This window comes from Sarcophilus harrisii, chromosome 1 (assembly GCF_902635505.1).
Source record: "Sarcophilus harrisii chromosome 1, mSarHar1.11, whole genome shotgun sequence".
In the NCBI taxonomy this organism is placed as follows: Eukaryota; Metazoa; Chordata; class Mammalia; order Dasyuromorphia; family Dasyuridae; genus Sarcophilus; species Sarcophilus harrisii.
This window is the reverse complement of record NC_045426.1, coordinates 384757847-384818794: the sequence shown is the minus strand read 5'-3', so window position 1 is coordinate 384818794 and position 60948 is coordinate 384757847. Positions and strand designations below refer to the sequence as shown.

At 35.7% G+C, this 60948-nt stretch overlaps 1 protein-coding gene across 1 annotated transcript; it reads right to left on the bottom strand.

The window, feature by feature from the left end:
* Window positions 1–1574: 1574 nt before the first annotated feature.
* Window positions 1575–54589, bottom strand: SLC6A19 (solute carrier family 6 member 19). Its single transcript, XM_023495901.2, has 12 exons — window positions 54305–54589; window positions 32741–32881; window positions 26130–26267; window positions 23795–23976; window positions 20181–20291; window positions 17080–17192; window positions 12719–12847; window positions 11782–11938; window positions 8547–8751; window positions 6474–6633; window positions 4755–4917; window positions 1575–4469 (listed from the first exon to the last, which is right to left on the bottom strand). Exons 1-12 carry the CDS (start codon window positions 54504–54506, stop codon window positions 4266–4268), a joined length of 1905 nt encoding a protein of 634 aa, XP_023351669.2. The 5' UTR covers window positions 54507–54589; the 3' UTR covers window positions 1575–4265.
* Window positions 54590–60948: the final 6359 nt, after the last annotated feature.

Sequence of the window (60948 nt, the reverse complement as noted above, 5' to 3'; positions counted from 1 at the left end):
CTTTCCTCCCCCTTATTTCATCCAGTCCAACCCCTTCATTTTACAGATGAGGAAACTGTGGCCCAGAAATAACCCAGAGAGCATTTTTTTATTGTTATTGAGTCATGGCCAACTCTGTGTAACCCCATTTTAGCAAAAATTCTGGAGTGGTTTGCTATTTCCTCTCCAACTCATATGAAGGAACTGAGACAAACAGGGTTAAGTGACTTGGTTAGGATCATACAGGTAATACGTGTTGGAGGCCCTTAAAGAGCATTCCAATGAGAATGGGGAAGGGCCCTGAGTCTATGTTGTATAAGGATAGGTTGTAGGAAATGGTGATGTTCTGCTTAGGGGAGACGTGGTGGGGAGGGAAGAAATAGTCTCCAAACTTTCATGGGGAAAGGGCTTAGGCTTGTTCTGTGGCTCCAAAACACAGCACCAGGAACAATGGGAACTAATTACAAGATGCAAATTTAGATTGGATGCTAGGGAAAACTTCTTCATGACCAGAGTCAGCCAGAAATGGTGGAAAGTTTCCCTTCCCTGGAAGTCTTTAAGTAGAAGCTGGAGAACCACTTATGGGTCATGAAATAGCAGGAATTTTTTAAAAGGAAGGCATAGATTGAACTAGATGTTCACATCAAGGTCCTTTCCAACTCTAAGTTCATAAATACTTAAAAAGTCCTTTTCAAACCTTAAAGTGCCATATATATGTTAGACAGTATTACTGTTATCATCACCATTATAATTGTTATTTATCTTTAGCTCTAGAATATGACCATGACATTAAGGAGGTGATGCTGTGACATACAAATTAAAAGAATTTAAGTGAGGTAGGGCTGTGCAAAGTCACCAGTCTCACTTCTCATCTGGAGCTATCTGGGTCTAGTAGCAAGAAACAGATCAGGATGACTGGAGATGGGCCTGATGCAGTGGGGAGATCTTAACTTTTTCAATTTAAGGTCTTTAACAGGTCTCAGTCTGACTGAGGCTCACTCATTTAGTGATTAAGATTAGACAAGAACTGAGGCAAAGAATGGCTTGTTTTACTTAGTTTAAAAAAAAATCAATCTAGGAGGGGAAGAAGACTCTCAGGATTTCTGACAAAACAGATTTCTCAATTTCTAGCTAGTCTTAATCACTGAATAGATGGAGATTCAGTCAAACTGAGATCTGTTAAAGACTTTAGCTTAAAAATGCCAAGTTCTCACTGCATCTAGGGCCATCTCTTCTCATGCTGATCTATCGCTGGCCCCTGGACCCAGATGGCTCTGGAGGAGAAAGTGAGGCTGGTGACTTTGTATAGACTTTCCTCAATTAAATACAATTTATTGCATGTCATGGAATCACTTCCTATTATTGCCATTACTAGCTACGTGAAGTGCTCAAAGTCTCATGCATAATAAGCAGCAGAGTTGGGATTAGAACCCAAGTTTGTTATTGTTGTTATTGTTTTGATAGCATTGAACAAGTTTTTTCTAGGTCTATGATCTGATTTCCTGTTGGGCTACCATGATTCCCTTAACTTGATTTAATAATGATCTATTTTGCATTTAGAAAACTATAATTATACAAATACATATTAAAGAATAGTCATTTATTAGTTACATACATGTATATAAAAGACAAAGTGTTTTTTTGGTTAAATGTTTTTACACACATTTATAAGAAAACAAACATGTCATTTACAAATTTAGAAATGTGCCAGGTTGATCGCAGTTATTTTATCTAGGCTACATCTGGTATGACTGGCAATCTTAGCAGTGACAGCATTTAGCTCCCTAGGATGTGATAATAATTAGCAAGAATGGATATGCCAAGACTGTTCCAGAAGTTTCACATATAGTTATTGAGATCAAGAAGCATAGTGTGCAGGAAGGTCAATTATAATAGTGCAAGTTCTTCCTTTTTTACTGGCTGGTCTAAAAAAAAAAAAAAAAAAAAAAAAAAAACTTGAAGAGCATATAGCAAGCATCATTGAATCCACATGCATATTAGAAGCCAGACAGTGTAAGGTAACATAAGGAAAATGCAGAGCAGGTATGGACTTGCCATCAGGAGATGTGGATTTGAAACCTGGCTCTGCCATTTACTAACTGTGATCTTGGTCAAAATATTTTGCCTCTCTGTATCTCACTCTACTTATCTGCAAGATAAGAAAACTGAATCAGTTCATCTCTAAAGTCCCTTCCAAATTTAACATCCTAGAATTCTATGGTGAGTGAATAATCTTGGTTCAGGGTTGCTGTCATGGACATCCTTTCTTTCTTTCCTTTTTTTTAAATTCATAGACCATACCACTAAAAAAAAAAAAAAAAAAAAAAAAAAAAAGTGTAATTTCTCCTTTAAAGACTTTGGCCCTTGGAATGATGACAAAGAATTAATATTAGCTTTTTGAAATGTTCCCATGGCTGTTGGAATACACTATTATGGAGACTATAAATTCTTGCTCTCTAGCTCAATGATGGAGATGAGAAATTTGAAGGAGTGAGAAATTTGGCTGCTACGTGATATTTCAAAAGCCTTTTTCCATTTGACTTCCCATGGTCACCACCCCAGAGCTCTTATGAGCATAAATGTAGAAGCTAATATAATTTCTCTGTAGACATGGAATATAAAGACATGAAAGACCCAGTAGAGAGAAGAGAGCTATTAACCTCAAGTGTTGATAGCTATACCCTTCCCAAAATACTATGCCCATGAACTGTGGGTATTTTCAGAAAATCCCACTTCATTTGAATTTAGATTTCAGAAGGAATAAACTAACTGACCTGGCCAACTAAAATAAAAAACAGATAGTTTGTCAAAGCCCATCATTCAACCTACATACTTGTAGGTATGTAGGTACACTTGGATACATATAGGGTGCTGATTTTAAAGAGAAAATTAACTCACTGAGAAAGTATGTCAGGTGTTTGTAGTGCTACATGGGTTGAGTAATTAGAGGCTGAGTTGGGATATAACCTTTATTCCAAAGGTAGCTTGGCTATAAATTCACATTGAATTACTCATTACAAGCATGTTAATGTTCCCTTAGTCAAAAGCTAAGGGCACATTCCTCCTTGCCTCCTGTGAAGGGAAGCATTACTTAATTGTTTATCTATTTGTGACAGCTAGAAACAGCGATTCGTGTAGTTAATGTCCAGAGTGTCAAAGGATTGTAAAGAAACTCAGGAACTTTTCTGGGGGAGGGGCAACATCCAGAACTGCAAAACTTTGCACAAACATTGATAGAATTGCCAGTCTCTGATTATTTCTAGGTGGTGATCTTGGAATGGAGGTCCCAGGGCCACTCTGCAGAAGATTTTTTCTGCAAGATCAAACAGGTAGAAAGTGGATTTGATTTCTTCTTCTCTATACTAGAGAACAGAACTAAGAGCAATGGGGGGGAGGGAAGATGGAAAAAGATATATTTTGGCTTGATGTGAGGGAAAACTTTCTAACAATCTCCAAGCATGGCATTTATTGCCTCAAGAAGTGGCCAACTCTCCCTTCCCGAATATCCTCAGAAGCAGAAGCTAAAGCACCATTTATCCAGAATGCGATTGAGGGAATTCTTGGTTCAGGATGGATTAGATAAAATAGCCCAGGAGGTCATGCTTGGTAATGCTGAGAGTCCATGATGCAGGGTCAAAGTTTCTCTGCAGAAAAAGCTTTCCACTTCAAATCTTGTGGAAGTTTTGCCGTCAACAGGAATCTCTCACAAACAGAAAAGGGTAGTAACAAACAATAAAGGTGTTTATAATGCATTTTCCCATCCCCCTAGCAGTCCACAAACAAACCAAATCCAGCAGCCTCAGTGATGGATTCTTAACTGATGCCCCAAACCCAATAATTCTCTCACTTTCGCTCTCTTGGATTTCATTCAAACAAAAGGACCCTTCCATATCTAGCCGCTGATGACCCTCTTGTCATCAGCATCAGGACAATTAGACATTTCAATGATGTTCACTCTAGGATGTCACAATACACATGACTGTGATCTTGTATCCCTAGAATCTAGCACAATGCCTGGGAATGAGCAGGCATTTAATAAATGCTTGTCAAATTAAATTGAACCATGGCAATCCCTTGCAGTTCCTAGCACGAGGAAGCCTCCAGTTTGTAAGGCACACAAGAATTCCCATTTGTCACACAGATTGGAGTGTTTGCCATCAAGGTTGGCTTCCTGAGGGACTAGTCATTCCAAAGTGCCTGGCTATTGTTTTTTTGGGTTTTTTTTTTCTTTTTTCTTTTTTCCAATCAAGAACCTGTCCCCACTTCCCTTAGAAGCATGCTTCAGCTTAATACTTTAGGTCTCCATTCACAGAAGGAACAGAATAGGTGTTGACAAGCCCTTGCTGATCATGCTGCTTCTGAAAGCGATTCCTGATGAACTTGTAGAGTGCAAAGCCAGGGATGATCAGGCATGGGATTCCAGCCACAAACACCACAACAGCATAGACCCAGCTGGGATAACTCTTTTTGTCTGATTTAGGAAATTCCTCCTGGGAAGAGAAACAAAACCCATGGTCAAGTCAAACAATTATACTTACACAATAGATTCCAGAACTGGGCTTTCCAAAATCAAACATGGGGAGAAAAGAAAAAAGGAAAAAAAAAAAAACTTCCTCACTTTACCCTGCCCCTCTTTCAGTTTCTTCTAGTTCTTCCAGATTCAGAAGGGAGAAAACGGCCTCCTTTCATATGCAGATGATTTCCCCTTTCCTCCCTCTCCTCCCTCATTGGGCCTTCCCCTACAAACCAACATAGGTATATTTCTATGTACTTACAAATGCAGGGTCCCAGACGCTGTATATTAGCTCCTCGTTGACTTTTATCACAAAATAGAATAGAAATATAACTAACATAATGAGAGGACTGACTACTCTCCAGGTGATTTGCCAGAAGATATTTGGTTTATGACCAATCATGAACTCAATATCCTTATTAAATCTAGAAATAAAGACCCAGAGAAGAAAATTACCTCATTGACAAAACAAAATGAATATCTGCTTTTGCTTTTAAGATGCTAACATTTTACTGAGTTTAGGTTATAGAAGCGAAATTTTCTTAAAGTGAGGAGCCCTTTACTGACTGGATAGACCTCCATGACAATATAGCTTTAATGTAGATCCAGCAGTCTCTAGTTATTGAAAGAGTAAAAGTCTTGTTTATTTATTGAAATGCTACCCACTATCCTTCAGGGTCCTCTAATTTCCTATAGCATTTAGCTTATACTATGTTTGTGAGACTTACCACATACTATTTTGTCTTGAACATGTACATTTTAAAATATGTCATGTAATATATAATATATAATCCCAGAAGCCTTTAGGAATCAAGGAATGTGTTTTGGATGCTTTCCAGTCTCCCTTAATATTCAAAACAGTGCCTTCAATATAGAAGGTAGTTCTATGTTCCCCTCTTAATCTATACCTTTAAAGCTTGGGTTTTATCACATTATTCCCTTGCTCAAGAAGCTGCACTGACTCCCTATTGTCTCTAGGACAAAATACAGACTCCTTTGTTTATCTCAAAAGTCCTTCAAAGACCTCCACCAGCCTCCCTTTCCAGACTGACTTCACATTATTATCTTTTAAGAACTATGTTCTAGGCAAATCGTTCCCCATGCACATCATTCCGTTTACTTCCAGCCTGCCTTAGCACACATTACCAGTCATTGTTGGAATGACATTTCTCATTGCATCTATCTCTGAAATCCTTAGCTTTCTTCAAGGTTTTTCTCAAGTTTTACATCCTACAAGAGACTTTTCCCAACCTACTCCATTGTTATTTCTTTTCTTCAGTCCTCCCTAATAATTATATATGCATTTTCTATTTACTTATATGAAAGCATGTTATTTCTTCCCAGGAGAATGTAAACTCCTAGTTTCTTTTCGTCCTTTTATTCCTGGTGTCTGGCACATAGGAGGTACTTAAAATACTTCTTGAATTGTTGACTTTTATTCCTTACGCTCCTTAAATTTATGCATTCAGAGACATTGAATTTTCTTGGGAACTTATTTCATTTTTCCTAATTTTACTTTAATTTAAAACACATTCTTAAACTGAAGTCAGAACTTATTTTTTAAAAATTCATTTTGATGACTATATTTCACTCTTTTTTCCTAATTCCATAAATTTTTATCAATTTTAAAACATCATTCTAGGAAGGAGTTAGCAGATTAGTCCATAGCTCACATGCATTCACATGCATACACACACACACACACACACACACACACACACACACACAGAGAGAGAGAGAGAGAGAGAGAGAGAGATAGATAGATAGATAGAGAGAGAGAGAGAGAGAGAGAGAGAAAGTTTTAAGTTCCACTGTGCTCTCATAAACCAGATGGCACTGTGGCACTGTGATTCTGACATTATCCACCTGGGGGCAGGTTGGGCATGCTTCTGATTTCATTGTCAGCTGTAATTCTCTTACATTTCTTTTTTTAATTTGACTCTTTTAAACATGTCCACGAGAAGGCCACTTTATTTCCTACCTGTCTATTCCATAAATGTAAACGACTGAAAACATCTCACAAAAGGCAATGACGAGCAGGGGGATGGAGCCAGCATAGCTATCTAGCAGGGAGAGCCAGTACTGTCCCGATCTCAGAGTGAAAATGTAGGCAAGGAAGTATGTCATCAAACAAATCAGACCTGCAACATGAACAGAGAGCAGGCCAATAGGTTATCTTAGATGAGTTAAACAGAATGAATGAAACTCCAAGTCAGGGCAGACAGCAGGTTTCAGATAAGCTAGAGGCTTAAGATGGTAAGATTCCCTGGTCAGGAGATTGCTGTCTTTGTTTTTGAAATATCTCATTTTACCTGAAATGACTCTTGCTCTGCCTTCCAGCTGAGGAGAATGTTATAAATTAGGTTTGTTGGAAAGAACATTTTGTGAGCCAGTTTTAAGTTTTGATGGCAATGGATCTGGGACAGATGTTTGCTTCTTTGTGAATGGATTTAAAACAGAGTAATTTCTCCCAAATAAAACCAGCATTGACCACACTGGGGGAACTATTTCATTCTCAAGGAGGCCTCCCTTAGACTTCTACCATGTGATCAGGTAGGATCATGAATGCAAAATGCTTTGCAGACCCCAATGTGATTTATGTCAACTATTGCTATTATTAATATTGTCCAAAAATGTGATTTCATTGGACCAGGAAACTCCTTCTACTAATACATGTTAACCCTGGTTCTATAATTTGTACTCTTAGAGAAATAGTTGCTTGGGATAAGTCACACGGCCTGCATATGTAAGAGATGAGATTTGAACTCAACTCTTGTAACTGACTGAGGTCAGTTCTTTATCTCCCATGCTATTCCCTTCCAGGCTGAGCCTCTGACTCCATATAACCATATAACCATATAACTCAGTGCCTTCTGACTATGAAATTTCTCTTTGTGCTTGGGACCTTTTCACCCTGCAACAGTTCTCTGCAATGCAGGCCCTTTTTTTCCCTTTTGTGAATTCTATACAGGGGGCACTGAGACTCAATTTTGAGGTTGGGCTCAAGCTGATCATGCTCTCAACTTTTTCTCTTCCCTCTCTAGGGGTACCTTCTCTTACCTCTCCCCTTATAAACTCCCTATTAGGTGTTATTTTTCCCCATTAGAATGCAAGCTTCCTAAGGCCAGAACTTCCTCAGAGCTTAGTACAGTGCCTAGTAAATAGTAAATAAATAAATTCTTGTTGATTAGATTATTACTATTAATAATAAATTTCAATTTATATGAGTGATGTCCATATGAAAATGGAGGTTTTGTAAATCAAATTGTCATTCAAATGATATTGAAAAGAAATTTTACAGCGAATTCTTGGACACAAAGTAGGAACTTTTGGTGATGCACTTACATAGTAAGGTGTTGATTTTATGTTTGGTTAAGTGAAATTTTCAAGGGACAGCTAAGTGGTACAGTGGATAAAGTGTCTGATCTGAAGATAGAAAGACTCATCTTCATGAGTTCAAATAGGACCCTGGAAAAGTCACTTAACTCTGCTTACCTCATTTCCTCATTTGTTAAAAAAAAAAATGAGCTAGAGAAGGAAATGGTAAACTACTCCAATATCTGACAAGAAAACCCCTCAAGGAGTCACAAAGTCAGATATGAAGGAAAAAGGACTCAACAGCAACAATTTTCATAAGTTGTTTTGTTTCAAAGATAGGAACACCTTAACAAGAGAAGAAACCCATTATAATGCAACCACTATAAATAATGGCATAGATGAGAGACCTTGGACTTGAAACTAAAAAGACTTGGGTTTGAGTCCTACCTTTGAAACATTCTGACTCAGTGATATTGTTCAAGGACTTGATCTCCCAGGGCTCTAAGCAGCTCTCTAGGACTGGTAGCTACAGAGAAAGTACTGATCTGAACTGGGGGAAGGAATTTCTTTACCTGGGAATTCCCTGTACCAATGACATCCCATGTCTAGTCCTAATCCCTTGCTATATAACAGAGGGCTGGTCCATTAGATATATTAGACCCATCTTACCAACAGGAGCTTTATTAAGAATTCTATTCTATATGACTCTGGTAACAGATTCAGAGACAGTACCTACCTGTTAGAAGTTCCTTAGGCCATTTTTTGGGAATGATATTGAGATCCAACAGGGGAACAACTACACCTTCCATATTTCCAAACATAGATGATAAGCCTAGACAGAACAGCATTATGAAGAAGAGGACGGACCACAGAGGTGAAAGTGGCATTTTGGTAATGGCTTCAGTGAAGACAATGAAAGCTAAACCAGTTCCCTCTACTCCCTGTGGAATAAAAAGATTCATGTAGTAAAACAAACAGATTCATATAGTAAATAACAGTCTATTTTATTAAACATATGTTGACTTATACAATGGTTTGAGTCTCCCAAATTAGCTGACCTGGTTTTTTTCTCCTCTCTCTAGATTCTAATCCTCCCAAACCTCAAATTCATGAAATAAAATCTTTAGTATTGATATTCTAGAAGTAAATTGCTCTATAATCAAACATAAATTTATAGATTTCTATATTTTTTCATTTGTGTGGTTTCAGGGGGTAAAGTGAAGTTTTAATAAATCATAATTCATTTGATCTCTGTCTATCTCATTCACATAGTGACTCCAGAAAAGCTATCCTTAATTCATGGCACTCCATAGGTCAACTCTCACTCAAAATCATAACTCTTGTGTCCTCAATAGTTTTACTTCTACTAACCTGGCAGAAGATATAGTAATTAATACACCAACAATAATTTAATTAAAAAGATTCATGCAAGATCCCAACAGGAGGTACACCATCCCAGATTTGAGTAGCACTGGTAGAAAAAGACATACATATATAAGAATGTGCTAATAGGGAACATCCCAAGTTACACCATGTAGCCAGGGAACATGTATAAAAGATTATACACCAGAAACTTGTGTTTTCTGACCTCCTTATACATAGAAAGGACAAATTAGGTAATTTAGAATCCAGGTTTTTTTCAGTTTTTAATTTTTTAAATTAATTCATCCTTTCTGAGTTGTAGCACAGATCTAATTAATCAGATAATGACTGCCTCATCAGACATAGCCTATTTCTTTCCTTTATATTATAGCATTCTTCTAGAAGACTATTCATTCAGGACTATTGAGTTGGAAGGATTTAGGGAGATATTTTGGGACAACCTCCTCTTCCAATAGAAGAGGCCTTTGAGACAATTTGTCTCAAGTTGAACAGATAGTAAGTGATAGGATAGGATTCAATAACAGGTCTTCTGATTCTGAGTTCCTGTGCCATGCTATGGATTTAATCAATCATTAAATATACCTTCTTTTTACTAATTATAGTCTATCTCCACTCTCCAACTCATTTACCAAAATTACATGATTCAAGTTAGCAAAAGTTTTCATTAGCCTTGGTACTACAAGTATTAAAAACTGGGATAGAAGTAAAATCATTTGAAAAGACCAATATTTAAACAAGATTAAATCTTTGGTAACAGAATATGAATCATCCAAATCCACCAATTGAATGACAGTATTATATAGCTTCTGGTAAATACATATTTAGAGCTGTGTTACTGCTATATGTTCATATTATATAAATAGATATGATACAATAATTACACGTTTTACTGATAGATAAGTGGTAATTAGTAAGCCTTTTAGCACTCATTCATGAACCAAATTCTTCCTGTCCTCTGACCAACTCTTAACTCTTGTTATTTTGGTGTGGAAGGAGGAAAATAAAGGAAAGTTTGGATCGAGTCTAGGCTGAAGCAAAAGTCAGTAGCCCTCATGAACTTATCAAAAATGATCACAGGGATCTGAACTGCTGACTTGCACAAAATATGTCATTTTAAAAACAAACTCATGATAATGTTATAGTAGGTCCTAGGGTCACAGCAATTAGCTCATTGGTTACCAAGCATGTATTAGATACACACTATGTGCCAGGCACTGTGAAAAGTGCTGTGGATGCAAAGAAAGGCAAAAATCAGTCTTTGCTCATAAGGGGCTCAGTCTTTAATGTACAATACAAAACTTAGAGGTCACAGATAACTCTTAAAGTTGGAAAGACTATAAAGATCTTGTAGACCAATTCTCTGATTATACAAATAAATAAATTAAAATGACTTGTCCCAAATTCACACCATTATTGGCAGAGAAGGGACTAGAACTAAGATTTCCTGAAGTTTAGCACCTACTTAACCTCTTCCCTACAAAGACTCTATTTTGGGGGGGGGAGGAGGGGAGAGCAACCAGGGTTAAGAGACTTGCCCAGTGTCACACAGCTGGTAAATGTCTGAGGCTGGATTTGAACTCAGGTCCTCCTGCTTCAGGGCTGATAAATAAAGCACCAGCTTTATTATCATTATTATTATTAGCGCCACCTAACTTCCCCAGAAAGGTTCTTTTTGAAATATGTGGGTGAAATTGGGCAGACAAAGAAATGGAAAATCAGGATGGGAAGACACAGGAACAATTGTGTTTTTTGTTCTCTAGTGACAGTCTTCCCTTTATACTTGGAAAGCTGCTAAAAATCACTTAAATGCCATGCATCTGGTTGGTCACTAGGTGGCACTTAGTACCCAGGACACTAAATCTGGAGTCAGGAAAACCCGAGTTCAAATATAATCTCAGGCACTTAATATTTGCATCATCCTGGGCAAGTCACTTAACTTGTTTGCTTCAGTTTCCTTATCTGTAAAATGGGCATGCTAAAAATACCTTCCAGAGTTGTGAAGATGAAATGAGATAATAAATATGAAACACTAAACACAATGCCTGGCACATAATAAATTTTATATAAATGTTAGCTATTATTATTATTTTTGTTATTAATTATAAAAGCTCACTGGATCATAGCCTCAAAGCCAAAAGGAGTCTCAAAGTTTATATAACCCACCCTACTCAGTTTATTGATGAAAACTCAGACACAGAAAATTTAAGTGACTTGTCTTAAATTGTAGCGGTGATAAGTAGCAAAACAAGGGGTTAGAGTCAAATCTCCTGATTCCAAATGTAATGTGCTTTCAATTGTATTATGGAGCCTCTGTTAGACGAAAGAGTAAAGAACTGACAATCCTATGCCCAGATTTGCTTCTGCGTTCTTCCTATCTCAAGCTAACTCTCTAAATATCCTCTTCCAACTGCCTGAAGGATTGGTTTGTTTGTGGTAGACCTTCACATCTCAATGGAATGGAAGGACAGCTTGTGTTCATGAGAGTATCTAGTTCCAGGTCCCCAACCCATCTGAGTTTTTCACTGCTTGGTAAACATGGTGATGTGTGCAAAATGGGAAGCAAATTGCAAACTGGAATGTTCACTTACTTCTGATAGAAAAGAATTCATGTCACATGTCTTAAAAGTCAATTGTGCAAAGGCATCGGGATAGGTTGCATTAAAAAACAATTTCATTTCTTCAAAGTTGTCCTGTGTGATATTCCCTTCAGGCAAATCAAATCCATTGGTTAAGGTCAAGATATTTCTAGAAAGAGAGATACAAACCAGGAGAAATTAATAGGCACAATGGTGCCAGATCATATCAGAGCCTTTAATGAAGTCTAAGATACACAAAGTAGCCATAACAAAAAACCTGAATTACTAGGTTCTCAAAAAGCACACTTGCATCAAGATAAGTACATATACTTACTAGGATCTAATATACTAGATATATAAATGTATTTACTAGTATACTAAGGAAAAAGGAATCCAATTATGTCATTCAGTCTTTCCCCAGTTGTGTCCAACCTTTGTGATCCCATTGGTAGTTTTCTTGGCAAAGATACTAGAAGGGCTTGCCATTTCCTTCTCTAACTTATTTGAGATGAGAAAACTGAGGCAAACAGGGTTAAGTGACTTGCCCAAGGTCACACAGCTAATAAATGACTCGGGATGGATAGCAAAGTTGAACTCATGAAGATGGCTCTTCCTGATTCCAGGTCTGGCTCTCTCTGTACTACAGTGTTTCCTAGCTTCCTCACAGTATCCTAGTATAGAACCCTCATTTTAGAGATAGCAAGGATTTTAAGAGATCATAGAGACCAAACCCCTCATTTTACAGCAGAGAAGACTGAGGTTCAGATATTTTAAGTGACCTGTCCAGGATCATAGAGTTAATGAATATTTGAGGATCAATTTAAGCCCAAGTTTTCTTTGGTTTCAAGTCTCATTCACCATTCACTAACAAATATACTATGATACTTCTATCAATGCCTATAATTTAATACATAGTGCTTCAAATGTTAGAAACTTTGAGACTACTTACTTACTGAAGCAGTCATCATATCTCTCTGTGGCCCGGAATCCAATGATGGAATATACTACAGTTGCTGCATAAACAGATGTGAAGCCATTGATCACGGAAACAATCACTGAATCCATCTCACAGTTGTTGCTATGGATCAAGAAACAAATATCAGTACAGATGCAACCTTTGGCTAAAAAGCTTGCAAATTTGTTTACATGAGAGTGACTCATATTTGCCCAGTGATTGAAGGTACACAAGAGAATTCACACTGATACTCACCCATTTCCAACATGTACAGATAGGGAGCTGGAATACCAGCTCTAGTACTTAGGAAACACATACTTGTGTGACCTTAGGGAAGCTGCTCAAACTCTCTGGGTTTCTATATCAGCATCTTTAAAAATGAAGGGCTTAGATTATATGACTTCTAGGATCCTTCTACCTCCTTCTAGCATAAGCATTACCAGCCCTCTTTTATAGATGAAGAAATAAAAGCTCAGAGTGCTGTATCTAAGATCACACAACTAATAAAGGGCATAGCAAGACTTAAATTTGATCTTGGACCCTTTAACTCTCAGTCTGGGAGTCTTTCTACAATATTCCACTGCTCTGCTCTCTTCTGATACCTATGGAGTGGGACCTCTGGATCAGCTTGAGACTAAGCCCCTTTGAAAATTCATGGTCCTATCCTTCTCTCCTATTGGCAGATCAAACTTTTGGAAATTCTTTCTGGGCACTACTCTTAGAGATTAATTTTTCCAAAGCTGAAATCATCATTAGAGATTTGGACTGTCATTTGTTCACTGAAAGCACATGGCATATCCATTATCACTTTCCCTATCCCTGGTTTACATTTGATCCTTGGACTTGAGCGTAAGCCACCAATGATGCTCCACTGAAATCTGAGGTATAGGTTTGTAGTTTCTTGTCATTTTTCTAAGATGACTAACTTCCCTGTGTAGAGATTTTTCTGCAAGAATACTTGGAGGGAGCAGGGGAAGATGATAAAAAAGGCTAAGGCAGGAATATATTGGAGCCAGCTCAAACCAGCTCTCCAGAAAAACTGTAAAAATCTCTTGTTAAATTTTCAGTGTGAGCATTCACACCTCAGAAATTGGCAAAATCTACAAATGAGGGCTTGATTTGGTTGATTTTCTAAACTTGAAAAAATTACAGAAAATGCTAATAATGTAGGTTAAATTTTAAAGTGTCTTATGGTACAAAGTTGTTTTTTGTTTGTTTGTTTGTTTTTTGTTTTTTTTCCTGGAGAGCTGGTTATTAAACCTTTACTAGCACATCAATGGAAAGAACACTGAAGGGTCCAGATAAGTAGGGGTAGAATGGCAAGGAACCAGGAGCAGAGGAAAAAACCCTTGGCTCCCTAAACAAGACCAAGATGGCATCATTAATAAGTACAGTTGAAGCATCATAAGCTTAGTGAATGGCAGTCTTCTATTTAGGGAGCTCAATCTCATTGAATCCTTGTGCTGGAAAGGGCAGTTATGATGAGCTTAGTATATGACAAGTACAAAGATAAACATGATATAGCTCTAGGAGACCTCTTTTATCACCTAATTGAAAGAATCCAAGTCTTCTAATCTGTTCAGGAGGACTGAATGGCTACATTTTACCAAAAAAAAAAAAAAAAAAAAAATAGGACAGAGAATAACTAACTAGGAGAAGACATCTCATACAGCATTTATATCATGTCCTCAGTTATTAGAATTATTAAAGATCTTGTTGTTCAGATATTTACTCTTCATGACTCCATTTAGAATTTTGTTGGCAAAAATACTAGAGTAGGTTACTATTTCCTTCTCTAGCTCATTTTGCAGATGAGGAAACTGAGACAAATTAGCTTAAGTGACTTGGCCAGGGTCACACAGCTAGACCTTAAAAGAGATCTAATCAATCCCCTTCCCTTCACAGATATGAAGATTGAAGAACATCAAGCCTACTTGGTTTGAATACAGGACCCAGATAGAGTAGAGTGAGGCTGCTGACTTTGTACACCCCTGCCTCACTTAAATCCAAATGACTTGCAAGTCATGACATCATCTTCCTGATGTCATGGTCCTTTTCCAGATTGTAGGACAAACAATAATAGGCACACGATCTCAGAGGCAGAGCCAAGGGTAAATCTAGCCTATCCTGAATCATAGTTGAGTGTTCTTTTCACATACTGAGATAGCTACCCCAGAGAGAAAGGCTGGAAATGATTTATGGGCCAGTGGAAATGAGCAGAGGACAAATTGTCCCATAAGTAAGTGCTTTCTCCCTAACTGAGTATTTGATTGTGAGCTCCCAGGGCTAATAGATAGCAATTAGTGTCTGGCCCATCCTAGCCACAAAATCATAGATATACAACTATAAGGGACTTTCGAGGCCATCTAATCTAATCCACTCATTTTACAGAGAAGGAAACTGAGACCCAGATAGATTAAGTACTCTTAACATAATATTCAGAAGCTTGCACCTGGAGATGTTTGTCCATATTAGCATTTGTTAAATTCATAATAAAAACTTTTAAAGAAAAAAAAAATTCATCAAGTTCAACCATGTCCTATTTATTTAGAATAAAGGCAAGGTGCATTAGACCCAGGAGACACACATTCAATTTTAGTAATTGCTGTGTTTCCAATATGCCTGCAGCATTCCCAGTCTCTAATTAAAGATCTGGATTAGAAGGTTGGAGCTGAGGAGCCATTTAAAGGTCACCTAGAGCAGCCCTGTTATTTTACAAGTGAGGAAATAGAAGCCCAGGGAGAGGAAGCCATTTATTTAAGTTTCCACAATAAGTTAATAGCAGATCTGAGAAAAAAAAAAAAATCCAGGTTTGCAAAGTCCCAGGTCAGTACTCTGTGGACCCTTCTTACAGGTTACTACAGAGTAATCACTAATCCCTCTGTGTTGAGTGGATCATGAATTTGGAGCTAGAAGATCTTATTAAACAACTTTCTTGTTTTAATCCTAAGTGGTCCTTTCTCTGATTCCCTTGTCCCTTCTCTGACTCCAGATGGAGTAGTGCATATAGAGTGTTGAATCTGGAAGCAGAAAGATTTAAGTTTAAATGTAACATTATCTAAGTGACCATGAGCAAGTCACTTAACCCTGTTTGTCTCAGTTTCCTCCTCTGTAAAATGAAGGAACCTACTTTCCAAGATTGTTGTGGGCATCAAATAAGATAATAATTGTAAAGCTCTTGGCATGTAGCGAACAATACATATGTTACCTTTTATATCATTGTTATTGTTACTTCAGTAGCCACAAAGAGTTTCTAATCTTGTTAGGGATACAATGTATAAACATAGAAAAAATTATGTAACAACAGAAGACAACAGTAGATATTACATGGTAACATTTGACTCATTGCCAAATAAATGGTGTAGGTAGTTAAGAGCTACAACTTCACTAGGAAGAGAGACCACTGGGGCTAGTGAAGGCTGAGAAATACCCTGGCTCTGTCTATTCCCCACTTCCCTTCTATCCCCACCCAAGAGGATAAGAGTTCTTTGAGAAAAAGAATGCTTTGTTTTTGTCTTTGAATCACACAACTATTACAATGTCTTGCACATAGTAGGTACTTAATAAATGTTTTGAAACTAAATTAAAGAAATATTGGGGTAAGATTAGGGAGGGCCATGAATTCCTGCCTGTGGAATGAGGAATCCTAAAGGTTTTATAGTGGGTATATATGACATGATCAAAGTTGTGTTTTAAGATTAACTTGGCAGCTATGGACAGAATAATTTATGGGGATGTAGAATAGAGATAGGCCAGATTAAAGGCCAATACAATAATTAAGTTTTGAGATAATGGAAATCTGAACTAGATTAAGAATAGTTAAGAGAAGAAAGAAAAGTACAGATATAAGAAACATAGGGAAGAAAGACTAAGCAATCACTGATTAGATTTTATCAGAGAGAGGAGAGATGTTGAGAATAAACCAGTGATGTCTATTTATAAAAGCAGATTCTTCCAAGACCTCTATTACAATTTTTCTTGACTTTGCATACACTAATATCAAGGTATCAAAAGTTACATCATTTTATGTCCTCATAAATAATAAGCCTGCATTTCTTTCTAAATATTTCTAAGTTGCTTAGAAGAATCTCCCCCAAGTTACTCAAACAGTGAGGTTTTTGCTAAACTAATTATTTATGAAGCATTCAGACTTTTTGAAGGGCTTTCATATGCATTTCTTCTTTTGATCTTACTAATAAACACCTTGACAAAAGTATAGAAGTTGCTATTACCTCTGTTTTACAGAAAGATATACTGAGGCTAACCATATTTAATTAATTCACCCAAAGGCTCTTTCTAGTCAGCCTCTGAAATCTGGAACCAAATATGACTTTCCTTTTGTGTCAGATACCTACTGCACAGAATTGTAACTGGAGAAAGAAATGAGTCCTCCGAAGGCCAGAGAGAATGAGTAGAATACTTGGGCCCCAGCATCCAACCAGGTGACTGGATTAGCCAGTTCTGTGACCTGTGAAGTCAAACGAAAAAGAATTAATCCTATAACTCAGTAGCTTAAGATTCCCACTCTCTGTCTCCTCTTTTTCTGCCTCATACTGAAGCATAGACTTTTAATAAGGAAAGAGAAACCAAGAAGTGAGGGATATTAATGAATTTCACAAAATTTAAACTTATTACTTCTTTCCCAAGTGTAAGGGTCCAGTTTGTTTTTATTGATAATACTTGCTAAGCAAATAAGCAAGCAGTACATGTGGATGGGAGGTAGTAGGAAGTACATAAATCATTGTGAACAGAGTCAAATTGCTGATGTTTTGATAAGCCTGAAATTCTGCAAAGTTCTTGAAAAGGCCCAGAGTATATGTAGAAGCCAACTCCTCTGTACTAGTGATAGCTTTTGTTTCATTTCTCAGAGAGTAAAAGTCAAGTTAACTCACAACTAACTTTGTAGTTTCTTCTTTAAATGAAGACAAAATGCAATTAAAATGTGAATAGGAAAAACACTGAGTGACTCAAGAAGTTTTAATAAAATTTAAAAGGATACCTTATAAATTTGGATGGATGATCCAATAATTATCTTTAGGAGATGAGTAATACTTAGGTATTCTGAAAGTAAACAGCAGACCTGTCTTTAGAACTCCTTAAACTTTTTCCACCAGAGACCCCTTTTGACCTGGGAAATTTATGTGACCCAAGGCAAATAGGCACATAAAATAGGTCTGCAAATCAAACATTTACTGATGTGAAATTACAATTTTACAGCCCCCCCAAAAGACTTCATTTGGGGTCAACAACCACTGTTTGAAAACTGGGGGCTAGGGAATATTCTATTTGCCCAGAAAGGATCTTTGTTTTTTCCCTTTTTTTCTTTTTGTGAAAGGAATACCTTTTTTCATTGAAATAACCTTTAGAAAATCATTGAAATCACTTTTTGAAAACCACTTTTGAAAGTACTGCATAAGAACCAGAAGAACATTATACACAGCAACAACCAGATGATCAATTCTGATGGACATGGCTCTCTTCAACAATGAGATGATTCAAACCAGTTCCAATTGTTCAGTGATGAAGAGAGCCATCTACACCCAGAAAGAGGCCTGTGGAAGCTGAGTATGGACCACAACATAGCATTTTCACTCTCTGTTGTTTCTTTGCATTTTATTTTCTTTTTCAAGTTTTTTTTCCCCTTCTTGATCTAATTTTTCTTGTGCAGCAAAATAATTGTGTATGTATACCTATATTGGACTTAACATATATTATAACATACTTAACATATATTGGACTACCTGCCATCTAGGGGAGGGGGTGGGGAGAAGGAGGGGAAAATTTGGAACAGAAGGTTTTGCAAAGGTCAGTGCTGAAAAATTACCCATGCATATGTTTTATAAATAAAAAGCTTTAATAAAAAAAATACTACATAATAACAGTCCACCCTTATAAAACATCTTGGATGATTTAGGATTGCCATTATGATTACATGCATTCCCCATTTGGCTTTCAAAACAACCAAGAATGAGGTAGCTTAATCACTTGTACCTTCATTTTCTTTAAATATGAAGAGAATGAGGGTCAGAACCCTCAGGTCAAAACAAGTAGTTAACCCAGAACTTGAATTCTAAAATTCACTACAGCATAATGCAGCTATGCTGAAATAATGAGCATTTTTAAATCCTTTCAATTACCACAGTCTAGCTAAAGTATATTAAAAGGAGTTTGAAATTAAAAATCCAATATAGTAATGGGCCTGGGAGAGTAATCATTGATTTCAAAGGCAAGGTGTGAGAAGAGCCAGCACAAGGTGAAAGGTGCTTGCAAAAAAACTCACAATGACTTTCTCTTTGTCAAAAGGTACCTTTATTTCTGAGAAAAGGCCATGAGCAATAATTAAAGATGATTTTGTAACATGCTTTTGGGCAAGGGAAGATTATATAGACCACCATGGAAAAAGAAGAAATACCAGGAAGAAATTGAGAAGATAAAAAATATATATTATTAACAAAGTAATCTGGAAAAATTCCCAAGGGAAGTTTGGGGATGCTAAATAGGCCTCAAAGAAGACTGGGATTTTGGAGATGCTGAATAGTCTCAGAGAGAACTGGGACAAAGAAAGCATCTAAAGAGTTTCACCTGGTTAAAGAGTTTTTGTTTCCTCTCTGAGACTATAGAGATGGATCAAAGTCTCTTCCTTGAGGCAACAGAGTTCAATATAGGAATTTTGGCCTTGATTATCTCACACAAGCAGATAGTCTGAAGAAATTAACTTCTGTATAGCTTTTAATAATAAACTGATTTAGGGAATCCACATCAATACTATCTCATAATACACTGCAAATACCCCAGGATTACTATCAGGAGGTGGTAGTTTGATCAGAATCCTTAAATCCTGAGGAAAAAAAAAATAGAAACTCTCCAAAGGTTCCATTGGGACTGTATATATTAGACAATCCCTCCAAAGGTGGTAAGTTGAGGAGAGAAGACAAGAAGTACTAGTAATTCATAACTCAAGTATTTGATCTTACTATGGATTACATCTGAGTCAGAAAACAGAACCTGGAAATTCCAATAGACTTGAAGTGGTAAATAACAATCACATCCAAAGAGAGAACTGTGGAGACTGAATGTGGGTGGAAGCATAGTTTTTCTCCTTTTTGTTTATTTGTTTGCTTTCTTTCTCAAGGTTTCCCCTTCCCCCTTTTTGGTATGATTTTTTCTTACACAACATGACAAAATGGAAATAAATTTAAAAGTATTGCACTTATTTCACCTATATCAGATTGCTTGCTTTCTTGAAGAGGGGAGAGATAAAGGAAAAGAGAAAAATTTAAAACACAAAATCTTCCAAAACTGAATGTTAAAAATTATCTTTACATGTGTTTGGAAAAATAAAAGATTATTAGGAAAAAAATAAGAAAATAGAGCTTGGGTCCAGGACTGAACATACTCGATTGTATTTCTTAGCCCCATTACTGGGCTGTATTCTAGAGCAGACAAAAGTACTTACATTAGGTGTAAAAAGAAAGACAATTCCACTGGTGGCCCCTTTCAATGTCAAGCCACGGACAAGGAAAATGGTCAAGACAATATAAGGAAGAGTTGATGTGATATACACTGCCTGAAAAGAAAGTAACATTATATTTTAAAATGTGAAGCTAAAACAGAACCAAAATTCTTTATCACAAAGAGCTCCCTTCTAGCTCTGAAAGCTTCAATTCTAGATTGAAACTAATTTGTCTAATAAGATTAAAAGTACAATTGCCAAGTTTTGTCAATTTATTTCTAAAAATACCTTTTGCATCCACTCCTTCCCTTCCCTCTACTCATATACCCAACCACTTTGGTTTAGAACCTTATCACCCTTCACTTGAACTATCACAAGAAGTCTTTTAATTGGCTTCCTCACTTTCATACTCTCCTTTTCCTAATCTTTTTCCTTATAGCTGTCAAATTAATATTCCTAAAGCAAGGCCAGATCAAGTCACTATCCCATTCAAGAAGCTCTAGTGATCCCTTATTATCTTTAGGATAAAATACAAGTTTCTCAGTTATTTACATTCTTTCACAGTCTGCTTCTAGATAGAATTGTGAAAGGAATGAACGTGAACTTGGAAAGACTTTGAGATACATAGTGAAAGATGGAAAAGACTGGTGAGTTGATGAGATCACAAAGAATTGGACACCAGTGAACCACTAAACAATTACTTTTTCCAGGTTTCTGTTGAGGGTGAGATACCCTAACCGTGTTTGTTACAGATTTTGCAAAAGAATTCACAGTCCCAGTCTCCAAGTGAGATTTGGAAAAGGGGCTTTATTTTCACTGAGCAATTCTCAGTGGGCATCTGATTAGAAGGTAGTAAAGATTGGGGAGACAGGGTTCAATTTTATTTAGCTTTCTATGGCCCACGGGCTAGGGAGTGATCTCTGGATGAATTGAAAGAATAATCTCCAGGTCAATAAAGACCAGAATCTTTAAGTGAATTGAGGTGGGGATTATTTTAGGAGTTTCCTTAGACCAGGTGAAAGGGTGGGGAGGGGTCATCAGGAGATTCAGGATTTTCTGATGCAAGCCTCCTCACAAAGATCAGGAAACCAAAGAGTCCTATTACATCATTATTGCACATTAATATCCTTTACACACTCTTCAATTTCGCCAGACCCATTTTTATAGACCAGTTCCTCCATGGGAACACTTTCTCTTCCTGTTTGTTTATCTCTGTCTCAGAGAATCCCTGAGTTCTGTGAAAACTCAGCTCAAGTGCCATCTTCTTCCTGAAGCCTAACCACCTAACCCTATACCCACAATCAGTAGCACATTGTAAAGGGGGAGCCCCTTACTGTGTATTTACCTGGCATATTGTTTGTATTTATGGGTTCAAAATGTTTCTTCTCTGATGAGATCTTTAATGTTAAGTATGGTTAGCAGAGGAATTAATAAAAATTAATCCCTGAGGCAGGCAGAGAGAAGGCTCTGATAGAGATCAATTTAGCTCCATGGTCCCACCCTTTGGGGAGATTGTCCAGTCTGAAATCCAAGTTATGTCAAACACCTGAGACCCATCCTGTGTAGAGATCTCCAGCAGTCTCACTTTGCCATGCCCTATCAGAAATCCCAGTCATGTTCCTAAAGTTAAATTTTCCCTATAAAATCTATTTATTTGGCATCCTATGACTGATGCCTTCCTTTGGGTCAGTCCACCAGGACTGTATCTTTCTCCTTACCTCCATCTCCATGTCATGTGGTATCTCCCCTAACTCCACTATGCTTTCCAACCTTACTTCTCCTTTCAGCTAACTCTTATAGGGTGCTAAATCCCTTTCAGGATTTAATCTGCCAGCTAACAACATGCCCCAACCTCATGGGATGCTCCCTTTCTACTGGATAATTATAAGTTCCACTGAGAAACTTGTCTTTCATATGCTCTCCCAATTCTATTTCATATTTACCATTCTTGATATCTATTGTATTCTTTCATTTTGTTTGTAAATTCTTCCCTAAACAAATCTACCTTTTGCCAAAGAGAATGGCCATTGTGAATTCTTCACATCACCAAATCCCAATTTTTGGTGTCTCCCATCATCTACATTAACCACATCACTCTTCATAGAATGTAAGCTTCTTAAGGCAAGCTTGATATTCTATGTCTAGCATAATGCCTGGCACATTGTAAACACTTGATAAATATCTCTTTTTTTTTTGGCAAGTTATTGGGGTTAAGTGACTTGCCCAGGGTTACAAAGCTGAATCCTGCTCCCCACCCTAACTGGTTGTGTGATTCTGGATAAATCACAGTATTCTTAGGCGTGGCTCTAACAATGAGATGATTCAGGCCAGTTCCAACGATCTTGTGATAATGAGAGCCACCCAAAGAGAGGACTGTGGGAACTGAGAATGGTTCACAACATAGCATTCTCACTTTTTTTGTTCTAGTTTGCTTGAATTTTATTTTTTCTCTCTTTTTTTTTTAACTCCTGATCAGATTTTTCTTGTGCAGCAAGATAATTATATAAATATGTATGCCTATATTGGATTTAACATATATTTTTACCATACTTAACACATATTAGATCACATGCTATCTAGGGAAGGGAATGGAGGAAATGGAGGGAATTGGAACACAGGGTTTTTGAAGGGTCAGTGTTAAAAAATTATCCTTGCATATGTTTTGAAAATAAAAAACTTCAATAAAAAAAGCAATATTTCTGAGGCTCAGTTTCTCTATAAAAAAAAAGGATAATAATGACACTACTATTACAGAGTTGTTGTAAGGATCAAATGAGATAATATAATGTAAAATATTTTGTAAAATTTAAAGTATTACATAAACATTAGTTAGAAGTAATGGTGGTGGTGGTAGTGGTGGTGGTAGTTGTAGTAATAGTAATAGTAATAGTAATAGTGGTGGTAGTGGTAGTAGTGGTATAGTAGTAATAGTGGTAATAGTAGCAATGATGGTGATGGTAGTAGTAGTACTAATAATAATAATAGTAATTTCCCATTAATTTTAGATTCACCAGTATGCTGTTTGATCATTTCTCGAGGAAATAGGGAGTAATGGGCAAGGCACTGAGCTGAGAGCCAAGAAGACTCAAGTATAGATTCTATATCAAACACTTACTAGATCTATGAACATAGACAAGTCACTTAGCCTTCCTGTGCCTCAGTTTCTCCATCTTTATATGAGTAAATTGGACTCACTTTCCTCCTATAGGCATCTCGGTGACAAAGTGGATAAAGTGCTGGATTTAGGAGGACCTGAATTTTAATCCCACAACAGTCACTATCTGTATGACTTTAGACAAGTAATTTAACCTGTTTGCCTCAGTTTTCTTAGTTGTAAAATGAAGCTAGTAATCACTATTATTTCCCAGAGGTGTTGTGAGAATTAAAATGAATAACATTTGCCAAATGTTTTACCAACCTTAAAGCACTATATAAATCACCACCACTACCACCACTACCACCACCATCACCATTACCTAAGGTCCCTTTCAGCTCCCAATCTATAATCTCTAACCTAGAGGCTGAGGTTTTAAAAGAAGTCATTCTTATCCCTTCCATCTTTTTCTTTCCCTCCCTCTAGCTCCAGGTATCACACCAATGATTTTAAATCTGAATACCTTTCCAGTTGTTTCAATGCCTCTGATGGTACACACATAAAGGATACTCCAAGCACATGTCAAACACAGCAAGATCCACCACTGAATATCTCCTGACTCATCAATGGAGGTAGAAATATTTAAAGTTTCTCGATACCAATAATAATCCACTGAAGAACTCCTGGCACATTCCTCTACATAACCTGAAGTGGGAACAAAACAGTGTTTAGCAAATTTTCTGCTATTTGCTCTGCAGTAAGTAAATTAATTGGAAATTAGTGATAATGTTGGTAGCTTTTCTCTCTGGAAAAAGCCACTGGACCATCATCCAAGACTTAGAAGAATTCCCGGGAACTGGCTTCCTGGAGGGACTTTTCAGTCAAGATGAATGAGGCTAATTGGCAAAGTGGATAAAGCAACAGCTCTGGAATCAGGAGATCCTGAGTTTAAATATGACCTCAGGCACATACTAGCTGAGTGACCCTGGTCAAGTCACTCAACCCAGATTGCCTTCCCACCCCTACTTGAAAAAGAAAAAGTCCTAAAGACAGTGAAATGTAGCTCAATGTATGTAGAATTCCATTGAACCATTTTCTTCACCTTCTTTTCGTTGCCCTTCAGTTCTTTCAGTGAAGACAAGAGGGTACAAAGTAAAGTGGAGAGAAAGGCTGTAAGTCAATTTATCTACACTGGAGCCTGATTGTGAAATGAATTTTTAACAGATGTGAGATGAACAATAACTAATAGGTCCCTTTAAATAGGGTGTAAGACAAGGATAGTTCATGCTGAATTCTGTATTGAGCTGGGTTTTGGAGAATGATACCTGGGGGCATGATCATGAAAGATAATTTCAAATACTGTTTAAAGGAGCTAAAGTTCTCCAAAAATTACCACATTCTTACAAGCCCTGATGAAAAGGCTTCAATAAGAATATTGAATCCACAGATAGAGGTAAGGGATCTTGGAAAGAGTTGAAGAACTACCACTTGACCCAAGCAATGATGGTGTTGTAGTACAAAGCTACCTTAAATGAAACAAATATGGAAGCAATACCTAGAGGGAGTTTTGAATCCATGGTACTATTCTGATGTAGATAGAAACAAACAAACAACTGCTTTATACTTAGGGAATGGGTACTTTCTCACTATGAAATTCTAAGGGCCAGGAACTGTTCAATTAATTTGCTTTATGCAGTACCTAATAGCATACCAAGAACAGATTACTTCAAATAATTATTTTTGAAGATGGTATGTGGCACAAACTTACTTATTAACTAGGATCTTCCAGTTGAATAATCTAACAATCATTTATTAGGTGACTACTCTATGTTAGACACTGGTGGGTGCAAAGATAAAAAACAGATCCTCTCCTCAAGGAGCTTAAAATCTCCTTCTCTTCTTAGTAATACATATTTCTACACTTCTTTTAAGGCTCACAAAGTACTTTCATCACAATAATCACTGAGAGGAAGGTAGTATTAATGTGACTATCCAATCAATGAATAAATTGAAATCCAATGAGATTTAGGCCACTGGTTCAAAGTTACACAGTTAGAAGTGGTAAAGCTAAGATTTGGACCCAGATCTGCTGACCCCAAAACTAGCACACTTAACTACAGTACCAATTGGCCTCATAAAAAATCTCCATTTCAGGCTGTGATTCCATCTGGAAATTATAAGGAAGAAACAGGTTGTTGTGGAAAGGATATTCAGTCTAGAATGAGTGTTCCTAATTTTAAATTCTGGCTCTGCTACCTGTGTGATCTTAAGCAAATTCATTTCATTTTTCCAGGTGTCAGTTTCCTCAACAATAAAATAAAGGGATTAGATTAGATAATTTTAAGGTCCCGTCTAGCTCTCTAGCACTAAAAGTAAGATTCTATGACCTTAGATTTTTTCCTCTTTAATATGTAATTTAAAAAAAAGAATAAAGTTCACACACAAACAGAAGTTCTATTTCATTTCGTGTCGATACTAGGTATGCTGTATTTTAAACATATCTTAAATTCCAAAATATACATCCATGAAATTGAAACATTAAGGAGTAATAATGATGATGATGATAACTTGCATTTATATACTGCTTTAAGTTTGCAAAATACTTTAAATATATTATCTCATTCTTCATTTAAAATGGAAAGCATTTCATTAAAAGACTCAACAGAAAATTCCTTTAAATAATAAGCTCCCATGTAATCTCACTCTGCTCAGTGCATTTAAGATACACATTTTGGTTTCTATTCCAGTTTTTCCATTTTGCACTTCCATGGGTTAAAGTGACACATAGTTGCATTTATCATTGAAAACCAAGCAATAATGGAGTAGCTCCAGCTAATACCAAAGGCCCTGGCTATTACCTGTTTTGTTTTCATTGAGTGGGCAAGTGCTCCAAGGCAAGGGATCTTGGAAAGAGTTGAAGAAATACCACATGACCCAGGCAATGATGGTATTGTAGTACAAGCCTACCATAAAGGAAACGAACATGGAAGCAATGCCTAGAGGGAAAGAGGAAGAGTTATGAATTATGATGAAATGTATCTACTTCAATTCAAATAAACAAACATTTATAACCTGCTATGTCTGAAGGCACTATGCCAGGCAAATGAAGATTATTTACTTAAACCAAACATAATTTGCTTTTCGATAGTCAAAACAATGATAAGGTGATATATGACCTCTGGGATACTATATGGGAAAAGATATATAATATACAGGGTATCCCAAAAGTCTTAGAGCAGTATTAAGCAATTAAAACTCTAAAAGTATACTAAAGTTTTTAGTACATCCTGTACATTTCAGAATTTAATAGGTTATTTTTTTTTTTTTTTGCAGTCAGTAAAGACTTTCCATTTTATTTTATTTTATTATAGCTTTTTATATACAAAACATATGCATGGGTAATTTTTCAACATTGACCCTTGCAAAAACTTATTATTTCAACTTTTCCCCTCCTTCCCTCCACCCCCTCCCCTAGATGGCAGGTAGTCCCATACATGTTACGTTAGATATGTTAAATATATGTTAAATACAATATATGTATACATATTTATACAGTTATCTTGTTGCACAAGAAAGATTGGATTTAGAAAGAAGGTAAAAATAACCTGAGAAGAAAAAACAAAAATGCAAGCAAACAATAACAGAAAGAGTGGAAATGTTATGTTGTGGTCCATACTCATTTCCCAGTGTTCTTTCTCTGGGTGTAGCTGGTTCTGTTCATTACAGATCAATTGGAACGGATTTGGATCCTCTCATTGTTGAAGAGAGTCACGTCCATCAGAATTGATCATCGTGTAGTATTGTTGTTGAAGTGTATAATGATCTCCTGGTTCTGCTCCTTTCACTTAGCATCAGTTCATGTAAGTCTCTCCAAGCCTCTCTGTATTCATCCTGCTGGTCATTTCTTATAGAACAATAATATTCCGTAACATTCATATACCACAATTTATTCAGCCATTCTCTAATTGATGGGCATCTATTCATTTTCCAGTTTCTAGCCACTACAAAAAGGGCTGCCACAAACATTCGTGCACATACAGGTCCCTTTCCCTTCTTTAATATCACTTTGGGGTATAAGCCCAATAGAAACACTGCTGGATCAAAGGGTATGCACAGTTTGATAACTTTTTGAGTATAGTTCCAAATTGCTCTCCAATATGATTGGATCCGTTCACAACTCCACCAACAATGCATCAGTGTCCCAGTTTTCCCACATCCCCTCCAACATTCATCATTATCTTTTTCTGTCATCTTAGCCAATCTGACAGGTATGTAATGGTATCTCAGAGTTGTCTTAATTTGTATTGCTCTGATCAATAATAATTTGGAACACCTTTTTATATAACTAGAAAGAGTTTCAATTTCTTCATCTGAAAATTGTCTGTTCATATCCTTTGATCATTTATCAATTGGAGAATGGCTTGATTTCTTATAAATTAGAGTCAATTCTCTATATATTTTTGAGATGAGACCTTTATCAGAACCTTTAGCTGTAAAAATGTTTTCCCAGTTTATTGCTTCCCTTCTAATCCTGTATACATTAGTTTTATTTTTAAAAACATTTATATAAATTTGTATTGTCTGTTGTTTTTACATTCCTTAGATTTTCCCCCATATACTTCCTGCTCCTTCCTCCCAGAATACCAAAAATACCAGGAGGGTGGCTCTTCACTGGCAAAGTAAGGATACAGTAAAACTATCAATGAAACTAATTTGGAGGTGGAGGAAGGAGAGAGCCAGTAGCAAAAGCATAAATTATAGAATAAAATAAAAGGACCAATTTTATTATGTTACATTATGCTCAATAGTTTAATTAGGTTAAAAAGTATTGGATACTTCTGGTTCTTAGGGATCAGTTTTAAAGAATTTATAAATATTATTTATAATTAGACCAACCATAATTATATGTAAATGGGTACTGCTAATAGGATCTTCTTTTCCCCAAACCTTCAGGCATGAAAAAAAAAAATGAATCATTTTTAATGCTTTGTTTTCCCTTGCTCCCATAGTCTTTTTTGTCCTTAAGTGCTTCAATTTCTTTTAATGTTTCTCATATCTATCCCTTCCATCTTCCTAAAAAATGTAGCTCTTATCATATCATTCTCTTTTTCAACTGCCTTCAATTGTTCCCCATCACCTTTAGGATCAAGAATAAAGTACCTCTCCAATTTCATCTTTTTACTTGACTCATCTATAATAACTTGTCATTTACTCATTGTTTCCCCCCCACCCCATGTCTTCCACAACCTAATATATTTCCTTTCTTAGAACCAGTCCCCTTTCCTGGAATGTCCTTCCCCTTTCATTCTTGGTGCTTACATTCCATTTATTCTTCTAAGTCTCCTCTTATCACTCTTCCACACAAAAATTTCTCCTTTCTCTAAATTCCTGTAGCATTGTTTGGTCTGCACCAGTGGTATCAAATTCAAATAGAAACAGGACCAGTAAACCAAAGAGAAGGATCCCTGCAAAATACATGCTGATTTAGAAAACCATACATTAACATTATCTATTGTGTTTTATTTATTTTGTTAAATATTTCTCAGTAACATTTTCATCTGTTTTGGGAAGTGTTGGAGGCTAACCTTTGTTTGATACCTTTGGTCCAGACTATCCTTTTGATACCATTTATACATTTTCTTACACTGTTATTTGTCTTTTCATAAGAACTTCATATGAAAAAAATGGTCTTGTAAAAGTTCTAAAAAAGATAAAATACTTTACAATTCATATTATTATCATTAGTTGTTGCTGTTATTATTATTATGTCACTAACTATAATGGTAAAACTGAGCATGTGTAACTACAGCAATTTCTTTTCAATTCAATTCAGACATCTATGAAGTACCAAGTCTGGGGAAAGCACTGTATTTGTTACTGGAGATGAAAACCAAGTTGTCTTGTCTTCAGGAAGCTTCCATTCTTTAGCTTTTAGAATTTCCATCTCAATTCAATATACCCAAAAGGAAATTCATCATTTCCATAGACCTGCATGTCTTCTGAACTTTCCTATTCCTGGTAATAGTACTCACTACTATCATCATCTCAATTACTCAGACTTTTCAAACTTTAAAATCATCTTTGATTCTTCTCTTTCTCCACCTTCTAACTAGATAGGTATTAGCCTATCAAATCTCTTGATAAATCCTGTTGAGTATATGTACATAATCTATTTCACTTTCCTTCCCTTATCACCATTCACCTTATTATCTTAATCAATATTTATATTGCTTCTAAACTGGGCTATTAATATAGCCACCTAACTGGATTTCCTGCACCAGTTTTTCCCATCTCTAATGCATTATTCACACAGTTGGCAAAATGATTTTCCTAAGACATGGCCAATTCATTCAAAAATCTTCAGTAATTCCCTATTGTCTCTAAGATAGGTTGATTCAGAAATTTGTAGTCTATCAGAAAAAAGTATTTGTAAGTGACACAGTAGATAAAATATTGGGATTGGAGTTAGGTATACTCCTCTTTGTGAGTTCAAATCTGGCCTCAGACATTCACTAGCTGTGTGACCCCAGGCAAATCATTTAACCTGATTTGATTTAGTTTCTTCATATATAAAATGAACTGGAGAAGGAAATGGCAAATCCTTCCAGTATCTTTGCCAAGAAAATGGCATCATATGGGATCATAATGGGATCACAAAAAGTAGAATATGACTGAAAAAAAAAATTACTCAACAACAATGTTCTTAGTGCTGAGTCCTAGGAGAAAGGCAAAAAAGGTTCTTGCTTTCACTGAAATTAAAATCTGTTGAAGGAGAAAAACAAATAAATAAGAACACAAATGATCCATAAAGAGTAAGATGGAAATCAACTTGAGAAGGGAAGATATTCACAGCCTACCGAAGTTGCCATTTAAACTGATCCTTTAAAAAGCTGAGGATTTTAAGGGATGGAGGTAAAGAAGAATGGAAGATAACCAATATAAAGAGAAAGGGCTTGAATTTTTATAAAGTTGAGTCAATTCTCTATATATTTTAGAAATGAGGCCTTTATCAGAACATTTCAATGCAAAAATGTTTTCCCAGTTTATTGTTCCCTTCTAATCTTGTCTGCATTAGTTTTATTTGTACAAAAACTTTTTAACTTAATATAATCAAAATTATGTATTTTCTGATCAATAATGATCTCTAATTCTCCTTTGGTCACAAATTCCTTTCTACTCCATAGATCTGAGAGGTAAACTATCTTATATTCTTCTAATTTGTTTATATCATTTTTTATGTCTAGATCATAAACACATTTCAACTTTATCTTGGTATATAGTATTATGTGTGGGTCAAAGTCTAGTTTCTGCCATACTAGTTTCCAATTTTCCCAGCAGTTTTTAATCAAATAGTGAATTCTTACCCCAAAAGCTGGGGTCTTTGGGTTTGTCAAATGCTCGATTGCTATAGTAATTGACTATTTTGTTCTGTGAACCTAACTTATTTCACTGATCAACTGCTCTATTTTTTAGCCAGTACCAAATGGTTTTGATGACCACTGCTTTATAATATAGTGTTAGATCTGGTACAGCTAGGCCACCTTCATTTGGTTTTGTTTGTTTGTTTGTTTATTTGTTTCATTAATTCCCTTGAAATTCTTGACCTTTTGTTTTTCCAGATGAATTTTGGAGTCATTCTAATTTTGGAGTCAATTTCTAAGTCAGTAAAATAATTTCTTGGGAGTTTGATTGGTATAGCACTAAGTAGATTAGTTAGATAGTATTGTCATCTTTATTATATTCGCTTAAAGGACAGTTTCAATTGAATGAGGAGGTTACAAGCCAGACTGAAGAAAATTTAGAAGAGAAAAGTGAAGGCAATGGAGACATTTAGTATAGACAACTTTTTTCAAGGATTTTAAGAAAGGAAAGAGATCTAAAGGGTGATATATAGCAGGGATGATAAGATCAAGGAGGGTTTTTTACAGATGGAGGAGATATAACCAATAGATAGTAAGAGACTGAAGATTAAAAAGAAAGTGAGGATGATGTTAGGAGCAATTTACTAGAAAAGAAGGGAGAGGATTGGATGGAATCAAGATGGCATATTTAGGAATAGATCTTGTCAAAGAGGAGGGTCACCAATTCATCATAGATTGAAGCAAAGGAGAAAGTAGAGAATGATGTCAGAAGGATGGAGCTTATTTCTTTTACCTCTGTGATCTCCTCACCTCCTATAAATTCAGCCAGGATCACCATGCAGATGATCCCCAGATGAAGCATTTAGAAAGGCAGTTTGGTGGAATGGAATGAATTCTGACAATAAGAGCAGAAGAGCCTGGAATTTGAGCACATCCATAATCTAGCATCACAGAACCTGTCGTGCCATTAAGAACTTTACATTCCATTCAAACTAGTCTACAAATTGTCTCCCAAGTTAACATCCTCAGTTCTCTATACATTCATGCAGGATGCCCCTATTTCACCTCATCATCATCTCTGACTTATAGACTTCTCCCATCCCTTACCCTCAGAGTAAAAGTTGTCTTGGCTTCTTCAAATAACCCTTGAACATTTTGTCTTTTTTCTTCCTCCTCCTCACTGTCTACTTAATATCAAACTTATTTGTGCATATATAATGTCTCCTATCCCTTCCTTCCTATCCCTCCTCCCAAATACCCATCAGCAGTACAAGCTCCTTGAGAAAACTGAATATTATGTACTTAGCACTAAACAGTTTAGTGTACAGCACTAAACTAAATTCTTAGTAAATGTTTATTGAATCTTGAATCAGAGCTTAGGTCATCCTGCTGCTGAGACATGGAGCCTTTGTGTGAGAAATAAATGTCTTTGACTAGAGCAAGCAAGCACATTTTTCCTCCAAGTTACTAATCAAAAATTATCTCTGCAATGGATGGGTATGTCTATAATTTTTTTTTTTTGTTCTATTGAATGCCACTGTTGGGTACCTGCTTTAATTCTGGGGAAGTGACAATCCATTCCATTAATGAAGGAGACAATAAAGTCTTGCTCAGGTTTTATAATTATTTAAATCTCAATGAAAAACTAGCAGACATGGAGGCAAAAGTTACATTCTCTGAAAACATTCAAAACAGGGCTAGAGGGCTGTCAGAGATGTTTTAGAGGGGGGAATTCCTGTACCATGCAAGACACTAGACCAGATGACCTCTAAAAGTATCACAAAGATAGGTATTAAGTAACTATAGGCAAGGTGCTTTTGATCACTGGGTCACTCCAGGTACCTGGCAAGGACAACATAGTGCAAATATATCCCGAGTTGATCTTTGACATCCCCAAATAAAACCAAATTCACTTCCATAGTCATACTGAATAACATAAAATTGATCCTTTTATTCAAAACAAATCATTTTGCAGTGTCTAAAAAAGCTTTTAAGACTGATTGAATATGATGACCAAATTCTACATGGAAAGTACATAATAGAAACAAAAGCTGCACATTCCCTCTCTGGTTGACCTGCTAAGGCCATTTTAAATTCTAATGACTTACCTACTCCCTTAAGGGTGGGATGAATAGCGCTCCAGACACCAACACTGCCCTTTCTTAGCCTTTGTCCAATGGCAAATTCCAGATAAAGCAATGGAATTCCTTCAAGGACTAGAAGAATGAGGAATGGAATCATGAAGGCTCCTGCAATTGAAAAAGAACTCAGATTAGTATTTCTGATGCTGGGCGGAAAAACAGTATAAAAAAAAATATGGTTTGGGTTCCAGAAATTCTTCATAAATGAGTTCTTTAAACATGTCCTGTAAATAGTAAATTTAGAAAAGAGTCACATTATAGCAACAAGAAAGAAAATACATTGTAAAATATCAAGGATCATAGGATCATGAACTAGAGTGAAGAGAACTCAGACTGCCATCTAGTTCAACAAGTTTCATTATACAAATGAGGGAGGTGAAGCCAACGGTAGTTATGTAATTTGTAAAAGGTCATACTGGTAGAAAGTGTGAGAGGCAAGGTTTGCAGACAGATCCTCCAACTTCAGGGAAAAATGTGTTTTCTAGCATATCATGATGCTATTTAGTCAATCTATCAATAAATAAATATTTTTGATCACCTACGTTATCCCTTCCACATCATGATTTTCCCCATCATGATTTTAATATATCAAGGTGGCATAAAAAAACTTCCAGGGCCCAATTTAAATCTCATGGTCTTCATAAAGCCTTTCCAGGTTAAAATAACTACCAGATTTTTGATCTTTGAACTCATAATATTCATTTTCTATACTTATCAAGCAATGGATGATATTCCACCCAGGGATATCTCCTATATTGACATTATTTCTTTTAACTTTGTTGTTAACTCTTCATATTATATTAGAAGAAAGACAATAGTGTTTAGGAGTATGAGTACTGACTCTGGAACTTGAAGACCCTGAGTTCAAATTCTGCCTTTATACCCACTGCCTATATGACATTAAACAAGTCACTTATTCTAGGTCTGAATTTTCTTATTTGAAGGAAAGTAGGGGAAAAGATGAACTACATGTTGTTTGAAGTCTCTTTCAATTTTAGATATGTGATCCTATATTTACATTGTGTTTTTCCAACTAGAATTTGTGTTCCTAGAGAACAGAGATCATGCTTTATATTACTTTGTAGGTACATAACACTTGACACAAAGTGCAGTTATCATTTTGACTTTGTGGAGTTAGGGACTCAGCATACCCTCTCCTCCCATATGGAAAAATCTATGTAAAATGTAGGAACCTTTGCGTGTCATCTGCTGGCTGTTATGTGCCTTTTGTAAACTATATATATTTTTTACTTATTTTAACTTTTAAAAATTGTGTATATTTATGCATTAAAAGATAAAATATGCTGTTATTATACAATATTATACATGCATTTCTGAGTTTCTATACTTTTTGTGCCATTTGCTGTCCTTCTTGTGTCATCTGTTAATTTTGGATTAGGCACTGGATCTCTCCTATCATACTGGCAGATATTTCTGACAAGCATGGGTTTTGTACACTATCTGATGTGTATTATTAGAGTTATTGAACAGTTATTTCTGATCTCTAAATCATATGGCAAGATTTCCTTTAGGCAACTAATTCTATCCATGATATATGGATGCTTGTTAGCATATATATTGGTAAGAACCACTATGATCCACTTATTGTGCTATGCCATAGTTCATTGGTGATTTTTAAAAAATCCCAGCCAGAAACAAACAGTATGCTTTATCCTCAAATTCAATTTAATATGATGGCTTCTCAACATGGGCTCTGAAACCAATTTCAATGAACAAGTTGAAAAAAAAAACAAAACCTAGAATGTATAGTTACAGGCTTATTCATTTAATGGACATTTATTAATTCAACTGAATTTTTAAAATTTGAAATGAGTATGGCTTTACTATTTATGTCAGAGGAAAATTATACTTCAGTTATGATCTGACAAAGATCAGAATGTTAATATTTAGCAAATGTTTCTAAAACCTTGTCAGCTGCGCAGGAGTATCATGAGGACTATATCAGGATTAAAGTTCAGTCATTCCCTGGAGCAACAGAGTGATAAAGATTTCCAAATACATAACTTAATGGTTTTCTGTGGACTCAAGCATTAGGATTAGTCCTAATCTTTAATGAGGAAACTATGAGGCTTTGCTTTGTTTGATTGTTTACTCACACACCAATGAGTTTAGATAACTGTTTAACAGGTAATTTTTTTTCTTTATAACACCATATTTGATTGAAAGGTTTGAGTTGAACCTCAAAGGTGGAAAATGATCAATATACCTTTTCCCTTTTCCCTTACTTTTACAAATAATTCAAAAAGGTTGATGTAAGGGGAAGCGGTCCTGGCATATTCACAGAGTGCCAGGAACAATATCTCTCTACATGGAAAGGCTGAGGAGCTTGCTTCCAGGAGAATCATGATAACAGGTCAAGGGAGTGCTTAGAGAACGCATAGACATCTTATAGTACTAGTTCTGGTCTGCTCATGGAAGGCTCTTTGATTGACTATTAAAACAGCCAAAAGACTTTAGCTGTCTTCTACTATTTATCCAGTGAAAGACTATAATGGGAGAGGTCCTAAGGCCATCTTCCCTCTAAGTTCATACAACCCTAAGAAATGTCTCACTTCTTAGCCTCTTCATTTATTGTTTTCCATTTTCTGGTGAAGGCTGACTAGACTCTATGACCTTAATGAAGTTTGAAAAGTTAGGAGAATGGACCAAAAGAATCCAGGATTTGGAGATCAGGACAAGTTGTGTAGCCAGTCCAGCAACAGATTCCCAAAAAACAAGGAGCAACTTTCTGGACCTATATTAGTGGAAGATGAGATAAAGATTCATTCACCAACCACATGAGAACATGAATTTGGTAGAACTAATATAATGTAGAAACTGAACTAAGTGCTGAGTCTTCTCTCCCCCATACGTAGTACAGAGGAGAGTAAGCACATGAAATATTGGAGAAAGAAACGTTTGTACTTTTATTCTTGTTATTTATTCAAAGATATCATTGTTATATCTTTGAATAAGTGTCACTTTATAAAACTAATTAATATTAAGTGTTTGTATGAAACTGGTACACTAGTCACTGATACTTAATAGTTGAGGGAAACATAGCCATTGGGAATTCAAACCAATGGTAATAGAAATTTTTGTTGTCATTTCTGTCATATCCAACTCTTCAATGGCTCTATCTGGGCTTTTCTTGGCAAAGATACTGGAGTAGTTTGCCATTTTCTTCTCCAGCTCATTTTACAGATGAGGAAACTGTGGCAAAGAAGGTTAAGTGACTCGCCCAAGATCACATAGCTAGTAAGTATTTGAAGCCAGATTTTTAATTCAGGTCCCTCTGACTTCAGGGCTAGGGTATATCAGTTGCATTAGCTAGACTTGCCAAATCTTTTAGGGTACCCTAGAATATTAAAATCTAATAGATCTGGCCTTACAAAAATGTATACATTAAATAGGGGTAAGTAGAATTAGATTTTTTTTGGCCCACTAGAGACAGATTTTGTATAGAAAATGAGGCTAACAGCTGGTAAATTATCTATCAAATGTCTTTTTTGCTCTAACTCACTATCCTGATCCTTAGAACCCTTTCAAAACAATCTGGGAAAGCCTCATGGTAATTTGCCTTTATATAATTTTGCAAGTTCATGAAGTTTTACATATGTAGTCTCATTTGGAAACAAGCCTACAAGGTTGGCAAGGTAGAAATTGTAGAAAATGTCCCTTTTGACAGATGAAGAGACTGTCAATCAAAGAAATCATATGAGTAGCCCAAGTGCAAAAAAAACTGCTCATTTTCAGAGAGGGAACATAAGATAATAGAATTAGAGCTAGAAGAGACCATAGGAATCTAGTCTTTCATTTTACAAATGAGGAAATTGATAGGTGGTAGAGGTTTGATGACTTGTTGCTACATAGAAAGGTGAAATTTGAATATGAATCCAGTGATGCTGTACTTATAGGCTTCCTTGAGTAAAATCTGTGTTTAGGGATCATGTCCCTATACTATACTGTTTCTATTGAAATAATGGGGTACATGATAACCATACTCCCTACCAACCTTCAAACTTTTCATTATAATGAGTTATCTTTGTGATGAGGTCATTTAACCAGCATCGATGTATTGCACATTATTTTTGCTAGTCCAGTTTTTTATTTTAATAAAAAATGAGGTCCTTTTTGCAGTATATAATGATATTTTAGACTTCCCTGTGACATGTAAAAAAGATAGAATGGGTTGCTGCTAGAATATAAAACATGGAGGGTAAAAATAAGAAAATATGAGACATAGCTATGGGTAGAAGAGGTAACTGGGACCATAGAAGTGGCTACTTTTCTACCCATCTATGTAACCTGCAACCATCTTAGTCAAGATCCAAATTTTAAACACAGACACAAGGAAATACAAGTGTTCTATGGGTATGTGGCTTTAATCACTGTCAGGGAAATGAGAAAATGAGGGTGATCATCTTGACAAAGGTCTTCCATAGTTCACATATAAAATGTTATTTGAAGTGTGTTCAAAGAGCCTAGAAATATCATTAAGAAATTTTTTTGGTGGGGAGAGGAGCCTGGATTTGTGATTTTATCTATGTAGGGAACTCCCGATAAGGAATCTACCTTTCTACCAGTGTGGAGTCTTACCTAGACAGTTGGTGGGAGCATTTAGACTTTAAGTCACTTACTCAGTGTCACAAAATGTTTTTCAGAGTAGGAATTGAAACTAAATCTCCCTGATGCCCAAAGACAAAATCAGCTCTGAGAGATGGAGCATATATTCTTAAAGCACAATTCCTGTGAATATCAAGTTGGGTTGGGTAGTTTAAATTGGAGATTGAACTTAATGTAAAAATAAGAAATAAGGAGCATGATTGAATAGACATAAATGTGTGCACAGTATACATAGTACATGGACAAACACATACACACACACACATATATATATATATAAGTATATCATGAATAAATTCTTCCAACAAATACCTAAATTACTCTAAATTACCTAAAATTGGAAACCACAGTTTCATCATGGAAAGCCCAATTCATCACTGAAAGCTTAGAGAATACAGCTTAGAGGAGGAAAATCATTTTTTGTGAAAAGATACTGAACTGACTCAAAGAGTTAAAGGAATTTCCAAAGATTTCTAACTTATTCCTAGGGAATAGCAGAGTTTCTAGAAGAATTTGCTTCAATAAACAGCAGCAGTGGGAATAAAAACCAATAGGACAGAGGAGACAGAGAGATATTAGTTTTGGGATTGTGCTGACATAGAGAGCTCCCTAGTAAGAAAATTCCCACTACCAAAGCAAATCTGTGGCTTCTTTGAAACTATAAGTGTTAAAGTGTTGCTTAAGGTACTGAGATGCTTAATGTTTTGCTCTGGATCATGACAGCCAAGATACATTCCATCTAGCTAGCTCTTTGGCCCTCTCTCTCTTGATTTTGTGCCACACAAAACAAAACATATCATTGATTTGCACCTCCTGGAAAACCCCAAGACTGTATTTCACCTATAAAAGATCTGGTTATAATATAAAACTTTGCCAAGATTTCTTTCTTTTGATGCCTCAAGGAAATGAGACTTTAATCAATGTCTATTGTCTCAGGTGATCTCAGGTGAGATGAAACTCTTAATCCACTTCCTTTGTCCCAGTTCTTTCTCTAAAACTAACTCCACTTTCTCCTGAACCCAAGTCCCACATTGGGGGGGGGGGAGGGGGGGAGGAGGGAAACTTATTGGACATCTCAGATTCAGCATTCCAAAACATTCTCTTTCTTCCAAACCCCTATTTCTATCAAACTTCCGTATTTCTATTAAGGGTCTTATTATTCTTTCAGAATTTATAGATTTATTACTTCAGAATTGTTCTTAATTATTTAATCTTCTTTACCCTAAATATACAATCAACTGCCAAATCTTGCTATTTCTGCTTCCCAGATTTATCTAACATTTGATCTTTTCTCCCTATTCATCAATGAGTAAAAATTAAGCATCTATTATATGTTAGGTATTATTGATGGAGTCAGATCATGAGGTTTGGGAGAGCAAAGACAAGGCACACACACACACACACACAAAAAAAAAAAAGTTGTGAAAAACCACAATGAGGCATTCTCTCTGCCAAAACGTATCTTTATCAATGGGCAAAATCTGAGAATAGTTTTTTGCAACATGCTTTTGGGAAGAGGAGATTATATAAGGTAGAAGAAGAAATACTTGGGAAGAACTGAGAAGATTCCCAAGGGAAATATAGAGATGCTAAATAGTTAGACTTTGAGAGAGAGCTGGGACAAAGGGAAAGGGAAAGGATTTTACCTCACCTGAGGTTATTTAGGTAAGAGAGGTTGATTAAGCTCTCATTTCTTTCAGGCAACAGAGGTCAGTAGAGGGATTCTGCTCTATACCATCCAACACCAACTGGACAGAGTCTGGGGAAAACTAGCTTCCTTGTAGCTTTTAACCATAAACTGGTTTACAGAATCCATATCATTGTGCTAAGTACTATACTTAAAACACTCACCACTGATCTGACTTATTATAATAGTTCCTGATAGACTTGAAGACATATAACCATTCTCCACTTCAATTCATCAATCACTCAGCTACCAAAGAGATTTTCCTGAAGCACTCCAAAATCTAAGGATGTCTCTCACCTACTTAGTGACTCCTAATTGTCTAGAACAAAACAAATATTTCTGTTGGGTTTTTACAGCTCTTTACCCCCTGCCCCCAACTATCTTTTCCATTCATTTTACATAATCTCCTCTCCACATTCTATAATTCATCCACACATCTCTCTATTTTTCACACGTCACTCTGTTTCCTATTTCTGCATTTTTTGCTAGGTGCCCCCCCAAGCCAGAAATGTACTCTTTTCTTTCCTCAACATCACAAATCCTCAATTGCTTTGGGCTCAAGCATCACTTTCTCCAAGAGCCTTTCCTGATCTTCATACAATTGCTACTTTCCTCCCTCTCTAAATACATTGTGTTTATTTTTTTCTAACCACAGTTGTTCTTTACATACCCCTTCAGGTGGACCATCACTAGTTGTCTGGATTTAGATTGGGCACTGGGCTCTGATGACTCTAGAGAGTGAGGCTGATAACTTTTCACAGTTCTTCCTCAATCAGATCCATGATTCACTTTAAACAAGACATTACCCTGAGAAGTCATTCTGCTTCCAGACCAAAGGAGGAACAACAAACCCATTTGTATACATTGACTCCCTCCATAGAACGTGTAAATCCTTGGGATCATTTCTTTTTTTCCCCTCTGTATTCCTCAGCAGCAAGATCCTGAAATATAGGAGGTGCTTAAGAATTTGTTGAAGGATTTATTGTATCATGAAATGGGTTCAGAATGGAACAGGAAAAATAGTATGTAAGGTAGATTGCCTTCAAGAAGTTATGCAGTGATTTTGTTGATTGTGAACTGCTCCCTGGTACCAATTTTTCAACAGAAATGGTATCCCCAGCGATGATCCACAGTTGAAATCTAACAACACAATCTTTAGGTAATTAAGATTGTGGAAGTTTATGAAAATTAATTCTCTTTAGGGAATTACTACTGCAGTTTTAATTGTATATGGTGGATATAAGCAAACTAGCATATTTCTAATGAGTTATACTCAACAGTGGCTTAAGGATATCACTCAGGAAATGTGACATTAAAGAACTACACATAGTGATTGATCCTAAGTAGTATATTGTACCATAAAAAATATAAAAAGATTTAGAAGACTTCTTCTAAGAGTGGCTACTTTGTGAAGGATCCATATGTAACCCTGAATGGATAGGACAGGTTCCTCATGAAGAGTCTTATGAGGTTGAACACTAAGTGAGATATGACTCCTAAGTGGTTGAGAAACTCTGAACTTGTCATGTTGTGCAAGTATGAATAGCATCTTTCTGGAAAAGGAAGGGAGAAAGTGAAGTTTGAGAGAGGATTTGTGAGAGGAGGCAAAAAATGTGAATGGCAACCCACATGTGAAAGAAATTGTCTCCTCAGACATATTCCTTGATTCCTAGAGATTACTGAAAGAATCCTTCCCTAGTTTGTTTCTCTTCTTGGTCGATCCGAAGTTATATCTTACTCCTAAACTGAAGAGTTCATTTACTCTCTTGTACTCTATCTTCTACCCTAAGCTGTTTAACTTCCCCAATTTCTATTAATTATCACCTTTAGTTGCTCAATATTCATGATCATCTTTTATGTAACCAGTAAACTCAATCTCAATCCCTCTCAGTCTCTCTCTCTCAGTGTGTCTCTCTCTCTGTGTGTCTCTCTCTCTGTGTGTCTCTCTCTCTGTGTGTCTCTCTCTCTCTGTGTCTCTCTCTCTCTGTGTCTCTCTCTCTCTGTGTCTCTCTCTCTGTGTGTCTCTCTCTCTGTGTGTCTCTCTCTCTGTGTGTGTCTCTCTCTCTGTGTGTGTCTCTCTCTCTGTGTGTCTCTCTCTCTCTCTCTGTGTGTCTCTCTCTCTCTGTGTGTGTGTCTCTCTCTCTCTGTGTGTCTCTCTCTCTCTGTGTGTCTCTCTCTCTCTGTGTGTCTCTCTCTCTCTGTGTCTCTCTCCTATATCTCTTCCAGAGAGAGAAACCTTTATCCTCCCTTTTAAAGTGAATAGTGAAAGTGATTTTTATTCTCAAATCCTAAAAGAGAACATTGTACCACTAGATTTCAAGTATTTGAAACATGGCAAATTGACATAATTCTAGCTCAACAAATCTCTTGGAGATAGGAAAATAAATTATCAAGTACCCAGTTGTAGTCCTTCTCTTGCTCCCCACAAAGGCAGACTTGGAGACGGAGAGGGCCAGATCCCAGATAAGATGTCTAAATTTATCCCTGTAACACAGGCTTTGCTGGATATCTGTTGGCCAGAGTTCAAACTACTACATAAACCAATCTATTTTACATGTTCATTACATAGAAAGCACAAAAGGAAGAGGATAAGCTACAACCAACATTAATGGAGGGAATGGCCATGGCAATGAGATCACAAATCCATTGAAATACTGAAGAATTTAGTTGATGCACTTCCAGTAGACATATAAATCAAGGTGACAGACAGAATAACACAATAAGCAGGAAATTTCATGAGACCAAAAGTAAGCAGTGAAAAAAAATAGCAAGATTTGCATAAAAACTTAAAAAATTTATTTTTGCATAAAAAATTGAGATGTAGTTAACCTTTTCTTTATACAACACTAATTTACTGTTGTAGTCCAGGATTTTGCAACCATGGATGTATGGCAAAGTTCTAAGGAGCTCCTAAAGATGAAGGCTGCAAAATTCCTAACAGATGCCTGATAATATCAATGAGCTGCAAGTATCACATGAAATAGGTGCCTAGGTGAGTCAGAAAAACCCGAGTTGCTATGGGACTCTGGGTAAGGCACTTAATCTCTACCTTAGTTTCCTTAACTGTAAAATGGGTTGGTTGTGAGGGTTAAGTAAGATGGCATACAAAGCAGCTATCATGTAGTAGGCACTTGATAAATACTTTTTTCCTTCCATCTTTGTCTTCCTCCTGTATTTTCTTTCTTCTAAAATTTAATATGTACTGGAAAAAGTGATAAAGATAGATATTGTAGAGTCCTAGACTGTTGTTTGGTGGTAACCTTTTATAGAGTAGGTGTTTAACCATTTTTTCGAACACGTCTGACTCTTCATTTGTTTGTTTGTTTTTTAACTTAAAAAATTTTTGGTGGGGATTTTCTTGTTATGATAACTGTAGTAGTTCTTTTCCCCCCCAAATTTATTAGTTTTTGATATTTACCTTTTTAATAGCTTTTAAAATTTTTTTTCCAAATACATGCAAAGGTAGTTTTCACCTTTGTAAAACCTCATGCTCCAAATTTCTCTTCTTTCCTCCCCTCAACAGCAATCCAATATAGATTAAACATGTATAATTCTTCTCAAGATATTTCCATATTTGTCATGCTGCACAAGAAAAATAACATCCAAAGGGAAAAAACCCAGGGAAAGAAAACAAGCAAACAATAAAAGGTGAAAACACAATGCTTTGGTCACATTCAGTCTCCATAGTTTTACCTCTGGATATGGATGGCTCTTTTCTATCATATCTGTTGGATTTGCCTTGAATCACGTCATTGTTGAAAAGAGCCAAGTCTAAAATGATTCTTTCTACAGATCATTTTTTTTTACAGGAAAAGAAATGAGTGAGGCAGGGCTAAGGAATTTACCTGGGGTCACATAGCTAGTAAGTGTCTGAGTCCACATGTGGACTCAAGAAGGCAAATCTTCCTTCATTCTATCCACTGTGTCACCTAGCTGCCCTTTTAAATAGAGTAAATAATAGACTTTTTTCTTAGTCCTATTTTTCTTTATTGCACAGAATCAGAAAACAGGAAGAATATTATGGGAGTTCTTAGAAAACAGAAAGTTTGAGAATCCTTATAGCAGGATGAATATGTTTAACATTCTCATCATTTAAGAATGGAGGAACATAGGATAGTTTACCTCTCAGACCTGTGGAAGGGGAAGGTCTTTATGACCAAAGCAGAACTAGAGATCATTACTGATCACAAAATAGAAAATTTCGATTATACCAAACTGAAAAGTTTTTGTACAAACAAAACTAATGCAGACAAGATTAGAAGGGAAGCAATAAACTGGGAAAATATTTTTACAGTCAAAGGTTCTGATAAAGGCCTCATTTCCAAAATATATAGAGAATTAACTCTAATTTATAAAAAATCAAGCCATTCTCCAATTGAAAAATGGTCAAAGGATATGAACAGACAATTCTCAGATGAAGAAATTGAAACTATTTCTAGTCATATGAAAAGATGCTCCAAGTCATTATTAATCAGAGAAATGCAAATTAAGACAACTCTAAGATACCACTACACACCTGTCAGATGCTAAGATGACAGGAAAAAATAATGATGATTGTTGGAGGGGATGCGGGAAAACTGGGACATTGATGCATTGTTGGTGGAGTTGTGAACGAATCCAACCATTTTGGAGAGTAGTTTGGAACTATGCTCAAAAAGTTATCAAACTGTGCATACCCTTTGATCCAGCAGTGTTACTACTGGGATTATATCCCAAAGAGATTATAAAGAAGGGAAAGGGACCTGTATGTGCACGAATGTTTGTGGCAGCCCTTTTTGTAGTGGCTAGAAACTGGAAACTGAATGGATGTCCATCAGTTGGAGAATGGCTGAATAAATTGTGGTATATGAAAATTATGGAATATTACTGTTCTGTAAGAAATGACCAACAGGATGATTTCAGAAAGGCCTGGAGAGACTTACACGAACTGATGCTGAGTGAAATGAGCAGGACCAGGAGATCATTATATACTTCAACAACAATACTATATGATGACCAGTTCTGATGGATCAGGCCCTCCTCAGCAACGAGATCAACCAAATCATTTCTAATGGAGCAGTAATGAACTGAACTAGCTATGCCCAGAAAAAGAACTCTGAGAGATGACTAAAAACCATTACATTGAATTCCCAATCCCTATATTTATGCACACCTGCATTTTTGATTTCCTTCACAAGCTAATTGTACAATATTTCAGAGTCTGATTCTTTTTCTACAGCAAAATAACGTTTTGGTCAGGTATACGTATTGTGTATCTAATTTATATTTTAATATATTTAACATCTACTGGTCATCCTGCCATCTAGGGGAGGGGGTGGGGGGGGTAAGAGTTGAAAAATTGGAACAAGAGGTTTGGCAGTTGTTAATGCTGTAAAGTTACCCATGTATATATCCTGTAAATAAAAGGCTATTAAATTAAAAAAAAAAAAAAAAGAATGGATCTCCTCATTCACTATGCCCATACAAATGCTTTAATGTACATTTTGCTAATTGATCACTATGCAATGGATCAGATTACAAAGAGCTGGCTCAGGCCTCTCATTAAGAACTTTATTTTGCCCATTCAGCAATCACTTCCTTGTTTAATAATGGATTGTTACTGTGATAAAAAACCATAGAGCTGAAAATGATCATGAACCTAGACATCTGTTGATTTTGGTCTAGAGTTTATAATAAATGGCTATGTATAGCTTATTCCTTTGGGCCAGTTACCTCAGAATTTTCATTACTTCATTCATAACTCATCAGAAACTGACATAATAGGCCTTTCTCTTAATCAGTTAGTTGCATATTGATTCAAGTAAGTATGATGTAAGGATAATCTAGTTTCTGAATTAGATCTGAGAAATACTTGTTTAGTTGTGTGTGACTCTGTGACCCTATCTGGAGTTTTCTTGGCAAAGACACTGCAGTGGTTTGCCAGTTCCTTCTCCAGTTCATTTTATGGATGAGGAAACTGAGGCAAACAAGGTGAAGTGACTTCCCCAGGTTCATATAACTAACTGGTAAATATCTGAGGCCAGATTTGAACTCAAAAAACTCTATGCACTATTTAGTCACCTAACGATAAATACTTATTAAGTGCTTATTAGCAATGTGCTACTTGCTAAAAATGAAAAAAACAAACAAAAAACTGACTCTATTCTCAAAGAGAATATGTTCTACTTATATCTTTACATGGAAGTAAATAGATCAGTAAGTGAGGATAGTTTTGAATCCTTCCTTAAACTTGTTTATGAGTCATGAAAACATAAAACAGGCCAATTTAGAAGAAAACTGATTTCCATCTTATACATTACGCTTTTTCCTATAGCTATCTTTGGATTTTGCACTAATTCTAAGAGATCGCTGGTGACTCCTTCACCTGGAAGTTTTTTTATTTTCAGTAAACCACCAGTTTCATTATAGGTCTGGAATATACCAAGCCACAAGGCTTTAAACACTTTTAAAGGTAATATGTTTCTAGCTTCCTTTATTAACATCATTAACAATTTGCTTTCATATCTTGCTTATTTTCCCTCAGTCTTTGTCATCTTAGCTGCAAATTAAGTCATATAATTGATGTTACTTTATATCTGTGTACCATTTAGAACAGGAACCCTGAAAAACAGGATGTGTTATTTAAGGTTGACAGCCTCCCTGGAAGCTAAAATGTCCTGAGTAAATAGTTATTATAAATCTACAACTAACCCTGTCCCTGGTTGCCAGTACCTTTACTGATGGATGAGATATAATTGAAAGTGAATTGGGTATACCATAGAAAGAATATTCCATTTCTCCTTTCTCTTCTACTAAGCAAGTATGGTACACTGAGCTCAAAGTTGCCACTCCTTTCTGCTTCTCATACAATTTTCTAATACCTCTCTAAAATGGGAAGAAAAAAAAAAAAAAAACAAAGAAGCTGTCATAAAATAATAAATTCAATATAAGCCATTGTGCCTTAAAGACAAATTGTTTCATCCAAGAGAGTACATAACTCATCAATGTATGTGCTCTCTAGAATCAAAGTGTCTGCAGAAAGACCTCCAGATCACAAAGAAGTCATTTAGTCAGTTCCTTACAATCACAATATCTTCTATTCTACTAGTGGCTTACAATGCTATTTAATTCAAAGAAGAAAGGGACAAACATTTATTAAGCACCTACTATATTTCTAAACACTCTACAAATATGATTTCTATTATTATTCCCATATTATATATTATCCCCATGAGGCAGACAAATCTTAAGGGATTTGCCCAAAGTTACATAACTAGTAAGTGTCTGAGGCTGATCTGAACTTGGGTTCTGTTACTTCAAGTCCAGGGCTCTATCCATTATATCATTTTGATGTCTTAACAAACATTTATTAAGCACCTACTTTGTGCTGTGTAATAGGATAGTTATGCTAAAGACAGGATCTGTGCATTTGTTTTTTTTTTAAAAATGATAACTTATTTCAATAGTTTTCTTTATGAGCCTGTGTATTTTATTTTATGCATTTAAAAACCTTGTTCTGAAAAGGAGTTCATTGATTTCATCAGATTTTCAAAGGGGTCAAGGATACTTACAAGAAGAACTCTGCTCTAGGAGAAATACAAAAAATTAGATAACACCTGAGTCCCTGCCTCCATGGAGCTTACAGCCTACAAGAGAGTAAGACACAAAGACAGGTATCTATAAAATAAAATTATATATGGCAAGGTAGATGATGAGGTACAATGGGAAAAAATAAGTGTACCTTGAGTCACAGGACTTTAATTCAAAGACTTGTTTTGCCACAATTAGATCCTATCTGTGACATATAGCTGGTTGTATTACCAATTAAGACCTCCTGCCCCAACCAACCTCTAAAAGTATAAATTACTGATGAATTAGTCATTACATTTAGTCATTTTTCAGTTGTATACTATTCTTCATGACCCCATTTGGGGTTTTGTAAGACACTAGAATGGTTTGCCATTTATTTTTTACAAATGAAGAAACAGAAAAGCAGGGGTAAGTGATTTATTTATGATAACACATCTAATAAGTGTCTGAGGCTAGATTTGAACCCAGGAAGAAGAGACTCTAGGTCCAGTACCCTATGCACCTTAATGCCATCTAGCCACATGAGTTGGTCATATGAATGACCAACAAAGGGAATTTTAACTGATAGGGAGTTTCTCATGCCAGTGAAATCATGGGAAGGAGTAAAGAAGAAACCAAAGTAGAGAAGAAAAGAAAGAATGAGGAAAGAAGGGGAAAAAAACGTTCTGAGGGAAAAGCATCTCTTATCTAGGCTAGGTGGATGATGGATGATGGCTTGGGAGAAGTCAAAGGAAGCGAAGCCATCTTATTTTTTATATCTATTTTTAATTGAAATGGTGACTTTAGGGGCAGCTAGGTGGTGCAGTGTTTAGAGTACCAGTCCTGAAGTCAGGAGACCTGAGTTCAAATTTGATCTCAGACACTTCCTAGTTTATAATCTTAGGCAAGTCACTTAACCCCAATTGCCAGCAAAAAAAAAAGAAGAAGAAAGAAGAAGAAGAAAGAAGAAGAAGAAGAAAGAAGAAGAAGAAAGAAGAAGAAGAAGAAAGAAGAAGAAGAAGAAGAAAGAAGAAGAAGAAGAAAGAAGAAGAAGAAGAAAGAAGAAGAAAGAAGAAGAAAGAAGAAGAAAGAAGAAGAAAGAAGAAGAAGAAAGAAGAAAGAAGGAAGAAGAAGAATTAATTAGGAGAAGGAGAATAGAGAGAGAGAGAGAGAGAGAGAGAGAGAGAGAGAGAGAGAGAGAGAGAGAAATGCTGACTTTAGAGAGAAGAAGTAAGGAAAATTAAGCTGATTCAGAATGATAAAGCTATGGAATTAATTATCCTGTCAGAACAGCCTTAAGAATAAGAACTGAAGAAAAAAGGTAAAAAGAAAAGAGGAAAAGCTGAGTCTGAGGGAGACAGGAAGGAAAGCCAGGATGTGTTAGTCGATATGGAAATTTACCTAAGACATTGGTTAAAAGTGTGTCAGTAATTTCCAAAGGATGGGCTCCAAGGAAGCTGTTTGAGTAGTCAGATGCTGGTTATCCCCTCAATTTTTACCTGAAGCTGAATAGAATGCACCTAGAATAGGACAGAAGAAAAGAGATTCCTCTTCTTGGGGACCTAGGTCATCGAGTCAGCTTTGATAGGAATACAAGATAGACCTAGTGACAATTTTGAAGATTAATTTGAAACATTCTGGACAAAGAAGGATCAGAAAATTGAAAGGAGCAAAAACTTAGTTCCTGGAAGAGCACAGCACTGCTTACTGTTTTAAAGTTAAGCCAAGCTAACTGAACTATGGGATACTCTGTTAATAGCCTGGGGATCTTGCCCGGCTAGCATCTAGGAATTACTCGGAGGAAGCTTTTTTCCTGTTTATATAGATTAATGTTCTATGACACTAATAGATATTGGTCTATCATAATATAACCCCAATATCTTTAGGAGCTTGGTTAGACAAGTTACCAATTCCATTGATTTCTCTGTTCAGTTGTTTTTCAGTTTTGTCTTGCTCTTCATGACCCCATTTGGGTTTTTTTGTTTGTTTGTTTGTTTTTGGCAAAGATACTGGAGTGTTTTGCCATTTCTTTCTCCAGTTCATTTTCCAGATGAGGAAACTGAGGTAAACAAAGCTAAATGACTTGTCCAGGGTCACCCAACTCTTAAGTACCTGAGGCCAAATTTGAATTCAGGTTTACCTGATTCTGAGCCTGGTACCACCTAGCTGCCCCAAGATTTCTCTCATACAAGTTTTTTGGTGGTTTTTCAAAAAATGAGCCAGAAAAAAAAAGATTTTAACCATACTTTGCCCATTCTCTTCAAGAAATTTAATATCTTTAAAAACTATGTTAACATTATGAAGCATGGGGGGAAATTCAGTCATTGACTGAATGGTACAGGTAAAGAATTCTCTATTTCAGAGACCTAGCTCTAAATACTTGTCTTGCTACTTATTCTTTAGCAAGTCTTTGTCAGGAATTAGAATCAGGAAGACCAGGGTTCATATCCTGCCACAGACTATGACTTTTTCAATTTACCTGAGACATAGTTTCCTCATTTGTAAAACAAAAGGATTGGGCTCAATGACTCCTACAGTTCTAAAACTAGGATCCTTTGATCCACATCTGGAAAATAAAGAGTCTGGAATAGGTACTTTCTAAGCTCTCTTCCTGCTCTCTGATCACTTCCTTCACAGCCTCCCCAGCTCCTCTCCTTGCCCTTCCATAGAAATCATATTCAAAGCAACTATGTCATTGTTGCTGAACTGGGTGTTTCATTTTCATGGCCTTACACACCACTCCTAATAACTTTCCTGATCAAAGCGCCCCTTCTTGGCTACTAGTTCTCTAATGTTTTGTGTCTCCCTATCTATTTAAAGACTGAGAGTGTAGACTTTTAAAAATCTCTATATACAATACTTTGCATAGTGCTTGAAGCACAGTACATCTCAATAAAGATCTGTAATCTTTAATACTATGAATAAGCCTTTAGGGACTTTTTCAAGGAAACTAAAGAAATCTTAGTGTAAGGTTGTTGTAGGCATTAACAAAAGAACTTGGTTTTGTTTATGGTTGTGCAGAGGAGGTTCTAATTTTTTTCTTATCTAACCCTTTATACAAAGAAGCAAAATATGAGGCACAGTACATAGATTGCAATCATAGGAACTAGTGAGAGTTATTTTGCTTAGGGGAATGTGACTTTTCCTTTCCTTTCTGGCTAAATTCTTATTAAGAATTTGGAACTAAAGGTAAGTAGTGAGTGTTTCCCCCCCCCCTTCCATTTTGAAGAAACAGTATTAATCATTATCAAAGTGCAAAAAGATCTTTGTTGCTGAGACAGATCAATGGCTCAGGAGACTCAATAAGTCCTAGAAAATACATATTTGAAGATTTAAGATCCCATGAGAAAAACTGCAACTCAGGTACATAATATATTGTCCTTGCTTACATTCATCTCAAATGCTTCCCAGTTAAGTTTTCTTTTCTGAAAACTGAGAGGTTTTCAGAGGTTGAGGAAAGCTCTTTCATTTTTATCATTTGTTCTTTTAAATACTTCTTAACACTACTTTGTCATTTCATCCTGGAAAAAAAAAAAGGGAGGGGGAATAAGATTTAGTGCTGAAAGGAACTTTGGAGACCAGCTAGTTCAAGGCGTCCATTTTACAGCTGAGGAAAGCCAGAGTTAAACAAAACTTTCTGCCAGGTGTCAAGATCCTGAAAGACTCAAGTCCTCCTATATGACATATTTTTAGCCCTAATCCTAATACAGACCTTTCCCTCTTTCCTTTCCTGACCCCTAATTCCATTCTCCCTTTCCCTCTCCCCCCAACACCCTGTAGTCATTAAACCCTCTCTTTGGTGACCATAGTGAATTAAGATGGACTATTACTCTCTCTGCCATCTTGCCTTACGACCTAGGCTCCCAGTTGAGAAGGATCAATAATGGATAAAGAATCACTTAGGGATTACTGCTGCTCTTTTCCCCAACCCTCACTCTATATTAAACTCAATTTTGACTCTCCCTAATCCCTATTTTTTCCTATCCTTTTCCTATTATGTACTCTGGACCACTACACTGCTGTTGAAGTATGGGAAATGAATAGACAGAGAAGCTAAGTCTGAATCTTAATTCTGTCATTCACCACATGTCCTTAGGTAGCTATTTTACTTTTTGGAGCATCAGTTTCCTCTTCTGTAAAATGAAGGGATAAAACTAGATGACCTCTAAAGTCTCTTCTAGTTAATTTTCTATTTTTTTCTGGGATCCTAAGTCTTATTCCCACACTTCTTTCCTTCCTCTTGTGTTCACTGAAATCTGGCTTCTCCACAGTAACCAGAAAAACAAGATACCATCTCTGTTTGCATCATTTCCAAGGCTGGCTAAATCTCTCATAATTCCTTGACACACAGGACTGGGGGAGCAGTTGTTTTATTCTTTGCTTGCCAACCCTACCTTTAGAGGTGTTTTCTTATTCTACCATCAGCTGCAACCATTTCTGAAGTTCTCTTCATTCTATCTAGATCCTTGCTGCTGCCACCTATGAATCTCTGAACATATTGGGGATGAGGAAGAATAATGCACTCTCTGGCTCCTAGTCTTCTATTCCATCCTACCCTCTTGCCCCACCAAAAACTAATTTTGAGTTCCTTAATCCCATTAAATCTCCTAATCTCTGACTTCAGTCAACTTCCACCATGCAATAAGGAGTGTAAGGTTGTTGTAGGCATTAACAAAAGAACTTGGTTTTGTTTATGGTTGTGCAGAGGAGGTTCTAATTTTTTTCTTATCTAACCCTTTATACAAAAAAACAAAATATGAGGCACAGTACATAGATTGCAATCATAGGAACTAGTGAGTTATTTTGCTTAGGGGATTTAGCACTAGATTTAGCAAAAACTACTTTATAGAGAAAAGGAGCTGAGATTACAACTAGTGCTATTACCCAGTATATTCATGAATTAAAAGAAGAAGAAATAACGGCCCAGAGAGTAAAGGTACACACCTTCTACAAGACACACAAGTCTTGCATATTGCTACATAGGCAGAAGACAAAGGTATTCCTAAAATGTCTGTTAATACCTAAAATGAGAGGTTTTAGTTAAGCCTTTTATGGACCTTTTGCAAAAGAAAGAATCCCTCTATTGACTGAGTAATCACCCCCCCCCATTTCATTTGTCATTAATGAGTTGTTTTCTCATATATCAAGTTTTCTTAAAGCTTGACTCACACATATATGATAAGACCATTGCTTAAGGAAGAGAAATGTATACATTTGTAAAACTAGCCTCTAGATTCTTTAGAACAGTGGTTTTTCAAACATTTGGTCTCAGGACCCTATTGTGTTCTTTTAAATTACATTGGACCTCAAAGAGCTTTTCTAAAAAATGGTTTATGGGGAAAATAAACAAAATTAGAAGGGTGGAAATTGGAACAGATTATGTACAAAATATACAGAAGCAAGTAAAAAATGGTTTAAAGCTATTGATATTTATCACATTAGAAATTAGTCTTAATATATTTCAAAGTATATCTTGGACCCATTGATAATATAAGTAACATAAAAGAAATAAATATTTTTGGGAAAATATTTATATTTTCCAAAAAATTAGTGAAAATAGTATTGTTTTACATATTTTTTCAAATATCTCTAATGTTTGGCTTAATGGATAACAACTGGATTCTCATATCTGCTTTTTTATCCAATTTGTTGTGATATTTTATTTTGATTGAAGTATATAAGGAAAATCTGACTTAACATGAAAATAAATGTGGTTGGCACAAAAAATATATATGGTTGGCAAAATGTCAGTATTGTTATGAAAACATTTTTGTCTTCATGGATCTCCCTTTTCCTGAAAGAGTCTTGGGATCCCCAGGGGTCAGAACAGCAAGTGCAATACACATTTCTATCATAAAACCCAAATTGTAGCAGTTTATCACCCCAGCCTTTTTTCCTCCATACATTATATGCTGCAGCTCCCTCCCCCAAAAGCAAATTTGTCTCACTAAAGTAGTTTATTGGTGTTCATCATAGAAAATATACATTCTTACATCATTAGTAACCTTACAGGATCCAAAAGGTGAAATATAGTAACATTTAAACAAGCTTCTTTTTTCTTTTTTTTTTTTTTTAATAGCTTTTTATTGACAAAATGCATCGGTAATTTTTCAACACTGACCTTGCAAAACCTTCCGTTCCAACTTTTTCCCTCCTTCCCTCCCCCCCTTCCCTAGATGGCGGGTAGTCCCATATATGTTAAATATGTTATAGTTTATGTTAAATACAATATATGTATACATATTTATATAGTTATCTTGCTGCAGAAGAAAAAATGAATTTAGAAAGAAGGTAAGCGTAACATGAGAAGAAAAACAAAAGTGCAAGCAAACAATAACAGAAAGAGTGGAAATGCTATTGTGGTCCACACTCATTTCCCAGTTAAACAGGCTTCATTTTCCTGGATACTTTCCATTTCACCTCAGCATTCATCCTACATTTCACTTATATCTCTATATCCCCAGAATTTAGTAAAAAGATATTGCTGCCAAATGTTTGTTGATCACATGTGAGACAGCAGAAAGACCTATTTTTTTTTTTTTTAAGAGAGTATATGATAGCCTAGTCTTTCCAAGTCCATTGGGTGAGATGAGAATGTAAAATGAGTAAATTCTTCCAGGATACCAGGAGCCCCCTAGTATTTCCTCAAGGAAATATCACACTGGCACTTAAGGGAATTAAAATCACATTCTTAGGCCAAAGAGATTCATTCAGTAACCAGTTTTTCCTTTTTCTTTTCTGCTGCATAAAGACTTTTATGAGCAGTGCTGGAAGTTTAGAATGCATTATTATTAAAGCCTTAAATGCATTTCTTTGTGCTATTCAGACCTATGACTTCAATAATGTAGGGGAATTTCTGGTATGAAAACTTTTCAGCTTATGCAAATTGGCAACTTATCTCTAACTTTGCAAATTAAATTGCTAATTGGGGAACTGACTTGCCCATCACATACTTTCTCTGATTACTAGTATCAGAGAAAGGACACAAAGTCAGGTTTTCCTGACCAGCATTCTGTCAATGGCCATATTGCTTCTGAAGGTAAAGTTTTTTTGGCAGACTAGAACTAGATAAAGAAATCCTTAACTAATAATAAATTATATAAGTGAGAAACTAAAATGAGTGTCAGATGCCTTTACCCCCATCACCACCTTGTGTTCTCTAGTTCTGTTCCCTGCAACTTAGAGGAGAGAGTAGGACAGAATCATATTTGTGCTATCATATTATACTGCATTGGGTATATAGAACTCTGCCAGATCTACTCTTCTCTCATTTTAATGGTACAATTCCTGAGGAGTCTGAGTGGATTACAAAAATGTCAGTGTCACATACATGTCACTTACATACACACACATACATACACTTATGCTCTGGATAGAAAGTTGAGTTCAATTTAATTTGGCTAACATTTATCCAATACCTATTTGGATAGAGATAAATTGTAGTAAGCACTTGAAGATTTAAAGTTTAAATGACAATGATACCTGTCTTTGTGGAGCTTCTAGTCTAGGGCTGAAAGTATAATTGAATATTGTAAAAAAAAAAACAAAAAAAAAAAACAAAAACAAAACAAAAACAAAAAACATTGCCCATTTTGCTGTTTAACTTAACGGCTGCTACTTCCCCCCCATTTCTCCCCATAGGATATATAAAATAAACAGACACTACATACCTCCTCCATGGCTCTGGCAGAGATAAGGAAATCGCCACACATTTCCTAACCCCACACAAAAGCCAACACAGGTTAGCATATATTGTGTTTTGTTGTCCCATTTGGGTCTTGAATCTGCCTCTTCTTTTTCAATGGTTTCAAGCTCATCAAGTGTCGCTATCCTATTCTCCAAGCCCGGATTAGGAAGCACAAGTCTCACCATGGTGTAGTTTTCCTAGGATCTGGTTGGTTCCACTAGCCCAAGCAAAGGCTTTATCAAGCAGTCAGTAAGATATGGCAGTCTGAAAAGAGTGGGACCTCTAAAGGCTAGCTTCAGCTATTTATAGCGAACCTTTGACACTCATCCTCAAGCACCTGAGGCAGAAGGGAGGTGTCAGCAAATCATTTGATTCAGTAAGTCAACTCACAGCTCAGACACTTATTAATGCCTTATCTACTGAGACTCCTGCTGAACACCACACATTCAGCAGTTCCAGATGGACCAATTTAGGGGGCTATTTGCTTTGAAAAATATTGTTCTCCAAGGAAGTTATGAAATATACCCAGCCCCTCCTATTATGCAAACTCAGGTATAGTACAAATTTAATACTGTTCCTTAAGAAGAGTAAAATCCTCAGATAGTTTATGGCAAATTTAGTACTCTGGAGGAGGAGAAACCCAAGGCAAACAGACCATATCTTACAACCTTTCTCACTGGCCAATTAAATGCTGGTTTGTCTGTATCAGCAAAACAAACTGTTTTTTCCCTGGGACTACCTGTTCCTCTGCCCCCTTCCAACACACACCTCCTAGCTTGTCAAGGAAAGCCACCACACCCAAGACAGAAAAACTGAATCCCTAACTGACACTCAAAAAGTTCCATTGTCTCGGGGGTCAAGTTACTAGATGATAACATTAAGCCCTTGTGGCTCTGTGCAGAATCATTACCTCTAAATGAATCAGGCTGAGCTCATGAACTCTTGATGGAAAAGCACTGAGCAGGAAAAAAGTCATTTCAATCTATGGAATTAGCAGCTCTCTATAGAGCAACAGACTAGAAGCCTGCTAAACTTGGCATCAGGAAGAGAGATGTTCAAAACCTTTTTTTTTTTTTTTTTTTTTTTTTTTTTTTGACATGTATCGATCTCTTTATCAGAAGGAAGTCACAGGAACAGCTAGATGGTACAGGGTATAGAGCAGCAGCCTTGTGGTCAGGAAGACGGGAATTCAAATCTGATTTTAGATACTTAATACTTACTACAAGTTGTGTGACCCTGTCAAGCAAAAACAGAGGGAAGCCACTTAAATTCTCGAGGACTCAAAAAGCTCTGTGAACTGTATTTACTTAATTAGAGTTAGGTTTTAAACTGCTTAGGTAAAGGGAGTTTTTCCAAACTAATAAAATTACAAATCATTAATGTATTAATTTATTGGGCTATAGTGAATGGAACACGGGACAAAGAGTCAGGAAGACTCCTCTTTGTGAATTCAAATCTGGTCTCCTTTCTTACTACCTGTGTGACCCCCAGCAAATCACCTAATCCTGTTTTACTCAATTTCCTCATCTGTAAAATAAATTGAAGAAGGAAATAGCAAACTCACTCAAGCATCTTTGTATAGAAAACCCCAAACTGGGTCATAAAAAGTAAGCCATAACTGAAAAACATCTGAACTGAACTGCAAGTCATGGATTTTGACCAAAAACAATCACTGAGTCATGTTGTGGCTGAATCTACTGCTTACTTCAAAGAAATAATAAACCTAGAAGGAAGTTTAGGAAGAGTTAGCATGAGCTATTTATAGTGAAGCTTTCCCTTTGGACCTCAAGTACCCAAGGCAGTGACAGAGTATTTGAACCTTTATTCTAAAATTTGTTTCTTGTTCCCTTTGGCCATGAACAAACATAAGTATATTTAATAAACCCAAAGATTCCAATTACTGGGAGACATACTATTTGATCTGCTGAGAAAATTTACAGCAATCTGGCAGAAATTAGGCTTAAACCAGCACCTTACATCGTATGTCAAAATAAATTCCAAATGGAAACATAGCATGGACATAAAAAATCAAATCATAAACAAATTAGGGAGGCAAAGAAAGGTATATGGATAAGGGAAGAATTCATGATTAAATAATGGTAGAATCACACAAGATTAAATGAACAATTTTTATTAGAAGTTAATGTTTTTGTACAAATATGTCTAATGAAGCTGAAACTAGAAAGGAAACAGCTAATTGGGGTTAAAAATCATTGCAGTAAAATTCTCTGAAAAAGGTCTCATGTCCAAGAATAAAAGAGGCTGATTCAAATTATGAGACTAAGAGTCAATCTTCTAATAGTTAAATGGTCAAAGGATTGACAATTTCCAAGGGAACAAATCCAATTAAGAATCTGCTATATTTTACACTTTACACATATTTAACATGTATGGGACTGCCTGCCATCTAGGGGACGAGGTGGAGGGAAGGAGGGGAAAAGTTAAAACAGAAGTTTTTGCAAGGGTTAATGTTGAAAAATTACCGTGCATATGTTTTGTATATAAAAAGTTATAATAAAAAAAGAAGAAAATAAAAACTTTAATAAAAAAAAAAGAAGAAAGAATCTACTGTTTTTAAAACATAGGCTAAAATAAATATCATGATTCAATAGTTATATGAAAAGTCATATATCAACAGCCATGTAAAAAATGCTCTAAATCAAGGCTTCTTCTCTTTTTCTACTCATGACTCCTTTTCACCCAAAATATTTTTATGTGACCCCGGATAGGTATAAAAAATAGATATACAAATCAAATATTTACTAACAATAAATCATAATTTCATGAACCCCATATTCATTTAGGCAACCCTATATGGGGTCCCAACTACAGTTTAAGAAGCTTTGTTCTAAATCATTAATGATTAGAGAAATGCAAATTAAAACAACTTTGAGATTCCATTTAATTAACACTAATTAGTCTAGTAAAGAAAGAATGAAAATTGGAAACTAAGGAGTATTTTATTTGAGAATGATTAAACAAATTCTGGCATATTAATTTGATGGAAAATTATTGTACAACAAGAAATATTGAAATGTCTAGTTTCAGAAGAAACTTGGAAGACCTCTATAAATCAATAAAGCAAGTAAGTATAACTAGAAGAGCAAATTATACAATAACCTTATTATAGAGAAAAACAACTGAAACATTTTAGAACTTTGGCCATTATCATAATAGAAGACTTTTATTATACCATATATAATTTTTTTTGGTATTACTATATTTAAATACCAAAAATTAATACCCTTAGGATGACTTTGCTTACTTGAGTCTCTCATCCCTTTACATGTGTTAGAAGAAATTGAGCCAGACAAATATTAAGTGATTTGGTAATCACACAGTTGGTAAATATCTGAGGCTAGATTTGAAGCTGAGTTTTCCTAATCTCAGATTCACTGTTTTTTCCATTGTGCAATTTAGTTGCCTCAGGTCAACAATGAGCCATTAGTCCAAAAGAATGGAATTGAAACACACCAAGTGTCTCCAGACAAAGAATGGATGAACCTAAAATACAAGAACAAACAAACATTTTCATACATTGCCACTATGGGAATTTATTTTGCTGGATATTTATGTGTTCAAGGCCTTCTTTTTCTTTCTTTTTTTAACTGATTAATTGAAGGATGAGGTAGTGGGAGGTACTTAATAAAAGAAAAAATCACTACTTTTCATTGAATTATGAGTAAAATAAATAGCTGTGATATAGTGGAATAAGTTGCTTGCAGATTTAGATTTTAAAAATCTGTGTTTAATTCCAGTTCTGATGTGTACCAGCTGTGTGACCTTAAATAACTCATTTTTGAGATTTTTCTCAGACTCAGTTTCCTTATCTATAAAGCAAGAATAACAACATCTGGTCTACATTTGTATAAAATTGTTGTGGGACTCACATAAAATAATGTATATAAAGTACTTTGTAACCCTTAAAATGCTATAAAATGTCAACATTATTATTTTTAAAAATAGTCAGCACTTGACATGATAAGCACCTTAATAACATTACCAGAAAAAAAATTGGTTATATTTTAATATACAAGAACTATGGTATTACTAATATGAGATCAATTTCTGAATAATTTTTCTGCAGTTAGGTCAACAATTTAATTAGAACAAAGAGCAAATCAATTCAGAGTTAGAAAAAAAGAGAAAAAGATGATCTTCAATTAAGACAATTTAATCGGATCTATTTATACAAATTATTGATGCTAAAAAATGGGGAATGTATGGAGAAAAGGACATTGTCCTTTATAAGTTTTATAACACTTTTTAAAACTGCCTTAGCAAACATATGGCTTGCTGGTCAACAGGAGAGATATGGCAACCACCACAACAGAAAGTTTAAAACATAGACTTGTTTATAAAATATTAAAGAGAAAGATAGTAGAAGATCATGAGAAGTATTGTTTCTTTTAAAAATGAGAAATAGTGAAAGGAAAACCCATTTTGAAGAAAACTTGATGAGAAACTCAATTAAACAAAATCATTCTAAGGACATTTAAAGGAGGAAACTGGAAGTAGAACAATTAACAGATATAAGATAGAAAATACTTGAGTGGATTTTTACAACAAACTCTTTTCCCTATCATGGCAGGAGAGCCAATGCTAATGCATAGTTCCAGATATGCTAACAGAAGTAATAGAAATGGTATAAAAAAAGAAATAGATTGAATAAAGCAGTTAAACTGGATCAAATATAGATCAAGGAGGTCTATGCTAGAGATTGTATAATTTTGAGGATATTATGGAATTGATTTTCAATTATCTAAAAGAAGGGAAAATGCTAGAAAGGTAGAAAAATTTGTACTTTATTAGTATTTTTTAAAAAAACTTATTTAGAAAGTACAAATCATTACTGGCCCATAGATATATCAACTTCTCCATGTAAAATTCTTATGAAAATAATCTGCACATACAATCAGAGTATTCTTGATAGTGGTAGTAGAAAGAAAGAGTAGGCTTTTCCAATCAATAGTCCACAATGAACTATATTTGACTAAAAGACACAGTGAGAGGAAGATCACATGGTTCTTATTATATGCTGAATACAAAAAAATTTGCTTGAGTAAGCTTAAATACTCTTCTCCAACAAGGTGAAATAATATTGCGTCAAATATACAGAAAGTTCTTAGCAAGCTCTAGAAGGATGATTTTATTTATTTAAAAGTATTATTAATATTAAGTGAAGAATAAAACAAGCAAATAAATGTGTGTTTACCAATGCTTTTGCCATTGTCACAGAGAAGATTCAGTGCAAAGTCGGGTTGAAAAGTGATTTTCTATTAAGAATGGATCTTCCAGATATTCTTCTTTACAGAGGACATTTTACTGATTGCATCCAACCACAGAAACCTGAAAAGCCTTGTAAAAGAGATCCATAATCACTCCAAAGATTTTGATACAACTTCACACACACACACACACACACACACACACACACACACACACTACACACACTACTTGAGTGAAGAAAGCTCATTGTCCTAACTATGATATCAAGTTGGAAGAACAATTTTAGAGTCCATTCATTAGGATAAATTTGTCTATTACAACTATTACAAATTGATAATGATTTGAGTTTAGAACTTAATAGGAAAAAAAGAGTGAGTTAGATTGCCTTTGGAAGATTGCAAAGTTCTTTTGACTCTGACAAGTTACTTCCTGAAATAAAGACCCATCATCTTAATACAACATTTTTCTAGTTATGTTTTATGGCCAGATGATGGAACACTACAATAGTCTCCAAAGTGGTGAGGTTGAGGATCACCTAAAGAGTTCATGGGAGATGTGAGCAGAGGTTATAATACATTAGAAATAAGAAATTGTGATAGAGAACTGGTATAAAGCATATCCTTAAAGAAATATAGAACTGAAAAAGATGAGCCAAATGAATGGCAAGAATGAAAGATAAGTAAAGAATGGACAGCCCACATCCTTCATCTGTTTCTTTATGGTGTCAGATGAACTTGATGAAACCCCCATCATATTGAATGGCACACCAATTTCATGAACTTATGGATGAGAGTCTCAGAATATAAGAAAGCACTAATGAATTATGATTGTCATTTTTTGGAGGGAATACTCATATTGATAAGGTCTTAGGTGCATTAAGTTAAATTGAATATCTAAGATACCCCCAAGGAACCTTTGAATCCAATTTGGAGCTATGCTGGGGAAGACTGAAAAGGGGAAGAATTGGAGGAGAGGGTACAGATAATGATAGGAAAAAAGAAAGAAAGAAATGGTCAATGAATAGTTTTACATTTTAAAAGAAAAAAGCAGGAGAAAGTTCACAAAGTGTTGGAATTATTGCATTAAATTTGAAATATCTCTCTTAAAAGGGAGGAAAAGGCCATCATATTGAAAGTTTCATTTGGGTACCTTGTCTAATTTATATTTCTAAATAATCCTTAGCTAATGAAGATGAAAAAAAAACGATGAAATGGTTCAAATAGCACAATTTAGTACCAATCATCTCAGTCTCAAGAAACAGTCAGCAAGTTCAAGTAGTAGTGAATTTTTGACATCTGGCCAGTCCTAGATAATGTTATGGATTCTTCACTTACTGAGGGCAGGAATTTGGGGTGAATTGTTATTTTTATTTCCTCCCATAGATTCTTTTATGATGTG

Excerpts from the sequence above, each read along its gene's own strand:
- SLC6A19 (XM_023495901.2), bottom strand. The coding sequence starts at position 54,506 with ATGGTGAGACTTGTGCTTCCTAATCCGGGCTTGGAGAATAGGATAGCG. Across the intron at positions 23,977-26,129 it reads ACTCAATGAAAACAAAACAG|GTTATGTAGAGGAATGTGCC; the intron begins GTAATAGCCAGG and ends TTCCCACTTCAG. Across the intron at positions 11,939-12,718 it reads TATGATGACTGCTTCAGTAA|AAATATCTTGACCTTAACCA; the intron begins GTAAGTAGTCTC and ends CTCTCTTTCTAG.